Here is a 72,089-nt window from a genome sequence, read left to right on the forward strand (position 1 = left end):
TATGGTGACTCTGCCATGTCATCATCCTTGTTCATTGCAATTTGTTCTAAATTTTGAAAATATTCTTATTCTGCATCCCAATTATCACAAATTTTGCAACTCTGTCCTTAGTATAACTAATTTATAGTTGTTCAAATGTAAAAATCTGAAAATCATCCGGAGGTCTCCTTTAAGATACTCACTGTAGAGTATCTAGTTGGTTACACGGAAGATAGCTATTGACCACATTTTTTACCACTGGGAGTAGTGATTTTTAAAAAAAAAATTACAGTATCACATTTGATGTATCATTATGCAATAGTTTAGTTGTGTACCACAAAACATCCTACCATATAAAGATTTACAATAAAGCCTATGAAAGAGATAAGGAGATGTCACTATTTTTCTCAATAAACCATAATGGTAGACGGTTTATTCTAGAAAAAAAAAAACTATTGTTCCTATCTTGTATTCAACAATACTCAACACTAATTATACTGATCAATATTTTTACATTTTTTGTCTCTATATAACCCTAACTCACATTTTAGCACTACAATTTGTATTCTGAAACACTAAAGCTGCTTTTTGTAACCTGCAAACAGTTAAAGGCATAATTTACCATTTGTAGATGAAGCAAAAAAAAAATGTGAGTTAGGGATAGAAACAACCAATGCAAAAATGTGAATCAGTATAATCGATGTTAAGTATTGTTAAATATACAAAATGTGAACAATAGTTATAATAAACATGTTTTCAGACTAAACCGTCTACAGTTATGGTTTATTGAGAAAAATAGTGATATTTCCTTATATTTTAGGCTTTATTGATTGATTAATTGATTGATTGATTAAAAGGTCTTTATTCACATAAAATCTGAGTCGGCGACTAAAAGTCGAATTACACAGATATACAGAGATTATACAGCAAAACAGATGAAATAATAACATAATCATAATACATAAAAAATTACATTACATTCAAACATTCTGTATACACAACTAATACAGTTTTAAGGCTACAGATTGTCATAAATACAAGAAAAAAAATGAATGCACATTTTATAAACAGTAACGGTACACTCCTAATTTTTTTTTTTGCAGAATTTTATATAGCAGGATGTTTTGTGATATAACTGATCTACACATATATATGCATCAACTGTGATATCTTGAACATTTTTGAAACCACTGTTCCGAAAGGTAACCTTTAATAGTGGCTTGAAAATGAGTGACGTCCAATGAACCCGAGAGTGATGAACATCTTGCAACCTCGGGTTTTCAAAACGGCCAGAGTGATCACAAATACAGACCTGCTATTATCAGATGAAATGATGGTGTCGCTTTATAACTTTACGTCTGGTTTGGATTTGTACAAAAATATTGCTCAGAAGTCATGGGCACATAATATCAACATACTGAACGTTTTACTACATACCACCCGATATAAACCCATCATTAAACCCTTTAAAATCCACATAAGTTTACAATATTCTAAGGTAACAAAACGGCTGCTGTAAAGGCAAAAGTAAACAAAAGAATGAAAGAAAAAACATCAGATTCGGGGGGGGGGGGACAATGCTATTTCGATACCTGTATCTTTTGTCTCCTCATTCACACACACAATACATGTATATATTATACACAAACACTTAGAGTTTACTGGTTAGTACATGTATGTAGCACAATCGTATGTACTTCAAGTGCAAGTACATTATTATATGGGATGCAAACATAAACGTGCTCTCCCTCTCTCACACGTATTGTAAGCACACACACACACAAATCTACACACACTTAACCATGAGACTACTTTGCCATTGTACAACTATATTGTACTGCTGAATACATTTTATTCAAATACAAAGCAAGAGCTGTAATACAGTTGCCTCTGAATTATATTTCATAGAAAAATACAGCCGACACTTCATATATTTCACTTTAATAGAAACACTTACAATCTGTTTCGGAATGCTTACGGTAGCCTGAATACAGTAGTCACTTCTGAGTACAAATTAAACCAGATTACAGAAAGTAAGAACCATACTATTGTATACTGACACAATTTTTCAGAGGCTAAAAAGTTGCAACAGATTGGCAAATCTGATAAATAACGGGCAGCAAAAATGATGTCTGATAAAGACCAGTCGTTACTATCATGTAGGCAGATAACAGGCCTGGAGTGTTTTGCATACCAGTAGAAGGTCTACATTGGTTGTTAGTGCTTTAGCCTTTAGGAAATGTCCACTGGCATGTGTTGTTTGTTTGGTGTTTTTTGTTTTTTAATATTCAAACAACATTTTGAATGGGCAAAGATGCGATGGAACAAGATCTGACCACAAGGTGACAGAATGATGAGATATAGAAGCACAATTCAACACTCTAAAACATCCGGGTCAGTCTGACACGGAAAAGGGTCTGTTGGGGCCACACTCCGTTACGGGTCAAAAATGACAAGAAATGGGGTCAGATATGGTCCCATTCAGAGTCATGAATTGGGTCAGGGTTTGAATTTTGAATGGACAAAGATGTGATGGAACAAGATCTGACAACATAAGGTGAAAGAATGATGAGAAGCTCAATTCAACACTCTAAAAACATCCGGGTCAGTCTGACCCGGAAAAGGGTCTGTTGGGGCCACACTCGATCCGCTACGGGTCAGAAATGACAAGAAATGGGGTCAGATATGACCCAATACATAGTCATGAATTGGGTCAGGGTAACCCCATTCCCGGTCTTCATGACCAAATTCCAAGTCATTTTTGACCTGGAACGGAGTGTGACCCCAACGGACCCTTTTCCGGGTCAGTTCTTTTAATACCCGGATGTTTTTAGAGTACACGAGGCGTAGCCGAGATGAGTAGACCTCATATCACTGTCTGAGGAATCTTTGTTCCACTATTATACACGAATGAAGACGATTTCGTTTCTATACTATACACCACACTTCGGACGTCAAGACTGATCCCAGCCAAGGTCTGAATCATTATAACAACCAGCTTAATATATCTGGCAAAGGGAATTGGGAAATAGTTCCTAGGCCATGGCATAATGATGATGACATGACGTCATAGTTCTCTATGTCATGTGATCAGCCTTTCGACTAATGAGACAGCAAAGTCTTTTAAGTTATGTCATTAATGACATTAATTTATGACAATAAGCTTTATATTAATAATAAAGAATTGAAATAAACTAAAGGAAAAAATGCAGGATTACATCTGAATTATGTTTGCTTGCATGCCAGTGTTGGTCTGAGTAAAAACGAGGTACAGGTGTAAAAATCACCGTTTACAACATTGTAAATCTTCCGAGTAAACAGTGTGAAACTCTTGAGTAAACTTCAGTGTTTACCAGTGTTTGCCTGAAGTGCAGAAGTTGTGCTTTGGTTTTACGAAAAGAAAACAACAACAACAACAACAACAATAGCAACAAATAAAACAAACAAACAAACTAGTAAACAACTCTCCTCCACACTTTGAGTCTAATCTGGATTATTTTCCAAAGTCATGTTTGTTTTTTACAATTACGACGTAGATGAAAAAAAAATCACTTTCAATGACATAGATATATACATGACACTTGATCAGAAAGGTGACAGCGAACTCTTCACCTCACACCTTTCCCTTTGGTCTGTATGTTTATGAAATCATTACATCACATTCTATGCACAGAGGTAAAAATGATATTATGATATTAACAAAGAGTCGTAAATCATAATCATAAGTCGTAAATTTAGGATACATTAATGCAAGGGTCCAAATTCTTTGATAATGGATTGATTTGCTTGGCAGACCATTCAATAAAGCTGAGTTATATAATATGCCAAATTAGGTTTCATCGTGTGCTGGAAGACAGATTGTGTTCAACAAAACTATGCATTTATTCAATCACGTTTTACAAAAGAAAACGCCATCGTTTCCAATCTTGCTCTTTCCTATTGACACGTTTTCGACGAGAGAAATACTCAGTAAAGAGAGATTGATGAAAAACAAAAAATCAGTTTCCTGGTGGTGTAAAGAGAGAAAGAGACGAGCCAGAGCATAGGGTAAGATGTCCTGAGTTTAGGATTTGCTCATCTTCCTTGGCATCAACGCGTTCTTGTCTTTAAAGATCCGTTTTAACTGCAAAGACAAGAAGTGACATCAGTCTTGAGGAACGGACACCTAAAATCATAAGTATTCCCAGAATTTTGCTTATTTTCATGATTATAGAATATGATTTGAATTCGATGTTTAAGACGATAAAGAAAGTAAATTATCATCGCACATACAATTCATAATGCAAAATGAGTATGGTATGAAAAAGCGCGTACTCTTAATCCTCCTGTGTTAGTTGAGTAAATCATTTTACGCATATTAAACCGGAGGTTAAAAAAAATGGAAAATGAACATATTCCATCTATGACAGTTTATAAAGTCGAGAGTAAGTTAATATAAATTATCATACATATAACATGAAGCCAAAGAGTATTATGAGCTCCTACAAACACACACGCTTTTTAAAAGGGGATGGCTAGTAACTGATCAGTGGGAATGCTGGAGGATGATTGTTCCAATCCTTGTGGGATTCATTTAAGAGTACGTTATATATCTATTGTGTTAAACTTATTTGCTTCAGAATGGTCTCATATTCAAGTATAATGTGCAGTTTAATGCCCCGTCACTGTACAGGCATGCTAGCCTGGAACCATTAAACTGCACATTACTTGAATATGAGACCATTCTGAAGCAAATAATTTTCACACAACAATAGATATATAATGTACTCTTATAAATCCCACAAGAATTGGAACAATCATCCTCCCAGCATTCCCACTGATTCCCACTGATCAGTTACTAGCCATCCCCTTTGAATTTTTTATTCAATTTCATATCACAAAATTCACTTTCACGGAAACAAAAACAAAACATCATGCAAAGACAAAGTGCATTATACACAGCATTGTACACACACACACACACACACACACACACGCACACACACACATACACACACACACGCACATCACACACACACACACACACACACACACACACACAAACATACAGACAAAAACAGAAAGTCGATAGTTTACTTACGGGCACAACGAATTCTCGGTTTCCAGGATCCGTCATTACAGAACGCTCTGGGACCACCGAGTCTGACCATCCCTGGAGTTGGGTCGCACTGGAAGGTGTGTGCCTCGCCGTGGTGAAAGAGCTCTCCCGCAACATCTGAATTGACTGGTCCGGTGCAGTTAGCTACATATGATTGTATGGCAAACAAAATATGCTAAGAGTTGTATAATTCTGATCGTGGATATGATAATGCAAGTACTACATACAGCTGGTGGATCAGAATAGAGTCACGAAGGAAGTGATTGGACCTGTCAGTTTCTTTGCATATAACTTTTTTTAACTCATTTCTTCCCTGGCAGCATAATTTAATTGGCACTCTGGCCTGCAATACAGTGGACTCCCACTAAAACGAAGTCCTCGGGACCGGCAGTTTTCTTCCGGTATGTCGAATTTTTCGTTATAACCGAACAAAATGATAAAAACTATAGAGCGGATAATATTAATGTATCGACCATAATATTTACTTCGGGATATCCTGTTCGTTATAGCAGGAGTGCACTGTAATTATTATAATAAATGAACACTTGTTCTGATCATGGCCCAGAGAAGGACAGATAGAAAGAAAAATATGTAAAGAAATGGAAAATGGATGAAGGAGATAATTTTACACAGAAATGCTTGTCTAAATCAACATTTTGAGTGAGAGCTTTGGTTGCAAAGAGAGGACCGATTACGAAACGACTGTCTTGTAGGTGTCTATTGTATTGGAATTCCATCGGTCATCCCTCACTCCTAATTTACAGACCCTAATGCTCGTTTCATGTGTTATGTAAGCATATTCTTCAATCGAGTGGGGGAAAGCATTGATCTACAATTGTTTTAACTTAACGAATGGAAAATGGAGTTGTGTGCCTTGGAAAACATTTTCTACCTATACAACTAATCGAAGTCTCTTTCATGACTTCTCATTTCATTTGAATACAATGTTAAGAATGTGCATGTGCGCTGACTTATTAAAAGTACATGTACTCATACATTTCCCATAACATACAGTATACGCTCAACCCACACACGCACATCAATTTACACTATTTTTTATATGTAGGTCCTAAATATTTTATGACATTATAGGCCTACTATTCTTTTTGTGTGAATAAACAGTTCATGTGTTTTGAGTGTGCATGACGTACAAAGTCCATGAGGAAGTGAAAATAATGCATGAATAACATTCAAAATGGCGCCTAGATAGAAACCTCTGCAGACGGGAAGGTCACCACCAATGGCGCCACTCCACGTTCCATCGTTGCAGACGGTCCGCCACGGTCCGTCCACAAACAGCCCGCCCTCGCACGAGAAGAAGATGGTGTCAGTGTGGTCGTAGTCCGCTTCCCCAGCCACGCCTGTAAGTTTGGAGGTATGGATCACGCGTGTGTCGTTGAAAACTCGGGTCTGGCATTTGTCTGGAGGTTTACGGGAAAAAAAGGAGAATGTCAAGACAACACGCCAAACTACATTATCTTGATTCTACCACCCCCTGGTTGTGGTTGTACAGAGTAATCTATACTGCCTTCTGGAGAGATAAACCTTCATATTTTTTTTTGAACCAGATAGCCCGATAGCTGATGTTAAGAAGGGTTACGAATTTTTCAAGAGATTCAAAATGATATCGCGTTTTTAGAACAGCAATGTTCATTTACGGTGAATCTTGTGTATGACGCTAAATTAGAAAAAGAATATGCAGTGCGGGTACACTAAAAAAAAAAAAACATCAACAATGAGGGTGAACATGGACTGTGAACTTTAGAAATAGCTAACTAGTGTTTGTTAATCTTATAGAGAGTTTACGTTAACGAGCAAGAGGTAAGAGCATAAAATATATATTCCACACATTAGAATGCGTAAGAAGGTATCTCTGTATTTCCATTCGGTAGCTGTCGCCTTCTTATCGTACAAAAACTGACAAACAACGCGATGAAACTTTAAGAATGGGCATCATCTGAAGTTTTGATTATGGTTATGATAGATCGTATAAATACCCAGTTGCATATTATTTTTCTGTTTTCATTTCTCAAAAGGTTCATCCAAACAAGAAAAAGAAAAAAATAGGAGAGCTTAAAAAAACCATTGTCTTGCAGTTGCCAATTCCCATGTAATAGAAAACTCTGTACCTCCCTCTCGTAGTTCAGCTTTTATATAAAGCAGAAATGTCGCACATCTTCAAATTGAATGAAAGCAAATTATGAACTTTACTAAGAGTTCATAGGGCTGCCATTTTGGTGGGATTTTATCGGTAGGGGAGAGAGAGAGAGAGCGAGAGAGAGAGAGAGAGAACGATAATGCACAAGATCTAGATTACAGGACATTCAAGAAACAAATCCTACAATTTGTTTGCTCTCATTCTTTAGTTTGAAGTCTTGGATTATCTCACCTGGTCATTGAGGAAGCAGTATAATGTAAAACCATTATTCTCGGCATGAAATGTCTTTGCGATTTGCCACACATGGCATTCAATTCATAATTGGAATTCGAAAAAAAAAAGATAATGCAAGCGGAAATTTCTGGTTTAATGGTTACCAAACGGGAGCAATTGCAGAGGGCCATAAATAGAACGACATGTATATCAACAGAAGTGTGTTTTGTTGTCGGTCACCTCCGAGGGCCCAGGCATATCCAGTCACTTAAAAGATGATTTTCGTTTATCACATTTTGTCGTTTATGACGTAATCGTTCATTTTACCACAAGGGAAAATCATGATGGGAAAAAAAGATGATATTTAATCGGTATTAGTAAACTTGAAACTATTTCAAGGGAACTGAAAACAAATCATACTATCATCCACATAGCGATACCATTCCATTCTTGGCGTACAGATTCAACTGGATATGAAAATATCATTGTCTTGTGTATCTCTTGCACTATAATCATGATAATATCTTATAGTAAGTAGCGCGTAACAGTATCCGAACGACGCTGTTCAGCCCTGTATTATCATCAGAACTTGTACTTTACTGAATGATCTTTAAGGTGCGCGCGCGCACGCACACACACACACAAGCAAGCGAACGTATTCGCTAGACATGTGAACTTTAAACTCTGTAACTTAATTCGAAGGACGACATTACTTTGTTCGTTTTGATTTCGTGGCAAAATGGGGAACACAAAATATAATGTATTTTTGTTATTGTATTTGCAAGTGATTGGGATACTTTTACTGGTCATCAACCACTCACTCCAGTAGGGCCTATGGTTGCTACTATTGCTTTTTTTCAACAAAAGATACCTTTATCATTCTCTTTGTTTGATTTACACAAAAACAACAACAACGTGGCAATGAAATGCACTTAAACGATGGAAGTCCTCATGGCATGTGTGTACGTGTGTATGTAAGTATGAAAACATGCGTGTGTGTGTGAACATTATATATAGGCTACTCCTAAAAGCGTTACAAACAAATTTGTGGTCATGTTCACGCACACACTAATTGTTTGCGTTTATTGAGTTGTTACCATGGCAACTGAGAAGCATCGGATCCGGGTCCCATTGGTTAGTAGAATTGCAGTAGGAGAACTCTGGGCCAATGGGAGTCTTGTCATCATCACATACTAGGTCAACTTTTTGGTTATGATCGAAGTATTCACCCGTGAGTGGAGTTCCGACGTAATTTACACCCTCTGGAACTTCAGGTTCCGGGCAGCCTAGCGAAGTGAAATAGAAGACGTGTAATCATAGTCGATCGGATAAGCGTGTTTTTAAATTGAGGTATAAACCTCCTAGACCTAATGATACATTTTGTGGTGAAAGCAGTGTAGGGTAAATCAAGGCCGTGTTTCTACCTCCCTGGTCAGTGTGTAGTGTGCATAAGGATGGAAAATGGTCATGCTTTTTTTTTTTGAGGGGGGGGGGGGAATAGAGCCCCCCATTAGGGGGTTTATACCCTCATATGCCTCATACTCGTAAACTATTTCTCTAATTTGGCAACTGAATAATTGGATTTGAATTGAATATATAGGTCTCAATTACGAAATTCATGACAAACGTAAACGATTGTGGAAACCCATTCAAAATAGGCTAATTGTACAGGTTATTGATGGAAAAAGAACGAAAAAGTAGCTTACAAAGCATTATTTATAAAAGGCAATGATAGAATATTTATATTGATAATCATCTATACCTATCTATCATTTTTAGTGCCGGTTTTTAAAATATTTGACGATTAGACCTACCCGTTATCATTAATCGTGTGTTTCCTAATAAAAGCGGAAAGAAAAGTAACGTCTTTCTTTTCACGACATTCAAGAAAATCAGGGTCTTTTGTGTTTCTTTACTGTTTTTTTTTTATTCTTGGATTCACCCCGTGCTAGCTCTATTTCTATACTCCATAAAATATCTAAGCATAAAATAATATGCATTTATATATCACGTGTAGGCCGAGCGGACCTGTGAAGGATGAAGGTAAATTTTTTATTCAGAATACTTCTGCCCCAAAAGGCCTTTGTCTACTCACCAGCGGAGACACAAACGACCCCAGGATTCCATTCGCCGTCTTCACAACTCGTTGTGACAGTGTCACCCGAGCCTTGTAGGGTGTAACCGGGCAGGCACTTGAATACGAGATCTTTACCAGAACCGTACGTTCCCGTCCCGTTCGTGTTATCTGGAGCTGCACAACCCGCTATCAAAATAATCGGAAAGACTTTCACCCAATAACTTTATGGACTAAGAAAACAAACGATTTTGATCTTGCGGTCGTCAAGTGTCGATCACCTATAATATTTCTCATGACAGCACATACGTTAGGGGATGGGGTAACTATAAATGTGTCACGTTCTGAGTGGTTCTTTCATGACTTAAAGATAGCATTTGCAATGCCAAATCAGATGTTGTTTTTTTGTCCAGTGGACTAAAGAGTTTTTTTATGTCTTTTTGTTTTTTAGTGGACTAAAGAGGTTTTTTTAACCTCCTCGAAATAACATATTAATAGGTTGAAAATAAACTCTACACTCTAAATGTCCAACATTCTGAAGGTATTGTGCTTGTAATTTTTTTGGTTTCTTTTTAACTGAAAGTCGGAGGTGCAAATAAAATGTTACACATTAAATATACACCTACTCACGTGTAGACCTACAGAGTTAAAATCTCTCTCTCTCTCTCTCTCTTTAATATTTTCGAATTATTTTATCAATGTTTGAAGACATCTTGCTTTCGTTCATTAATTTGTTTATTTGAATTGTTTGACTACTTTTCTTAATGGTTGCATAATCAAATATCTGAATTAACACTTATTCTATATTGCAGTTACATAAAATCATGCGTTAAATTTCAGTATCTTTCAGGTCGTATAAATCTTCTCACTGGCCTCTTGCGTGAGGCGTGGTGATACAGCATTAACTTTGGCAAGGCTGTTTTCTCTGTCCTATCTGTGGGCACTGCTTCTTACGTGGACATAATGGTAGGTTCTCGCCATGGTCCCAGGTACCATTAGTGCAGGTGGCAGAATTTTCCCCCGTAAGACTTCCTAGAGGGCAGGAGAACTGAACCGTTTTCCCAGAATCGTACGACGTTTCATCTGGTGTGGTGATTACACCACCACTACCTACAGCAGGTGGGTCGCATGGGACTGGAATGAGACAAGATGCACGTAAACGTTATATATATTAATAATGATAACAATGATGCAAGGAATGGTAATAATAACCGTGCTTATTACCATCATTATATTTTGCACATGCTGTAAGCCTAATTATCTTTCTATAGTTGTGTTATGTACTTCTATTTTCATGTGATTACCATGTGCAGTTTCTCTTGCACCGCACATTTTCATGTATAGGAACTAATCAAAGCAAATGAAAACCACAATCTTACCATTTTATGGTATCATACTGATGATGACAATGAAGATGATGGCAATAAGGACAATAAAGATTGAATAATGATAATGTTGGTAATCATAATAATTCAAGCCACTATAAACACACGACACAGGTCCCACTGGTCCACTGAATTCATCGTTCTCATATTTTCATATTTTATGAAGGCTTGGACTTAAACGAAGGTTGCGGTACTCTTCATGAAAATTTAATGTAGACGTTTACTGTACTTAATGAAATCCTGCAGCGTTTACCATTATCGTCACAGAGATTTGCAAAGCATACTACTACAGCTCCTGTGATAACTTGAAGCAAAAATAAAAAAATATAAAGTTGGCAGGTTTGGCCATTTCATTACATATAATTTTTTTTTTCCGTTACAAATTTGACCTACCTTAACTATCAATGCACTTCACTCTCCTCTCTCCCTCCCTCTCTCTCATCCAACCTTCCCCCCCCCCCCCATCTTTTTCTCGTGATATTCTTGGTGGGGATCGAGAAGCGCAGGACTACTGAAATAGCAAATTACTGTATATCAACTATAGACCTTTAAAGCCCGTAAGCTGTAATGGAAAAGGTTATCATAGATACAATGAACTTAGTGCCTTGAGCAATGTAGCTTTGACGTAAATGGTGAGCTGCTTATCTGGACATATGTTAAAGTTGTGATAACTGGATCCCCAGCACAGTATATAGCCATACGATGGCATCATTACACTGGTATTTGGGTTCGGATCCTACCCTTATATGTAGGTCTACTGATTACTAAAAGCTTTGTTAATAACATTTTAATCTTCCAGGGTATCGAATATTATATAGGCCCGGCTATTGTAATTATTTCACATTGCCAGATATCAATTTTATGCACCCTTGTGAAGAGAAACAGACCGGGTAGAACAGCTTGTGCAGTGACGTAAACATACAGGGTGAGATTCGAACTCAAAATTTTCTGCTGTAAAACCCTTCATCTATTAGAACCTTATCCAGCACCACTGTGTGCTTCCGCCACATCAGGAACACTTACCTCACGTAAGCGATTACGTGAGCGATTACCACGGATCCCATGGACTCTTCAGACGGTATTACGGTAGAAGTATTGTGATGGCAGAAAACTTGCCAGCGTGTGACTTCATTGTCACAACAAGAGATTTAGAAAGGATAGCATTGCATATCTCGAGTGATAACTTCGTGAACAAAAATGCGTTGCTGGCAGGCATTTGCCATCTCATTACAACAGGAACAATTTGTTAATTAAAAAATAAATGTCCTTCCGTTATATCACATCGCTTCATCTATCCGATCTCCCCCCCCCCCGTCTCTCTCTCTCTTCTTCTTCTTCTTTTCTCTCTCTCTCTCTCTCTCTCTCTCTCAGTTTTTCTTTCTTAAGATTGTGCGGAAAACAATATGAATATTATTGTAATGGCAAATCAATATAATAGTTATAACCAACATAAGTCTGTCGTTAAAATGAGCTGTGTATAACGTATATGGTGGGTTGTTTACCTGGACATGCTGAACTAGTGATATCTGGTTGCCAAAGACCAGTATTATAGCAGTAGCTGAAATCTGGGCCCGAAATGGTACTCCCACTGGAACATGACAAACTCACATGCGTCCAAGCTGGGTAGCTTGACTGGTCAGGTTCAATCTTTACGTTGGGATCGAGACTTGGTCTCGCACATGTTTCTGTATACGGTGACGACATGGAAAAATGTGTCGTGAGACGACAGACAGTCGATAAATTGTGTTTACCAGAGTCACTTTCCCTTGACAACACAAACACACTATCATTAACACATACATGATTAAAAAAATTACTTTCATGAAACTCGTATCATGTCGATTAAAGATTTTTTTTCCTCATACAGAGGTGCTTTATTAAATGATATTTCATTTTATGCCACGAACTATATGATTCGATTCAAACGTTTCATCTTTTTCCTAGTATCTGTCAGAATGTTACACCATTTCTTTATTAAAGTCAAATGAAACGAGAGAGTTGTGAAATAAAACGAGTGTCAAATTACAACAGGAACCAAATACAGGCGGTGAAGGTATTAAGTTTATGAATACTTTAAAAAAATCTCCTGGAAAGCTTGAGAGCAAGTAGGTCTTATGAGAAAAAAGAAACAAATAAAATATTGAAAGACCACGAAAGGTGTCAAACAAAGATCCATTACATTCACACAGACATAAATACTCGAAACCAAACCCATGTACTATAATATACACGCACATAATATATCCGGAAAAAAACACATAATACAATGTGTACATATAAATGCGTATGTGTACATGTATGTATTAAGACTTTTAACTTATAGATATTTCTTACGTGAACTGATGGGGTGAAGTGCTGATAATAATATCGCAACCAAAAGGTTCAGTGCACAATGTCTCCAATCCATGGTTATCAAAAATCCGTCGATTTCACAACAAAGAATATGAAAAATCTTGCAAGACGCAGAAATGTGTGCAGCGAGAGTATTGAAGATCTAACAGGTTCACATGAGCTTCTGATATAACAAACACTCTTGACTCATTCTTCTGTACTTTGACCGTATATACCAGCCATGATCATTTATGATTTATGGCAAGATTTATAATTCATTTATAGCTATTTACGCAAACAAAGCAAAGTTTCGTTTTAAAGGCACAATTTTGTGATGGTTAGACGAGGGACGAGAGAAGGGGGTTGCGAAGGGGATTCTCCTTTCTTTGCTGTATCATTGTTCATACAAATTGAAAGAAAGATGATTGAATGCCGAGGGGAGATGTTCTTTTTTTCTGAATATATGAAACGAGATGAAAATAAACGTTTAATGATGATGATGATGATGATGATGATGACAGTAAAATAATGTTTTGACTATAAATCCAGAAAACTTCAAGGCTTATTGCTTAAGGCTTTCATTTTATCGTCTCTTTAGAATGGCGAGTAACAAATTTACTTTGTACAAAGTTTACAATAATGCTTAGTTGTGGTATAGTACTATACAAAACAGTTCCAAACACATAAACAGAGTATACATAAGGTAATGTAATGACTCACTGTACATCATTTTGAATAAAATGTGTTGATAAATTAACAGCTTCATTATCATACTACAGCGTAAGAGGAACACATGATGGTGTAGCCAGGTTCCTCCTACAGAGTACAAAGTTCCAAATAAAAATCGATGTTGATATCAAGAGGTTAGTAACCACTTTTCGATAGAACATAATTGTTCGTGTTTATCGTGGCAAACGTCGGCCCCAACGATACGGCAAAGTGCCTCTGACGGTAGCGAATCTGTCTATATGTATAGAATGGTCCGGGTCTGGAAGCGGGTACGACTCCAAGTGAATCTCACTGGGCAATGCTTTATGTGTCATTATGTCTTACGTGATTTCATTTCGTTTGGATTTTTCGAATTCGTTGTTTTGTAATCTTCCAAAGAATGATGTCACAAAACTTCAACATTTGTAAATTCCTGTCGCCCGATTGTTAACTTTCATTTTAAAAAAAAGGTTTGATTCCATATTACCAATTCTCCGTTCTTTACATTGGCTGCCAGTTGGAAAAGAAGACTTATTTTCAAGGTTCTGTTATTAGTACATTATTCAGTTCACTCTCTTTCCCCCGCATACCTGCCTAACTCTATTCCAAAACACAACCCGACAAGAAGTCTACGTTCGTCATCAGATGCATTGTTATTTCAAACACCCACAATAAAGCATGGATGGGGGATCGTGCTCTCCCCATTATGAGATAAAAACTGTGGACTCAATAACCTATTCAGTTACCCCAATTTCATCTACAGAAACACTCGAATCCAAACTGGCCCTCTCACATAGTGGGTTACATAACTGCAATCCACATCAGTTCAGAAAAATTGTGTTCCTTATTTTACATGTGTTTGCTTGACGTTTGTTATTTTCTTCCCTGTGTTCATATTTATGCGTGTACATATTATCTCTCTCTTTCTATATATTTATATGTAATATATATATATATATATATATATATATATATATATATATATCCGTCTTCTTTATTCAAAGCGCCATGAGCACAGCAAAGTGGACTAGTGCGCTATACAAAATTAGCACACTATTATCATCTTTTATCATTATCATTATGTCGTCCCTTCTGTACAGACAAACACCCTGTCCCTAGCTGATAGGACATAAAATGGGGGATGCATGAGGATGCACGAAAAAGAGCTCGCTTCATCTATTCATTGCAAAGAGCAGGGTGTTTAACCCGGTGAAGTGATGTACAGTAGTCGCAAAACCCAATGGAAGACCGGTTAATGCAGCTAAATATGCGCTATCCAGCCATCTTCTCAGATAAGAAGTAAATAATAAAATCAATGTTGTTTTATTTACTCTCCTCTTCGTAAGGCTCATAAAGGTTCTAGATTACATCGAGTCATTTTGGAGTAACTGTTTAAAATCAAAGGAATTACTGAAACCCCCCTTTTCTCCCAGCATTAAGATTTCAGTGACACTAAAACGTTATTAGTATATTTGAAAATAGAAAATTTTCAGTGACTGAACTCATGTAAGAGATATTTCATGTCATTAAGACTGAAATATATTTCTATCTTTGTTACGGCAAAGATCACCATTGATCACAGTTTATGGAAATCGAAAGAAACAAAAACAAAAAGTCGTAAAACTTTCCAAAGGTGGTGTATCGAGTAAAAAAAAAAATACAGTGCACAACACAAACACAGTTGAGAGAGAACACCTAGGGTATAACAGCAACTTCATTTCAGTTTATTACACGTTTCACAAAAACCATTGCATTTGTGTCAAAGACAATCCTGGAAGGCAGCATATATGATGAATCAGTACTTGACAAACAAGCTGGCATGTACACACACACACACACACACACACACACACCATACACACCTGAACACATATTAATTTTATTTCATTTAAAGGGGATGGGGAAAATGCTGTCTTAGTGAGATGGGAAAAACACTTGCTTCTGTGCACAAGAGGCTCTTCCACTAAATAGCATTATACAAAATATTGTTTATGACATATCAAACATATCACTTAGTTGGATTAAAGATAAAAGGAAGTACTGCTATACGAGAAAATTATTAATAGTGCGCTTTACATTTACCCTTTGAATGCAAAACATTGCTTTCATAATTAGCATTGTTTCTAAAAGAGATAATCTCGGTTTGTCATCTAATAAAAACATAATCATGGAAAACGAAATTGTGTATAAATAAACTTGAATTGAAGAGTATCGTCGCAAAACGAGCTAAATCCATTCTCGTTAATGTGAGGTATATTTGTGATCAAAGCTGCTAAAAACAAAAGAAATAATAAGAATATTACAGGATATTTTAAATCATAAATGCTATAGAATATTCCTTGTTATGTTACAAGTGAGAAAACTGGAAAGAATTAATTTTGCTCTATCTGGTGATGGACTTACATTGGAATGTTCATAAATGACACTAAGCTCATTATGCAGTAGAACTCTTAAACTGTAATTTCTACTTATACACCGATGGGAAATTAAATATATATATATATATATATATATATATATATATATATATGTACGGTGAAACGTGTGAAACGTAATCAATGACATAGAATAAAAAAATGAATAAATAAGCAAATAAATGAACAAACAAATTAATAATTTGACAATTTTATGAATTGTTAACCACTTACGGAATCTTAACCAGAAGATATGAAAGAATAATTATTCTGATTTAAAAAAAAATCTCCGATGAAGGTATAGAACTTAGCAGAGATGTAGACGTGTACTTCGAGCTTGTTCAGTTATTAGTAATGTTATGGGCATGCGTAAGATATAAGTAAAATATGACAATTACAGTTTAGTATAAAGACTTTAATAAAATACATGACACAAGATCAACTGAAATCAATCTCAAGTAAGTTACATTCATAATGGATGAATCAAATTGTGTGCGGTGGTAACCTACATAGTGTTCTGCAGTCATGCCGAATAATCTATATGAATATTAGTTATTTCAAATCATCTGCGATATCATATTAATTCATATTGTCATGAACATGCATTTGTGCAAAGTGAGTGTGGCCTGTTATGTACACGTTAGAAAAAAGGGATCGAGACTGGGACAATGTCGCTTGAGGCCAGGGAAGAATAAAGTTTTCTTGTTACTTTAAGTTTGATATCACAGTGGTGTTGATTTGTTTTGTTGTCAGAATGTGTGATGTGTTGTCGTGCCACCAAAATTTTCCTCCCTTCCATGATAATGTTATCACCAGAATATTGCAAAAGAAGTTTTTTTTTTCTTAAGCTTACGTTTGAATGAATAACATCCGGGTGTTCGTTTTGTTTCATATCTAGAGAATTCCAAAATTTGGGGCCATTATAAATAAAAGTATATTTGCAATATTCGCAATCTAGTTTTCAGACTAAATGGTACATATCACTCTGTCGTGCTGGATATCAATGTACTTCTTTATTTTTCCTAAATAAAAGCCCCCAAAACTTCAGGCAAAACACAAATATTCAAATTATACATCAAACTCCTAGATTCAACAATATCCACTGAAGCTGTGGCGCCGGCCTTTCTTCTAGGTTCGCGATTGGTTAAATGTAATTAATAGGTTAAATGTAATTAAAGTATGGGAATGCTTTAGATGTCTTTGTATGATCAATTTATGTGTACGTGTATGTGTATGAGTGTGTGTATTGGTGTGTGTGCTTATGTACATGAGCTCGATTTTACAGCTTCACCGACATGAATTTAGGCGATCACATTAATTGCAGCGCCGACTGCAGCAGGCTGAAACGGTCATCATCAATACTAAGTATTTGATTGTAAACCACTAATGAAATATTATTTGTGTCAGTAATAAGCCTATACTGTTTTCTGAGTGATTTCTATCTCTGAAAACACAACACACAGAACTGATCCTCCGTATGAATGATGCGTACGTCGCATGGGCGTAAATCCCAGGGGGGGGGGGGATGGGGGGATATATTCCCCCCCCCCCCCCTGAAATGGAGGAGGGGGTATGGCCTGTACAATCATCCCCCCCCCCCCCTGAATTTTGAGGGAAAAAATGGAGGATGCAGAAATGTGATTGTATCAATTTTGGTATATTGCATGACGTTTGTACGCCGGCCTTCAGACAGGTAACAGAGCTGAACAGTATTCTATCTTGTAGGAAAATGTATACATAATTTTCTCAAGCGCTCGCTCGCTTCGCTCGCTCGCGAAGAACATAACATCGACATACACTGTAAGGTATGGCTCAGACGTTGACAACGTCAAGTGGTATAGGCCTACATGTAAACATGCTATGACGCAAGTAACTGGGGACCATCTGCAAAATATGTACGAAAACAAACAAACAAACAAACAATAACAAAAACTATATCGCCATAATTGAACCCCCTCCATTTCCTGAATCATTCCTGAGAAACGACAGCTAGTGACTGGTGACTCAGTCAGGATACATCTATGGGCATACCCAGGGAAGATCTGGGGCGTCGAATCTATTGGGGGGGGGGGGGGCAAAGGGGCATTTGCCCCGCCCCTACGGAAGTGTTTAGGCAGACAAATCATTTATCCCCCAAGCAATTCCGGAGATGAGGACAAATCTCGAACTTTCCTAATCAACTAATGGAAAATTGTCCAAATATCGCCAGAATTATGCACCATATCGTTGTATTGCAATCATAAACATGCAAAAGCTCCGCTATACAGGATCCCTTTCGATAAACTTTGTACACTTTTGACATTGACGTATATTTCCCTAATTTATCAAAGAGTGTGCAGCAGATCTTTCACTTAACAATAGCACCCTCATATGCAAAGGCGTCGATGGGGGAGGGGGGGGTGGTTCCCCCATAAAAGTAGGACAAACAAAAGCGAAACATATAGCTACAAACGGCAGTTTTTAGACTGTAAAATGTCAAAATTTTAAAGATCGCTTGCTCCGCTCGCTCGCATTTAAGCGCTATGCCATTCTCCTTATGTTGCTGCCAGTGATTGACAGCAGTTGCGCCCGGTGCGCCCCCCTTAATTTCCAAAGCGAAAAATATAGCTACAAACGGCAGTTTTTGGACTGTAAAATGTCAAAATTTTGAAGCTCGCTCACTTCGCTCGCTCGCATTTAAAGGGGAAGGCTAGTAACTGATCAGTGGGAATCAGTGGAAATGCTGGGAGATGATTGTTCCAATCCTTATGGGATTCATTCAAGAGTTCATTGTGTATCTATTATTGTGTGAAAATGATTTGCTTCAGAACGGTCTCATATTCAAGTAATGTGCAGATTAATGCTCCGTCACTGACCAGGGACGCTAACCTGGAAGCATTAAACTGCACATTACTTGAATATGAGACCATTCTGAAGCAAATCATTTTCACACAACAATAGATATACAATGAACTCTTGAATGAATCCCATAAGGATTGGAACAATCATCTCCCAGCATTTCCACTGATTCCCACTGATCAGTTACTGGCCTTCCCCTTTAAACATTATTCCATTCTCCTGATGTAACGTGTTGCTGCCGGTAATTGCCAGCAGTTTTCGCCCGGTGCGCCCCCTTAATTTCCAAAGCGAAAAAATACAGCCACGAAGGACAGTTATTGGGACTGTAAAATGTCAACATTTTCAAGCTCACTCGCTTCGCTCGCTCGCATTTCATCGTTATGCCCTTCTCCTGATGTTGCTGCCAGTACTTGCCGGCAGTTGCGCCCGGTGTGCCCCCCTCAATTTCCCAAGCGAAAAAAAATACAGCCACGAACGGCAGTCTTTGGACTGTAAAATGTCAAAATTTTAAGCTCGCTCGCTCTGCTCGCTCGCATTTCATCGCTATGCCATTCTCCTGATGTTGCTGCCAGTCAGATTGACAGCAGTTGCGCCCGGTGCGGCCCCCGTAATTTCCAAAGCGAAGAAGTATAGCTACAAACGGCAGTTTTTAGACTGTAAAATGTCAAAATTTTCAAGCTCGCTCGCATTTAATCGCTATGCCATTCTCCTGATGTTGCTGCCAGTGATTGACAGCATGCAGTTGCGCCCGGTGTGCCCCCCTTAATTTCCAAAGCGAAGACTATAGCTACAAACGGCAGTTTGGGGACTGTAAAATGTCAAGGGCGGAGCAAGAGCTGAAATACCACTATTTAGTCATTCAATAATATATTGTGAATATTTCATTTTCTTATTGTTTTTTTTTAAAGAAATGAACACAAAATTTTCACCAAAAGTGTGCACCAGATCGCTGAATTTCAGGTCTGAAAATGCAAAATCTTCCTCGTGTGGGAGAGGGATACCCCCCCACCCCCCATACACTAACACACCCTCCCCCCCGTTCGGTCGTTCCGCTCCCTCTCACAGATATTTCATCCAAAAAAAAAAAATGTTTTCATACTTTTAAGGTCTGATTTTCCCCCGATAGCCATCTGACAAGCAAAAAAAAAAAGCAACAAGAACAAAAAGTCTTCATATTTTTGCTGCCACTTTCCTCCCACTTTATATTTATATATGTTGATTCTGTGTCATCTGTGTTCATGTTCGTTTCCTTGTTTTGTCTGTGTTTCATGTTTCTCTGTACGCATTTCGGTTTCCTTTCTTCTTTTAGGTCTGCATACCCCCACGTAGCTGCTGAGTTAGGACCAGGCGGGATGCCAGTTATTAATTCCCGAATGTTTTATATTCTAACCCATGGCTGACACAATAAATTTTGCTTTTAATTCCTTGAATAATGATGAATTTTATAACACAGTAAGGCACTCTGAATCTGATCATGCAAATATGATCTCCAGTTTATATGAAGATTACATATCCGATAAATACAATACCTCAGCACAAGAATTTGAATATAACTTTGACTCAAATGATCCAGTCCAGAGTCCATCGTGTGTTTATTTGACCGAAAATCAGTATAAAAATCGGATCACGAATACAGTTGATGAAACATTTTTGTTAGCTCACTTTAACATACGCAGTATCAATAAAAATTTTGATAAGTTGCGCTTACTCTTAGAAAACCCAGATCATAAATCTTGCTCCATCATAGGGCTAACAGAAACATGGTTGAACTCTAATATCAGTCATTTATTTTCTTTACCCGGATTCGAATTTGTATTTAGAAATAGAAATGAGAGAGTTGGTGGAGGAGTTGGTTTGTACATCTCGAAAAAATTTAAATATATTATACATGAGGAGATTAGTGTTATGAGCGATGTACTCGAATCCCTTTTTATTGAATTGATAAATCCACATGGAAAAAACATTATGATTGGTGTAATTTACAGGCCCCCTCGGTCGAATTTGAATGATTTTTTGACAGTTTTGCAGGATTAAGTACAAAATCCCATGATATCTATTAAAGATACATTTCTGATGGGCGATTTTAATATCGATCTCATGAAATGTAACTCCCAAAACAGTTCAAAAGAATTTATAGAAACATTAATGTCTGCTTCGCTTTTACCATTAATTTCCAAGCCTACCCGTGTCACCAGCCAATCGGCTACCCTCATAGACAACATTTTTTGTAATGTTCTTCCACTTCCTGAGTCTGGTATCGTCCTCTCAGACATCACTGACCATTTTCCTATATTTGCTCAGGTTCCAATTAAACTGAATAAACAAAATAATTATTATAAGCGTCGTAAGATTACTGTAGATAATCTTACAAGTCTCCAAAACAGTTTAAAAGAACTCGATTGGTCTTCTGTATACAACACTACCGATGTCAATTTGTCTTATGATTATTTCATATCTACTCTTACCTCCGAAATCGATAACCATATTCCCCTGCGTAACATAAAAAATAGATATAAGCAAATTCCAAGACTCCCGTGGATAACCCAGTCTATATTACGATCTATAAATAGGAAAAATAATTTGTTTTATAAATATAGATGTAATCCCACTGAAAAAAATAAGAAAAAATATGTTTCATACAAAAACACACTCACCAAATTATTGCGTACGCAGAAGAAATTTTTTATGTTAATCAGATAAGCAAATATAAAAATGACATTAAAAACACATGGAAAACATTAAAGAATGCTATGAATACACCTAACAATTCATGTAATATTTCTGAAGTTCGGTGGGGCAATGCCTCCAGCAACACTCCCGCTGGCATGGCTGAAATTTTTAATGATTTCTTTTCTTCAATTGGAAAAAATCTTTCTCAAAATATTCCTCTTTCTAGTAAATCTTTTAGTGATTTTTTAGATACACCTAACTCTAAAACTATATTTTTTTGACCCAACATATAAAGAAGAAATAATAAAGATTGTTGCCAATTTGAAAGAAGGTAAAAGTCCTGGCCACGACGGAATTGACAACTATTTGATAAAAAACATAATTCCTCAAATAGTGGATCCCTTAGTACATATTATCAACTCATCGCTTGCAACTGGCCATGTGCCAAATAGCATGAAAATTGCGAAAGTAATTCCTATTTATAAGAAAGGGGAGAAGGATGATGTCAATAACTATAGACCCATATCTTTATTATCTTCTATTTCTAAGATTCTTGAAAGAATAGTCTACATCAGGACAGTACGTTTTCTTAAAACCTGCGACATATTTTCAAACTTTCAATTTGGATTCAGGGAAAATCACAGCACAACACACGCACTACTTGCCCTCATCGACAAAGTCACACACGCACTCGACACACTTTCACAGTCACACAATAGGTATCTTCTTGGACTTCTCCAAGGCCTTTGACACGATTAACCACGGAATACTTCTCGCCAAACTGTCTCATTATGGAATACGTGGAAAGGCCTTGGAGTGGTTCACGAGTTACCTATCAGAAAGATCCCAATTTGTACATGTCAACGGCTTTGACTCTCAAAGTAAAACAATTGCATGTGGTGTTCCACAAGGGAGTTTATTAGGCCCATTGTTATTCATTATTTATATTAATGATTTTCATAGATCGTCGGAGAAACTATCATTCATATTATTCGCGGATGACTCTAATCTTTTTTTTTCCCACCCTGACCCAAATATCTTAATAAGAACAGTTAATGAAGAATTGATAAAGGTCATACAATGGATATACGCAAACAAATTGTCATTAAATATTCAAAAAACAAAAGTTATGCTCTTTAGTAATTCTTTAGATAGCCTCCCAGGCAATATAACATTTGATACTACTCCCTTAGAAGAAGTTTCTTCTTTTAAATTTCTTGGTGTTTGCGTTGATAACAAGCTTTCATGGAGGAATCATATTGATAACATATGTAAAATTATTTCACGTAACATTGGCGTAGTGAAAAGATTAAAATATTATCTTCCTTCATCTGCATTATTAACTCTTTATTCTAGTTTGATACTCCCTTATTTAAACTACGGGATTCTTGCTTGGGGTAATACATATCAGATGTTACTTGATAAACTTCTTTTATTGCAAAAGAAAGCGCTTAGAATTGTTTTTAATTTACATACCCGAGAACATACAGATGCTTTGTTTTCTGACCATAAAATATTAAAAGTAAATGATTTGTATGTGTTTCAACTTGGTCAGTTTATGTTTAATTACAACAGTACCTTTTTACCTAAAATATTCCACGATATATTTCATCGAAACAGTCATGTTCATAACTATCCCACGCGACGATCCGACGAATTCCATCTTCCGTTAATGAGAACCGCACATGCCCAAAATACATTTCTTTATACCGGACCCAGACTTTGGAATAAATTAGATAATAGTTTAAAAGATTCCCCCAAATTTGTCACATTTAAATATAAACTCAGAAAACATTTACTTTCTACTTATAATCTTAGATAATCTAAATTGTTATAATTTATGCTTGAGCTTTCATCTGTCCTGATGTCGCAGCACTTGGCGTGTTCTGTGTGCAGACCTCTCTTCTTTCTTCTCTCCTTTTCCTTTCCTGTCTATTGTTCTTCGTAGACTTGTATTGTTACCGTCTTCTCTCCTCTCGGTACTGTCTCGCGTCCAACAGTGTATATGCGTGTGGGTAATTGAATGTGTGTACGAATGTATTGTCCTTGTCATATTTTCCCGGTACACGTGGTTCAATGAACAGTGTCCGGGCACTATAGCATTGGTATTCTATATTTTTTTCCCGACCTGTGTATCTCAAAATAACTACATGTATATTGTTATAGAATAGTATATCATTCACTCATTATTTATCTAGCGATCCACGCCCGACAAGCTTTGCTTTTTAGTGGATCACTATTTTCCATGATCGAATTTATTTTCCGCTCGCCCACGTAGTATTTGTACAGTTTTCCTCTTTATTATTGTACATATATGCTGTTCTATAATTTGTCTCGTATATTACATGAATCTTTTGCAAGCGTTTGAACAATATCATTTAATGACATGTATACATTGTACTATGTTTTTGATTTTCGTTGCGATTGGAAATAAACTATGATTGAATTGAATTGATTGAATTGAATATTTCATGCAAAAGAGTGTGACATCCGATCCCTGTAAAGTGTGTATGTGTGTGTGTGTGTGTGTGTGTGGGGGGGGGGGGTACCAAGCTTCTCCCCCCCCCCCCCTCCCCAAGGCTGCGCCGGTCCGGTTATGGGCTTGTAATCGTGGTGATGGTGACCATCCCCCCCCCCCCCCCCCCCCACTCCTCAGTACGGATTTACGCCGTTGGTACATCGCTGTCCGTTTTCTGCTCGCGGTGTGTCAGGTATACTGTACTTCACAGTTCGGTATTCACTGCGGGTTATAAAAAGAAAACACAAATGAAGTCAACAATGGGCAGAGCGAAATACGCCTATCTGCCTGTAATCAGGTGGCACTGGATGGCATGAAGTCGTGTTCATTCAAGGTTGAAACAGAAATGCAGATTACAGTTTTATAGCAGTGACGAACACTAACTTCTAAAAAGAAATTGTGATTTGTCGAGACAAACCTTATGGATATATTTTCCTTTTTATGTAACTTCTTACCTTTGTTAGGATAAGTGTGTTTAAGGAAATCATCAGCTGATTGTAAACTGTTTATAGTTTTTCTTTGTCTACTTCGCTTGTTCATCTACTACCTCTACTTCAATCACTATCATTAATATTTCTCGTATCCTGCTGAAAAGAACACAATGTCCCATAGCGTGAAACGCAATGGAGAAACAATTCTTCTTCTAACATTGGGAGCACAGTGTGAATCATCAGTTCGTAGTGTCAAACAGAACGTCATAATGTGAACACTCTGTGTAAAACCACATACGGTGTGATATCAACAGTGTGAAATCATCTCCATACTGTTTAGTTCGAGGGTTTTCACATAGCTGACTATGTGAACACATTGTCAACACACTGTCATGACTGTGGAACTTTGCGGGACACTGTGTTTGTTCCAGCAGAGGAAACAGACAGAAATATGCATCACAATAGTGCATGTTCGCAATAGGGGAGAATCAAGGGAAGATGCGGAGGGAGTGTTCGAAGAATGCGTTTCTTAATCGCTCACGATGCCGGTCTCTTGCATTCAGTTATCTCTGTTATTGACTAAAAAGACTGTATTCTATATTTCTGTATATTATGTATTCTGCTCACTGCAATTGCTTTTGTGTATCTACTTGTGTAATGTTATATCATCGTTTTGAATCACTGCACTTGTTTTCTTTTCTCTTTATGCTTTGGAAATTTGTATTCAATTCGCATTTGATTGAATGCCTAAATAATTCAAATCAAATCAAAATCAAAAGAATGCGTTTCTTACAAGCACAACGAACGTTGGGTTTCCATGCTCCATCATCGCAGAACGCCCTGGGACCACCGAGTCTGACCATCCCTGGAGTTTGGGCGCACTGGAAGATGTGTACCTGGCCGTGGCGAAACAATTCGTCCGCCACGTCCGTGTTCACTGGTCCAGTGCAGTTGTCTGTAAGGGTATACATACTGAATTATTATGATCGAACTTATGTCTAGTTGTGTGAACAACATTCAACAAGAAAGTTGAAAACCGTCCATCCCTTCTAAACAAACATTTAATAAGTTAATGACTTAAACATGTCAAATACTAATGCGTATCGGGAGCCGGCATATACATTTAGATACAGGAGATGTAAGGTAGTATTCATGATGACCTATATAGTTTGTTGCATGCCATATTGGATTCATAGATTTGTAGGAGAGAAGAGTTTTAGAGATTGTCACAGCTACTGAGGGATGTTTTAAACAAAAAAAAGTAAAAAAAAACATAAAGGAAGGCGAAAACTTGAGGGTGCTGAAAATGTTGTCATCGTGCCTGGGCCCACACATAAATGAAAGTTCTGATATTGGCATTTTGTCAACGTCAACTTTGCCTATATTTAAGAAGGGGTGCGTTTGGAGAGTGTCGCACAATAAAAAGCGTATACCTAACATTGACGCTGCCTGACCATTTCACTCTATCATAATTATCTAAGACTCTACTGGAAAATTCTGGTTTAACGTACGTTGCTCTAAGAAGATTGTTGCAATGCGTACTGGGTAAAAAGGAGACTGTTCTACAAAAACACCAGACATAATTAAGGCGGGAGTTTATTCGAAATTTAGACATTACTAACCCTTGCATTCTCTGTGTCTGTTCTTTTGTTTTATGTTGTTTTGGGGGTCAGCTTGGTTTGTTGACTTTGTTGTTATTCCTTCCTTTCATTGGCTTTGGAAATTCAATAATCGGCAACTTCTTAAAGGGGCATTCCAGACGATTTTCATGATTTCACATCATGTATGTTCGGAAAATCAACAGCTCCATGTATCTATAGACTTGTGAAATTTATTGTGGTCCTTGAGCAGAAAAAGCAATAACCTGAAAATCTTAAGCAAATTACACTGAACAGTATTGATGACACGGGAGCCTCACATATCTCAGAAATGAAGCAGTGTGATTTCATTACAATACCAATTGCTTAACAAGTTCGCCTGTGAAGAATCTGTGCATGCTTTCTTTTGCTCTGCTTACTTGAGCAAATGAGCCCCAACCTAGGTGCATTCTTAAGGTGAGGCTGCCGTGCCATCATCCTCGTTTATCGCAATTAGCTATAAGTTTTGAAAACATTATTATTCCTCATCCCAATCACTATAAATTCTGAAACGCTGTACTCAGTATAACTTATCTATAGTTGTTAAAAATCAATATAAAAGTCTGAAAGTCGTCCGGAGGTCCCCTTTAATGGACGCCCTCCCCCATGCCCCCACGCAACCTCCTCCCCCCCCCCAACACTCCTTCCAAGCTCAGTCTCTCGATCCTGACAGGAAAAAAAAAATGTTCTTTGAAACCACAAGTGAATTAGCTTATAAAAGGTGATATCGTTCTACATTAATGTATCACTTTAATCATGATGACGTGCCTTGTCCTCAATGCAGGTCCCAAATTAGGAAAAAAGCTGTCAGATGTGAGACCTATACCTCTGCAGGTAGGCCGAGGTCCACCGATGTTGAAGGACCAGGTCCCTGATGAGCAGGTTGCACTCTTTGGACCGTGCAGGTATAGATCCTGTTCGCACAGGAATTCGACCGTGTCACGGTGGTTGTAAAATGAGCTCATGGACTCGCCGGTAGTAGTTGATGTGTGAACCAGACGAGCGTCATCAAAGGATGGAATTTGGCACTTGTCTGATGGTGAATAGGATTAGATTAGACAGAACCTGGTTATGATACACCTAGATGCATCAATTTTTATACATGTACCGGTTAATTGTTAAACGGAGGACATGAGACTAAAGAAAGATACTTATATTTTTTTGGTATAATCTACTGTATAATTTCACATCTGATGTTTTGATTATGACACACAACACACGTCTCTTGGGGAGATTCGGCTGTAAAATTGATATTACCAACGAACTCTTTCTGTAAGAGCCTCATAAATTCCCTTTTATAATCTAGTTTTGCGTATCATTACGCCAACATGATTTATAATATCATGTAAATGTATATTCAAACACTATATTTGTTGCATGACTTTGAAATCATGTATATCGCGGAAACCCATGCGAAACATTATCAAACACCACACCGGTAATTATACGCACCATAGCATTGTAGCAGCATTGGATCCGGGTCCCATTGGTTGGTCGAATTGCAATAGGAGAACTCTGGACCAATGGGAGTCTTGTCATCATTACATACCAGGTCAACTTTTTCGTCATGATCGAGGTAACCATCCCTTGGACACCCGTCGTAACTAACTCCCTGCGGGGTTTCTGGTTCTGTGCATCCTGCAGTTTAAAACAGAAGATCGAACAAGGCTCGTAATCATATCAACTCCTGAGCATGTAGAGCTAGCTCCATAGCGTGTTTTCGTCCTGAACTTTTGTTGACATACCTAAATAAGATGCTTGGGGCTCATTTACAAGATCTGATGACTATGTTGCTGGAACTTCCTCTTCACATAAATGATTAAAATGTCCCTTCAAACATTCGTCAACTGCGAGAAAGAATTAAGACCTACTCTTTTCATCCAAAGTAACCAAATTGGTATATTCGTATGTATAACAAGGCAAGTGCCAAAATGTGTCTCGCCCATTCGCGTAGAAGAAATTAATGTTTTTCTAACTCCCGGAAATTCATTGACCTGCCTATATGACCTCTGACTTTGTGGTGACCTTCAACTCTCCAAGGGACATTTACCAGCCGAGTTTGGTCACAAACGGACATATGGATCAAAAGTTATGAGCCATAATAGAAACGCACCGTAAAAACTTAACATTGGGCCCTATAAGTTTGTTGACCCCTGTCTGTGACCTTTGACCTTATGGTGACCTTAAACTCCCCAAGGGACATCTACCATCCAAGTTTAGTCACAAACGGACCTATGGATCAAAAGTTATGACCCATAATAGAAACGCGCCATAAAATCTTAACATTGGGCTCTAAAAGTTCGCTGACCCCTGCTTGTGACCACTGACCTTGTGGTGACCATCCACTCCCCAAGGGATATCTACCATCCAAGTTTAGTCACAAACGGACCAATGGATCAAAAGTTATGACCCATAATAGAAATGCGCCATAAAAACTTAACATTGGGCTCTAAAAGTTCGTTGACCTCTGCTTGTGACCTTTGACCTCGTGGTGATCATCCACTCCCCAAGGGACATCTATCATCCAAGTCTAGTCATAAACGGACCTATGGATCAAAAGTTATGACCGGTAATAGAAACAGGCCATAAAGTTCATTGACCCCTGCCTGTGAGCTTTGACCTTGAGGTGACCTTCATGTATAGTAAAATGTGAAGCTTTGTATGACCCTTCTTCCCTCGAAGTTTGATTGCAATTGAAGCCCAGAGTAAAGAGTTATTGAAGTTTTTGTAGCGTTACGGACAGACGATGGACGGACGGACGCCGCAGGCGATCCCTAGTCTCCCCTCACCTCTGGTGGGCTCGACAAAAACCCGAGTGCTACAACGTATACTTTAAGCTCTTGTTCGGCCGGTCCCTCTTTCCAACCGTCAACGACTCTTCACATCATCACTTCAGCCCTGATTGGGAGCACAATGGGGAGTGTCAAGTTTGTTTGTTTGTTTGTTTTTCACATTCCCTGCTTTCGATTGTGACTCAGTCCGGACAATAATTTAAAAAAAAAATGAAATTGACTCAACTTGGGTTGATTTCGCTCCATTCTGTGCACTGTAACTTTAGAGTATATTCATCCTTCTCTAACCCTCTAACTATCACGGCTGTTATAAACCAGCATTCATAATTACCTTATCACAACTGAGAGAAAAAGTTATGTATATGCCCTATATGAAAAATAGAAAAGACACGGATTGTTACAATAGCTCGCAGTACGCTCTAATAAATACTGTTAAAATGTATTGTTGTTTTAGTTGTTTTTGTTGTTGTTTATGTTGTTGTTTTATAATAACAGCTTATAACGCTCACCCGCGGAGACACAATCGACCGGAGGAGACCACGTTCCGTCATCACACGTTGTAGTGACAGTGTCACCCGAGCCTTGTAGGCGGTAACCGGGCAGACACTGGAACAACAGAGTTTCCCTGGTACCGTACGTTCCCGTCCCGTTCGTATTATCTGGAGCTGCACAAGCCACTGTAAGACAATCACAGCATCTGAAGTTTTTTCTGTCTTTTTGCATTTATTTCACTCTTACTTCAGATTCATTTCATACTTTACATACTTAATGTGTGATACTATCAGACACAAATGTATGTCATTTTCTTGGTCATCATTAATTTGACGATCAACCCTAGCAGTGTCGTACCAGGTTATTTTTGAAGTGAAAATTCGCAACGAAATATTAAACTTAACAATCCTTAATAGACTTTCATCTCATCAACATAAAGGACTTTAAACACAAAAGCTATGAAATTTTAACCTTTCAGGGTCATAACATGAGAGTGAGATTCAACCTCGCCTAAGTAGATTCCTTGGAGCTCGCAGACGTCGATTTATATGAATTTTGATTAACCTTTTGATTGTTATTGAATCATGATTTAAAGAAGAATTCCACTCCAGAATCTTATCAATTTCATAAGAAAGAGAAAGAGAGAGAAAAAAAAACTGCAGTGCAGTGCAAAAATGATAAAATCGGATAAGAAATAAGGATGTGGTGACATTCTGAAGTTCCGAATTTCCGAATTTCATATATAACATAATATTATATGAAAAATTGTGAGGGCATGATCTACATCATCATCTCCCTCACTAGACTATTCATAAGGACTGGTCAAGAAATATTTTCCGAAAAATGTGAAATTTTAAGATATCATACATCTTCCTTATTTCTTATCCGATTTTTGTCATTTTTGGAACATTCTGTAGTTTTTTTTTTCTGTTAAAGTTCATCTGTTTATCTATCTATTCACTTTTTTGGTGTGTGTGTGTGTGGGGGGGGGGGGGGGGGATGTATTTCCTCTTTAATCCACCCGGGGCAGAATTTCTCCTCTACTCGGCCAATCTTTCGCTTATGCGACGTCGACTTACGCAAGGGTGATTGTACTTGCGAATTATCTAGAGGTTATGATTTCATCGCCGCATTATTTTCCTACTGATCCGTCACAGTTTTAACCGAAATTCTTATTTCTAGGGGGAAAAAACGAAGAAATATGTCACTGAATTTCACATCAAATGGTTCTGGACACTCAGCACTGCTCATTTAATGAGGAATTCAGTTCAGTTGCTAACTCATTGTCCAATGACAAGATTTTCCATATTTCTATGTGAAATGGTTTGAAAAATGCAAAATCTTCCTCGTGTGGATGGGAGTATCCTCGGGGTATCCACCTTCCAACACTCTCCCTCGCGCACTTCCCTGAATTTAGTTCACTGATCACAAAAATCGAACATTGCACCAAAGTGGTGTACCAGACATCTGGATTTCAAGTCTGAAAATGCAAAATGTCAGTTGTGTTTAAGGGGGCTATCCCGCTTCCAACACTCTCCCTCGCACACTACTCTAAATATATTCATTTCTTTACTGATGGAAACGAAAATCGAATATTTTACCACAGCTGAGCACCAGGGCCCCATTTCATAAAAAAAGTTGATATGATAGCAACTCTTGGTGGAATGACAATTGTCATGGTAACAACAAGAATCCAGCTTCCTGATTGGCTGTTGCTATTGGAAGTTGTCATTCCAGCATGAGTTGCCATGCTAACATCTTTTATGAAATGGGGCCCTGATCTCTTAATTTCAGGTCTCAAAGTGCAAAATCTCCCTCGTGTGGGACGGATTATAACCCCACATCCTCCCCCTCATTTCCCTTAACACTAGTGTTTATTTTTCTGAATCTTTTGATAGAAACAAAATTCAAATATTTCACCGCAAGTGTGCATAAGGTCTGAAATGCAAAATCCTCCACCCTCCCCCCCCCCCCCCCCTTGGTTTCGCTCCCTCATGAAAAGAGGTCGAAGCCCCTGGGGATGATGGTTTTATTTCATTTAATTTAACTTTGTACGTACACATCTCGCGTGCGTACGTATTGTGGGTTTCTACTCGTGCTATGCATCATAGTTTATGATGATTAATGCCAATCACCCACCCCCCCCCCCCCCCCCCAGGTACGGATTTACGCCCGTGACACCTACCCACGTGTAGATCTATGTACATAGTAAAAATAGAAATACGCGTAATATTATACAGACTCTACAAAGTATAACAATTTGAACGTCAGGGGGCAAAATGCTCTTCACATGTTTCCTTTTCTCCACAAGTCACTTAATGGTGCCCCGAAGAAAACATTTGAAGATGCAAAATTGAGGCTAATATTGTTGTTCTCTCTTTCTCTGTCTTTAATATTTGCGAATTATCTTAACAATGTTTGAAGACATCCTGCATTGGTCTGTTAGTTGATTTGTTCACTCTTTTACTAGATTTATTTTTTGCATATATAGCTAAAATTAAACATGCGTTAAATTTCAGAATCTTTTTAGTCGCACAATCCTCTGACTGCCCGCTTGCATGAGGCGCGGTGTTTTGTCTGTCCCATGATGTGGGTACTGCTTCTTACCTGGACATGATGGTAGGACCTCGCCATGGGTCCAAGTACCACCAGTAGGCCCACATGTGGCAGAAGAAGGCCCTGTAACTCTTCCTTGAGGGCAGGAGAACTGAACCGTGTCCCCGATATCATACGACGTTTTATCGGGAGTGGTGATTACACCACCGCTACCTATACAGCAGGTGGCCCACATGGGACTGGAACGAGACAAGATGCGCATAAAAGTTATAGATATTAATAATGATAACGATGATGTAAGGAATGGTTATAATAACTGTGCTTATTACCATCATCATCATATTTTGCGAATACTGAAGACACAATTATCTTTCTATTGCTATACTTCTATTTTCAAGTGATTGCCAGTTTTTCTTGCCCCGCGCATTTTCATGTAGGAACTAATCAAACAAATGACAACTACCAACGGATCATTTTACGATAACATACCAATGATTACGATGAAGATGATGGCAATAAGGACAATAATGATTAATGATGATATTGTTGATAATCATGATAATTCAAGCCACTAAACACACGACATGGATCCCATTGGTTCACTGAATTCACCGCTCTATTATTATGTGAGGGCTTGGACTAAAACGAAAGTTGCAGTGTTCTGCATGAAATGTACACTGTAAAAAATTTACTGTAGTTTTTACAGTAAATTGCTGGCAACTCTGCTGCACAGTAATTTACTGTAATTTTCATCTTACAGTTAGCTGCTGTAACTTTGTCCTACGGTAAATTACTGTAAATTTCTAATATCTACAGGGAGATACTGTACAATTTACTGTATCTTGCTGTAAAATTTAAAACTTTTGTAATGGTAGCTACTGTAAATTTTGGTTAAATTACAGTAATGTATTGTAATTTTTTGGTTACATTACAGTGATACTGTACACTTCCTACAGTAGATTGCTGTAAACCTGCCCAATTTACCCCATATACTGTACACTTTCCACAGTAAATTACGGTAAATCTACCCAATTTACAGTGAAATACCATTTAAATCAAAGTATTGTTTTACAGTAATTGACACAAAAATACACTGAAGTACAACATTTGCATGAAACTTTGGAAAGTCTTTATTGCATAAACACACAACACAACAATATCCTATTTCCAAACAAAAACAAAATCCAGATAAATAATGCCTCCGGCCACTTCGTTGGCGGAGGCATAAAAATAGCATTTTTGAGCTTTATGTAGTGATTCAGAGCAAAAACTCTGATTTCATGTATAAATTAGCATAATCAAAACAATAAAATCATTGAAGGAAATTAAATATACGATTTTGTAGATTATGACGCAGGCAACATGCATGCTGATTTGTGATCGTGCAATCCACGGCTAAGTTTGTAGGGGGGCCATAATGCCCCCCCCCCCCCCCGACACACACACAAGACTACAAATAGCCTGGCATTTTTAGGTTTAAATTGCTCCATTTAATGCAATCGTCACACCAAAAAGATTTGAGCTCAATCAGACTTCAGCAAATGTTGCCAACAAAAGGCTTAAATTAAGACTAGTGTTCAAAAGTTATTCCAATGACTAATTTTAGAGATTTGAAAATTAATCTGGGTTTCATTTTCTTTACCCACACTTTGTAATATACCGGTACCTACTAAATTTTGGTCAAAGTATTTTACTTTTTTTTTTGACAGCATAATGGACAGATATCACAATGATTCCTTAATCTTAATACCTTAACCTTGGTGGGCTTGACAAGTTAGTCCTATAAACTGAATGTTTACAATGTTCCCAGTAAACAGCTTATCACAGTATTTGTCAATATCTTCATGAGCAAAGGCATACTATGCAGTGCAGTATACAACTCAGTTTTGAAATTCTTTACAATTGATTAACCAAAACAAGATGAATGCGACTGCATCTCCTATATGCCTCCTCTGAATAGATGGCTCAAATTGTACTTTGATTATTGTGATAACCAGAACAAAAACATACATATTAGTTGACCTCTTTGACAATGGACCTCACACCTTATAACCCCAAAGTCTGATCACTTTACATCCTCCTAGTCATGAGTACAAAATAGTTGAGGTATATGAATGTATGATAACAAAGCTAAAACAACCCAACAACTTCATATGTATAATGACATCAATGATCTCTTGACTTTGACCTCAGTGAACAAACATCTAATCAGTTTGTCTCACTATGGTGATGAATACTACATCTTGTTCCACGTTTTAACTTCATGGCTCAAATTGTTCAAGAGTGTTGTTAACAATGCAAAAACCTGAATTTTCATGGTAAGTGACCTTTGGCCTACATTTGTCACAATCTAATCTGATTGTCTTCCTATGGTGATACATACATGTACTAGTACCAAATACAAGTTTGAAGTTAATGGAACAAGTGGTTCTTGAGATATATGGGGTGTTGCAAGAAAGTTGCAATCAATTGCAAATAATTGCTAATTTTGAAACAACCATTCTGATTGGCTCAGGGTCTGCCCTATTAAGAAGACATGCATGCAACAATGATTTTGATTGGCCAGTGACAATCAGTTGCAATTAATTGCAACTTTCTTGCAACACTCCAATAGTGTAAACAAGGCAAAAAATCCTTCAATTTCAGAATTTACCTCTCTAACCTTTGACCTTTGACCTACATACCCAAGATCATCTACCTATGGTGATACATACTTACACAAAGTTTGAAGTTCATGCCTCAAATCGGTCTGGAGATATCGCATTAACAAGGCTAACGTCTACCAGCACAGCAACTGATGTCTGTGACCTTGACCTTCGACCTACATATCCCAAAATCTAATCATATCGTCTTCATATGGTGATACATACCAGCATCATGTTTGAAATGGATTTTGAGTTATTGCAAGAACGAGGAAGCAGTGAAAGGTGAAAACTTTTTGCCACGACGACTTTACGTGACTTTTTTTCCACGCCACAATGTGATCACCCCCCCCCCCCCCCCCCCCAAAGGATCTAACAAGACTAAAAATTAACCCAGCTCTTTCAGGGTTAGCCTGTGCCTTTAAATTACCAATTACACATTAAATTGCCAAATAGACGAAATTGCATTCAGTAAAATCTTCCTAATACATGTACTGCAATACTAACCAGTGGGGCTGGCCGCCACAAGCTCTAGATTGCCAAAAAATCTTTGGACAAACGAGCTGTTATTTCAGAACTATATCCACAATGTACATCACCGATATTATACATTACACAAAATGCTCCAAGTAAACAGCTTTACACTAGTGGTCTAATATCATACATGTATAAAACTTGATTGCAAAGAACTTCAAAATTTGTTTTCTCAGATGTTCATTCATGCATCAGATTTTGAACATGAATATATAACTCAAAGAATGAGGTATTATATGGCCAGTCACGGCCATTGTTGTTTTTATAATGGCAGGACGGACAGACAACCAGAAAACATAATGCCTCTGGCACCAGCTTTGGTAGGCGGAGGCATAAATATGTAGGGGGAGGGGGCTCTAGCTCGCCCCGGCGACTACCCCCGAGACTACTACCCCTCAAACAACTACCCTACCCCAGGGTACCTGTCCAAGGGATAGTTGTTTGGTGGTTAGTTGTCCTGGGGACAGTTGTCCTTGGGATAGTTGTCAGGGGCTGACTTTCCGGGGAGGGGGGGTTAGTTGTCTAGGGGGTAGTCGTCAGTTTCGGGGGGGGGGGGGGGGGGGGGGGGGGGGGTTGTGTGTGGTTTCCTGGAGGGTAGTTCACCGGGGCATACTTGTCTATTAGGTAGTTGTCCTAGAATCCCCTTTAAAGGGGGTACCCAATGCTGAAACAATCTTAGTTCATTTAAAAGATCATGATTTTATTAGCAGAATATCACCTGCCTTAAGTTTTTTTTTTTTTTTAAAATCATGTTGCCAGAAAATCCCCAAAATATGGTAAGATTTCAGAATATTTTGGCCCCTCAGTTGTGTCCCAATTTCAGCTAGGTAACCACAATGACATCAAAGAGGTTACCAAGGTTCGCGTATTGCAGATGTGTCGCGCCCTAGACTGTAAAAAATGCTTTATACCTTGCGCACATTTCGCTAGAATTGGGCGACAACGTAACCACTTTGACGTCATTGTGGTTAACTAGCTGAAATTGGGACATAGCTGAGGGGCCAAACTATCCTGAAATCTTACCATAATTCAGGATTTTTCTGGCAACACGAATTTTTAAAAAACTTTAGGCAGATGATTTTCTGCTAATAAAAACATGTTTTTTAAAATGAACTAACATTGTTTCAGCATTCGGTACCCCCTTTAATGAATGTGTGATGTATACAAAAGTATGAAGCAACAAGTCAACATGAATTTCTATAATTATAGGTCCTTTACAATGTGTATATTTCTACACATTCAAATTGAAAAAAGAAAAGGTCTAAAATTTGGACTTTGGAAGTAAAAAAAAAATACTCAGAATCAGATTGTAATCTACACTTCTATGACAACACACAGGCATGTGTGTGATTGTTCATACAGGCATTTGAAATTCAAGATGACCTAACAACTGGCAAAATCCACATAAAATATACAGGTTTAAGCATTAAGCCCAGTGAAAATCAGCATATCGGCGTATGAACGACACTTATTTTGGGGTTGTACTGCTGCCTCTTAGATCCTCTGCACTTGGACCCATCAGGACTGATTCCAATTAAGTGTGCCAGCATTCATGCAGGCACTTGGTGGTAACGACACCCTAGGACTGGCTACATGCAGTAATAGGTGAAGCATAAAAGCACTGGAAGTCAGCAAATTGGCGTACGAATGACACTATTTTGGGTTGCAGTGCTGCCTCTGGCTACAGGAGTGTAGATTTCAATCTCTAGAGGTGAAGATTAAAGCCACTGGAAGTCAGCGAAGCGGCATACAAATGCCACTACTTTGGGGTTGCACTGTCTCTTACATCCGCCGCACTTGGATCCGTCCAGACTTATTCCAAGGAGATATCCGACAGAGAGAAAGAAAAAAAGATGGTAAGATATTACAAAAATAGATTAATTTCACAATTGAAATGATTTTTTAATTTTTTGTTTGGCTTTATATAAATAATGGACTCATGATTAGCAAGCCTATACTGAAATTTATTAAACATTAATAATAGATTATACATTTTATTTTTTTTGGCTAGTAAAGAGACAAGCTCTTCCCTAAAACAAAGGAGCCAAAAAACAAACAAACAAACTATCAAAAAAAAATTATAAACAAACGCAAACACAAACACAAACTAAAAGAAAACACCTTAGTATGCCTGATGTTTGTCGGCTAGTAGTTCATAGTTCTTGACATTCTGGAGTTTCACACAGCATTGCCCGAAGGTATGTTTACCTTCAAAATGTGACAGTTGTGAAGAAAATCTTATTTGCCTTACCAAAAACTTATGCTTATGCTTTTGTTTTCTAGGGCAAGTCCACAAGTGCATGTTGCTTACTCCACCAAGCATGATTTGGGTAGCAAAGTACATGAAACATATTTTGGAATTGTCTATTTTCTCAAGAAAAAATGCTCTAGAATCAAAATGCCTTAAGTTCTGATAATTAATGATGTGGATGTCATATAAAACGGGAAGTGCTGATCTATCAAATACCTCAAAAAATTCCAGATCACAATCAAAAGATCTAGAATGTTGCATTTTCTTAAAGCCATCCTGAATAAATCCCTTTCAATGAAAACAATATAATAACCAGATGGATTCTTGAATGGCAGTCAAAATTGATGCCTCCAACATTGCCATATCTGAATACACTGAGCTTTTAATATTTTCAAAAACTTTGATAATCTAATCAGATTATCATTGCCATATGCATACATGAGTAAAGTTTTTAATTGTTCTGTCAGTTGCTTCCTAAGTTATCACAAGAATGATGGTATTTTTTATGTATACAATAACCTCTATGACTTTTGACCCCAAATGAGCCAAGTTTGAAGGGGAGCCACCAAAATGGTCTTCAGCTATCGAGAGAATGAAAACAGGACAGATGAACGGACAACAACAACAACAACAAAATTACTCCCTCCGGCCCCCACCTCCAGCAGGCTGCAGCATATTGACACATGATAAAGTACATTCAAAATAAAAAAGAGCTCAGATATTCTATGCTTCTGATATTTTGCATGCCATTAGCAGAGACTCCAACTCTCCCGTTTTCGACGGGAGATCTCCCGCCGAAAGCCCATTTTTGCAAAATCTCCCGTTCTCCCGTTTGAGATTTGATTTCTCCCGCCCTGGCTCTGTGTCTCCCGGTGGAAGGGATTTCTTAATTATTGCTATCGTATGTTGAAAAAATAAGCCTTAGATAGCGCCAGAGAACATCTAGAACCCTAGGAATTTCGCGCCTCGCACACATCAACTTGGAGTCTCCCGTTTGCTAGGGGTTTCGGGCGGGAGAATCTCCAGATCAGAAGGTGCTTAGGGTTGGAGTCTCTGCATTAGTACCTCTGAATGAATTCGAGTGTTGTGGATGCGGTGCTCTGATACTGCAAGTTCAGATTGTAGTATGAGGCAAACAGGAAGGATAACCCACAAATGAAGCCTGCTTCAGCTGGTGTAGATTGACCAATAACACCATTTTCCACAAGAACCGTCCATCTGGATGTTGCTGAGGCAATGGGATTCCCTATCAAACAAAAATAAAGTTACAATTTAATCATTATGACCTTCATTTGGCTTAACTGATTTATGGTTTTGCTTCTGCTACACTGGCTGATGAGAACATCTCTGACACCTTTCACTAAAGAGTAAAATATATTGTATGAAACAATTACGGTTTCTGATTGGTCAGATTCGCGTGTCTTGCCATTGCATAATTCATTATATGCCATTTTTTACACAAACTGCCATACACAACGCTCGATACCGATAAAAATTAATCAATAATACAGAGTTCATTGCACTTTATCAATGAATGTTGCAATGTAGAGTTTGTGAGTTCCGATCCCAAAAGCAGTTTCCCATCTTACATGTATATAATGCATAGTACATGCTCATTTTCGTCAAATATACCGTATATAGATGCACATATTATGGTACATATTCAACTCAAGAGCATGCACTATATGTATAATATTTTCTTCTCATTTTTGATAGACCAGATATGTTTTTTCCTTCCCCCCCCCCCTCCAATCCAATACACATTGTTGAAATATCACAAGACAAGAGCACAGAGTGAAAAGTATAGATTGTGTTTTGCTCTTTTCTTCCTCTCTTGTTTTTACCATTTGGTTAGGATCATACAGTATTCACATGTCTCCTTGGTAAGTGATTGCATTGTACATTCAAATGATGTTACAGTTTGAAATGAATTAAAAACTGTAAAAGGCTGAAAGTACGATAACTACAAGTCTGGTTAAGAAGATGGACACATAATCTATACAGACATTAATCTACACCCAAAAGCGAAAATGTTTTTAATGTCCAATTATATCATTCTACAACGATTTTCAATCAAAATCTTTGGAAGTCTTAAATGATAACGCACCTTGGATGACAAGCTTCGGTGCTTCACATTCAGTTGCCTCGCTTGCTCTTTCGAATTCCTCAGCAGTAGCAGTTACCTGAAGATTAAGGGTGCATAAAGGAAAAGAATCATATGAAAATCAAGTGTTTATGGGCAAGTCCAAGATAACGCGCACGTTACGTATGGGACATTCAGAGACTTTTGTGACCTGAAAAATAATGTTAATGGCCTTTGATCATATTGAACTTCATCATGGTGATTGATATCTAGAAGAAGTATAATCATGTAAAGAATTGAGAAAAATGACCTTGACAATTATATTCTAGAAGAGAAAATATGTGCTGTTACGTATGGGACCAGAAAAATTTTGTTTTTTTGAACATTTTTTTCAACCTCAAAACTCTCTGAAAGTATATCATTCTACAACTTGTAACTCACTGTGATGAAAGTCACAACACTCAAGATTATCACAGGTAAGTTTCATGTCATTAGGCAAAAAGCTCTAATTACAGGTTCTAATTAAAGACAGACATGACGTGTTACGTATGGGACAGTTACATGTGTACGTATGGGACAATTTGTCCCCCATTCATTTAGTGTGTGAAGAACCATGTTTATGGGTATTTTGCATAATTATTGAAGTAAAATCAGTTGAAACTACTCAAATACTGATCCAGATTGTCAAGGAAACAATATTTCCCAAATATTCACCATCATAATCATATTCAATCATATTTTTATATTTTTATGACCAACCTGGGTATGCATGCCCTTAGTCCCCCATTCGTTTAGTGTGTGGAGAACCATGTTTATGGGAATTTTCAAAATAATTTTGCAAAATACCCATTTAAGCAAATTTTTGCATAATTATTGAGGTGGAATCAGTTGAAATTAATTACTCAAATACTGATCCAGATTGACAAGGGAACGATATTCCCCAGATATTTACCATCATAATCACATTCAATCATATTCTATATTTTTTATGACCAACCTGAGTATGTATGCCCTATTTTTATCAGGATAGTTACTACTGAAAAATTGAATAGTTTAAAGTGTTTACTTGCATTGATGAAGGGCAGTTTGCCATTTAGTTTCAATTAAAAAACAACTTGACACAATAAATATTAAGTTTAATAAATAAGCAATACCTGCTGCGTGGAACCCCAGTGATCGAGTAGATATATGATGTCTGTCTAGCAGTCAGGTCATTGATTCGAGTCACAACTCAGTATGTATACCCATGAATTTTGTTGTGGCTACTACTGAAAACTGAATAAGGACAATTTGTGTATCACTTGCAATAAAAAAATCATTTTACTTTTTTTTTCTTCTATATATATCACAACAATTTCAAATTGGATCTCCATCACATAAACTTTGAATTCCTCTAGTCTTAGGATTTTATGCTCTTAAGTAATTCATATAATTGGTTTCCAATCATCTCTTTAAATGTTGAAAACTGAATCCCCATTTCTACAAAAAACTATACCATCCCTTTAATGCTGATTTTTCATTGTGTATTTTGCCATTTTCCCCTCCCCCTTTCTGAAAATTGTTCAGTCAAGTTCATGTATTGTTTCAAGTGTCTATAACTCAAAAAGTAGCTACAATGCTGGGATGCTTTCTTCAGGATGACTGACCATTTGTGTACTGAGAGACCTTCCCAGCTAGCTACATGCATTCACATGCAATATGTATGAGGATGTCCCATACATAACGCATTTGTCCCATACGTAACATTATTTCAATGCCTAATAAAAAATATTTCTTTTACTTTTTTTTCTTTTTTCTCTGGTATTTATTTTCTCTAAACAATAAATTAGAACTTTCCAAAAGGGCATTAAAATAACCTTAGCAATTTCAGAAAAAAACCTAAAAAAATGACCTCATTTTGTTACGTATGGGACATCTCATGATAGGACACGAGCTAATTTGCATAATCATTTGCATAATCCCTAAATTTTCATACCAAGTTAAACTATGTGATGAAGTTCTTATGTCCACATATTAATCAAATATTATTTGCTTTCCTTTGAATTAATATGAATTTTTATAAATGTCCCATACGTAACGCTGTGTTTCACATTTATGCAAATGAAGCCCTTGAAATTTGCATAAATTCACATAATATCATTTTTTCCTTCATGGAAATCAAAACTTCAACTCATAAGCTTCAAAATGATACCAAACATGTCAATATTGAGCGAAGATGAAATTTTGCCTTCTGAGGGGACCTTATCTTGGACTTGCCCTTATACCACAATTACACATTCGATTCAACTCTACACTATAGTGTCATTTAATTGATTTTGATTTAAATATAGCAGTCCCCAAATTTGAAGCTCCAATCCAATCTCAAATCAATTTTCAGTTGTTCATCAATGAACTTGCATAATACTTGCAGGGGGGGGGGAGATTTTTTTTTAGATGGGGTGTGCCAATGGCTCACTCAACCCCCCACCAAAAAAAAAAAAAAAAAGTCTAAGGAACAGTTCCACAGAGAAAAGAATTTAAGGTTCTTGAGAACTAGTAGCTTAAACACATTTAACTGGTTCAATCCTTCAATCCAATGCACTAGCTGGCAAGATGAATTTTATGAAGAAAACATATTCACAAAGCGTAGAGTGATTGGCATGAAAGCAATAACCAAATGCTTGATTTTTGCACTCCAGACTAATATTGCAAAATATTTTTTGGGTATAGATAAGAATAAAATGTAATCATTAATTCTTACATCCCAGAGTAGGAAGAGTGCATCATCCTTCACTTTGAAGAAGCTCTGGAGACCTGTCAAGATGGCCCATGCGACCTGGTGCAAGTTGGGATCCCCTTCGCCATATACCGCTTCCACAATTTGGCGGGCATCGTTCTTATCGTCCCATTTCTCCTTCACTAGGAATTGAAGGATGGCTTGTCCTTTCTCTCTAAATGCGGTCAGAAGGGTGGAGGTAATATTGACACCAGTAAGGGTTGCAAAATGCTTATACTGAACATGGTAGGAAGGAAGAAATATGGCCACTGGTCCTTGATTTGGTGTACCATCTGTGGTGGTGGCCCATTGAACCTTTCTTTGTAGATAATATGTAATGGTCATTAAAGTCACCAACATGTATTGCATCTTTCACCTCAATTTGAATCACATTGGACAGAGGGAAGCCTCCATTACGGCTCTGATGTTGGTGTCGTCGCTTTGTCGCTCAGCACGGTCTCTCCGCTGTGTTAGTGTGTACTTTGTGTGCGATGTTTAAACTGACGCTGGCATTTAGCAATCAAAATTTAGGCGAATGTGTATCCAACATGCACGAAACACTGAGATTTGATACTAACTTCAGCATACAGCAGAGAGATCGTGTTGAGCGATGACACTGACAGAGAGTTCCCTCGGCCTCTGTCTCACTTGATTCAAATTGAGGTGAAAGATGCGATACATGTTGGTGATTACTCTCTGAAATTTTGAAGAAAATTCTTTCACGGATGCGGGCAGGATATGAAAGTGCATTAGCACCTTCTATCTCTTCTGACAACTGTAACAGTGAATACTTGACCCAGTCCCACTCAGGCATGCATAGTCAGGAGTGACCAATTTCAGCGGTTATCTTAGAAGTTATCAGAACATACATAAAAATGTACATATGGGACTAGATTCTAAATGTAAACAAGCAATGAATGCACCTCTAACTGTTAGTACTGCCGCTGTTTATTTTGACACCTCGGAAGGCATTGATATTAAATATGCTGTTAATCTTCGATCTGATTTAGCTGATAAAATATAGAATCATGTCATAGATAAAGAGTTATTTTATTAAATGATCTTTTACCGTGGGCGAGGGGTCCATTCAGTCACGTCGGATTTGTCCGCACATACACATGCCCAGTACAGTGCATATATCATGGTAGGAAAAAAGAAAAAGAAAAAGAAAAAGGTTGCGTTGTCTGTCGGGCTACCTGCGTTGCTGCGCCATACAAATAAAAACAGTCACTCCCTGCACTGACGCGACTGTGGACCCCTCTCCCTCGGTAAAAGATCAAATAAAATAACTCTTTATCTATGTGATTTTATATTTTATCAGCTAAATCAGATCGAAGATTAACAATATATATTTAATATCACCAATGCCTTCCGAGGTGTCAAAATAAGCAGCAGCAGTACTAACAGTTAGAGGTGCATTCATTACTTGTTTACATTTAGAATCTAGTCCCATATGTGCATTTTTATGTATGTTCTGATAACTTCTAAGATAACCGCTGAAATCGTTGCTCCTGACTATGCATGCCTGATTGGGACTGCATGGGTCAAGTATTCAGTGTTACAACTTACAGTTGTCAGAAGAGACAGAAGGTGCTAATCAATGCAAATGAAGATAGATTCTAGATCTCAGCTCACACAGGCAGGCTGTACGCTAGCGTAGCGCGCTGTGAACAAAGGACGCCTAGAATAGCCAATCATTGTCATTGTCATTGTCATTGTCAGCCGGCGGCCAGCTAGGATAGCATGCAGTAAACTATAGACCATACACGTACAGTATGTAGGCCCTAGTGCACAGTACTTGTACATGATACGCATTAGGATTTCTCTTCTTCTGATTAAGTCTGCCTCCTTCAATTGACTGTGGATTCTTGCAAACTACAAATGTAACTGTAGTGTTAGACCCTATGCATTTTAGTCTACTGCGAATGAAAAACCACACCCTGCGACGTGATACCAATAAAATGTTAAGAAGCACTAATAAGATAATTTCAACTTGTTCTAACATTCTACAGATAGATCTTGTGTTGAAATATTTGAGCATTCAAAACTAAGTTATTAAAGTCGTTCAGTCCAGTCCAGTCCAGTCGTCTCGTTCGAATCTGCATGGCATAGGCATAGTAATAGCCACACACATAAAACACCCCGCACACGTACACATCTTAGGTAGACAACACAACATACACATTAACACACACATCTTGCGTAGACAACACAGAAAGCGCGAAAAGTGAGTACGATGAATTGAATGTCAAATTTCCATGAAATATTACATAATATTGGAAAAATATAGACACAAAATTTCCAGATCTAAAAGATCCTTAGAAAAAACATCATCACCACTTACCAGGGAAATTTACACTTGCACTTGATTCTCGATGATTTCCACAGATAACTGGCAACTTATGTTCTCCTTCAGACACCCAACGTTTGCAGAGATTTATGTTCTGCGCTCGCGCATGGTGCGCATGCGCGTGTGACGTTGTGTATCCCAGAATGCACTTCGGGCGCTCTGTTACAGTAAATTACCGTAACATTTGTCTGCGAAAAGAACAGCACTAATGCTTCCAGGAAATTACCGTGAACCGCCTAAGAATACGGCAAATTGCTGTAAAATCGCTCCTACAGCATTTTACCGTTAAAAATTACTGTAATTTTTACAGCAATTTTTTACAGTGTAGATGTTTCCTGTACTTAATGAAATCCTGCAGCGTTTACCATCCTTATCAAAGAGACTTGCAAAGCGTACCACAGTGACTTCATATCCTGTGATAACTTGACGCAAAAAAAAAAGAAAGAAAACGTAGTCGGCAGGTTGGCCATTTCATTACACATAAACAATTTTCCGTTACAAATTTGATCTACTGTCAACGCTATTTTTTTTTCTCTCTCTCTCCTCTCTTTCTCTTTCTCTCTTTCTTTCGTGATCTTCTTGATGTATAGGATTGCAGGCCTATACTGAAATAGCAATTTACTAACTAGAATTCACGAAAGCCTATTAGCTATAGTGGAAAACGAAATCATAGATACAATCAACTTAGCGTCTTGAACAATGGGGATCTGACCTAGTAGGCCTATACGGTGAGTTGCTTTACCTGCATGGACATGTTGAAATTGTGATATCTGATTCCAAGAATCACTACCAAGACAGTATAGCCATGTATTTGGGTCCGATATAGCACTCCCACTGGAACATGGCATTTCATACCCTATTCATAACTGCAAACATTATTATTATCATTATTGTTATTATTATTATTATTATTATTATTATTATTATTATTATCATCATCATCATCATCATTATTATCATTATTGCATCTTAATCTCCCAGGTGTCCCGTTGTCATTATCCCGCGTTGCCAGATATCAATTATTTAAAACACCCTTGTGAAGAGAAACAGACCTGGTAGAACAGATTGTTCACTGACGTAAACATAGGGTAGGATTCGAACTCAAAACTCTCTGCTATGATACCCTTCACCTAGAGCCTTATCCAGCACCACTTTGTTCTTCCACCACATAATGCACACTTATCAAAGGTCGTGTATCTCACTCAGTGTGAACAGGCCACTAATCCCAGCTAGTACACTCAATATAACGGACATTTCTCATAAAAGTGTGAAGCCTAGGATTTCAACAGGTCTAAAGCTGGTCGGCATTAATGTAGATGTATAATGTAATGGCGGAAAACCTGCCAGAGTGTGGCTTTATCATCACAAGAGATTTGGAGAGAATCACATTTTATCTCGTGTGATAACTTTTTTCCCAAACTTTTAAGCCCTCCATGGACTATTTTGTTATCTCCACGTCAACATAATTCAAACTCTAAACAATCAACCATAATCTCCTTTTTTTTTTCTTAACATTTCTCTCATAAACATTTACATTGCACCAAACAAATATTGGACTGACAGCCACCTTAAACTGAACTTGATGAGAGTACCCGATACAGAATTGATATATCTTTCACCTGCACAATATTCATTTTTTTTTCTTCATAGAGTTAAACCTAGGGACTTTGTTTTTTAACTTTTGTGCAAACAGTTGATGCTTAATCAAAATCACAACACAAATTAGAGCATTGTTTCTCTTTTCTTGAAAACCAAAATTTTTTCTGTGCTCCGTGTGTGATGTGTAATAACTTGTGATGTGTGATGTGTTATGTGTGATAACTTGACGAATTAGAATGTGTAGCTCGCAGGCATTTGCCATCTCATTACAACACAATTGTCTATTAAAGATTAATTGCCCTTCCGTAATTGCACATCGCTCCATTTATCCGATCTCTCCCCCTTCATCTCTAGTATATCGCTTCCTCTCTCCCTCCCTCCCCCTCTCTTTCTCTCTCTCTCTCGGTTTTGATCTTGTTTGATAAAAGAGTATTGAAATAGCAAATTTGTTTAAAAGTAGTCTTCACTAACATGACAAAACCTTAAAAGCTGAAAATGGTATTATTGTCATCAACAACGTAAGACTGTAAAGCAATGGAACTCTGACTTCTATGGGTATTGCTTACCCAAACATATGATATCTGTGAAAGCTGGACTCCAAGCACCAGTATCAGTGCAGTAGCTATCAATGGCTATATTCTGTTGTAGCACTCCCAATGGTACAGGACACATCCACACGAGTCCATGGTGTATAGCTTGACAGGTCGGAAGAAATCACTACGTTGGGATTGAGACTTGGCCTCCCGCATGTCTCTGTATACAGTAACAACATCAAAAAAAAAAAAATCGTGTCGTGAGAGAACAGACAGCAGATAAAAATGGATCCCTTGACAACACATATACACTGTCACATCCACATACATATAAAAAAAAATGATTTACCTTTTGAAAGCAAGAGAATATCAAGCAAAGAGGTGAAGGCTGAGGTGTGAATTCTCTTCAATTTGTCTCCCCGTACAAATGACAGTTTTACAGGGAGACAGTTTACTTTCCCCCTTTTATTCAGACACGCATCAGAATTCTTGGCTTAGAGGTTAATTTTTAAATGTCGCCTAAAAAGATTTTGCTCTTACAGAGGTACTTTATTCAATGATATTTCATATGCTATGAACTGATTCGATTCACATGTTTTATCTTTTTCCTAATATCTGTCAGAATGCTACACCATTTCTTTATCAAAGTCAAATGAAACGAGAGAGTTGTGAAATAAAACGAGTATCAAATTACAACAGGAACCAAATACAGGCGGTGAAGGTATCAAGTTTATGAATACTTTCAAATAAAAAACTGCAAGAAGGTCTAATGAGAAAAAAAGGAAACAGATAAAATGAAGAGTTTGTTTGCAAAAACCGATAAGTCCATATTTGTCAAATGGAGATATTTGCGATTAAAGGTCAAGAAAAATACAGAAAATAATAAGAAAAATTTTGCTTCTTTTGATCATAAGTTCAAAAATATACCTTTATATGTAGTGACCAATATATCATTTAAAAGGTATTATTTTGTACTTTATGACAGAGGCCGTACTTCAAAATCTTCAAAAATGGACTTATAGGTTTTTGCAAACAAACTCTTCAAATATTGAAAGACCACAAAAAGTGTCAAACAAAGATCGTGCAACCATAGTCTTACATTCACACAGACTTACATGCTCAAACCAAAAACATGCAAACACGCATAATATTATATTATGTTGATCCGAAAAAATAAATAAATGTATAACTATACCATGTATACATATACATATTATAAAGGCGTATGTGTCGGCCCATACATGTACACGTATGCATACGCATTAAAACTTATATAAAGAAATCAAACATTTCTTACGTGAACTGGGATGAATTGCTGACAAAAATATCGCAGTCAAAAGGTTCAGTGCACAATGTCTCCAATTCATGGTTAAATCCTCCGATTTTCGAAACAAAGAAATATGAAAAATCATGCAAGACGCAGAACCGTGTGCAGCGAGAATAATTTAATTGAAGATTTAACAGGTTCACATTCATGAGCTTCCAATATCACAGGCATTCATAACACATTCTTCTGTACTTTGACCATCTACCAGCTATGATCATTTATAATGATTTATGACAAGGTTTACAATGCATTTATGGCTATTTACGCAAACAAAGCAAAGTTTCGTTATAAAGACAATTTTTTGATGGTTAGACGGGGGATTAGAGAACCTCGGCCGTAAACGGTGCGGCAAAGTGGCTCTCTCGGTATAGCGAATCTATCTTTGAATCGAATGGTTTGGGTTTCGAAGCAGGTTATGAAGCACGAATTCAAACGAAATCTCACTGTTGTATGGGCAATGCTATACTGTTGTATGTGTTATCATGTCTTTCATTACTTTCTTTCGCTTGGATTTTCGAATTCGCGTGTTTGTGCTCTTCCAAAGAATGATTTCGCAAAACTTCAACGGTTTCTTTGTTATTATTTTTTAAATGATAATTAGATTCAAGATTCAAATTCATTTTTAATGTCAATCAACTAAACAGAGATGTAACGGCTGCAAAATTCTGCCCCAGGATGTTAACTTGCACTAAAAAAGTTTGATTCTATATCACAAATTCTCCGTTCTTTTCACTGGATGCCAGTTTTGGGAAAATATATAATATTTTCAAGATTCTGTTATTGGTACATCATTCAGTCTGCTCTCTTTCCCCCGCACACCTACGTGACTCTATTTCCAAATACAACCCGACACAAAGTTTACGTTCATCATCAGATGAACTGTTACTTCAAACACCCAGAATAAAACATGGATGGGGGATCGTGCTTTCTCCGTTATGGGATAAAAACTATGAAATCAATTACCTGTTCAGTTAGGCTAGTTTTCATCCACAGAAACATTGAAATCCAAACCTAAAACGCATTTGTTCACTGCAAAAAGTCTGGTGTTAAATAGTGAACACCGAGCTGGTGTTAAATTTTCGGTGCTCATTTATGGTGTTAAATTAACACCTCCGGGTGTCATTTCCAAATATAAAACTGTTTTTTGAAAAGTTTCTTAGTAACTGCACTTCTTGTTGATTTTTAATTTAAACAAGACGATCAAGAATTTTACATTGAAATACTAGATTTTTGAAAAAATGTGAAAATAGATTTACACCACAGTAACACCAGCTGGTGTGGTCTCTTATTGAAGCTGGACGGGTGTTAAACCATTGATATTAACACCAACAAATATCAAATCAACACCATGTGGTGTCATTTTTGAATTAACACCAGTACAGTGTCAAAATAACACCAGGTACAGTGTCAAAATAACACCAGGTACAGTGTCAAATTAACACCACGAAGTGTCAGGTGAACACTTTTCAACACCATCACAGTGCATTTTCTACACCTGTGGGTGTGGTCCTCTATTGAAGTTTGATCGGTGTTAGATTTGACACCCATGGTGTTAAATCTAACACCGATGTTTTTTACAGTGTTCCTTTTACCTAGATGATTACAGAACTGCAATCCATAATATTCAGAAAATTGTGTTCCTTATCTGGTATGTCTTTGCTTGTTGTTTGTTATTTTCTTCCCTGTTGTCATGTTTTTACATCCACACACACACACACACACACACACACACACACACACACACACACACATATATATATATATATATAAATATATATATATTATCATATATATATATATTTCTTTTCTTTGTTTGAAACGCCATGAGAGCAGAAATGGGGACTTGCGCATTATACAAATAGTCACTATTATTGTTATTTATCACTATATTATCATTATGTCGTCCCGGTGAAGTGGTCTACCCCACGTACTCACAAAATTCAACGGAAGACCAGAAGGTGCAGCTAAACAACGGCTATCCAGCCATCTTCTCATATAAATATTTAAGCAAGTAATTTCATCTTGTTTACTTTCCTCTTTGTATGTTTCATGAAGATTCTAGAATACATCGAGTCATTTTAGATTAACTACTAAAAATCAAAGTAAGTCATTGGAATCCCTTTTCACCTTCCATCAATCTTTCAATGACACTAAAACGTACTTATGTAGATTAGAAGTTTTACAGTGACTGCACTCATATAACAGATCTATCATATCATATACACTGAAATCTATCTTTATTATATCATGCTGCACTAAAGATCACAATGGATCACAGTTTGCAGGATCGAAAGGGGGGAAAAGTCGTAAATCATTCCAAAGGTTGTTTATCGAGAAAAAAAAAAATAAACTGCACAACACAAACACAGTAGAGAGAGAACACTTAGGTATCAGCAACTTTGTTTCAGTTTGTAACACGTGTCAAAAAACAACAACTTGCATTCGTGTCAAAAGACAATCCTGGAAAGCAGTATACAATGTATATGACTATTCACTATTTGCGAACAAGAAGGCACGCTTGTACACACACACACACACACACACACACACGCACAAACACACACACACACACAAACACACACACACACACAAACACACACACACACAAACACCATACACACACACACACACACGCACGCGCACACATTAATATTTTATTTCATTTAAAGGGGCTGGGAAATATGCTGTCTTTAATAGCGAGATGGGAAAAAACAAACCACTTGCTTCTGTGCACATGAGGGTATTCCACTATAAATTTCATTGCGTTGAGTGAGTGCTAAATACAAATCATTGTATATGACATATTGCTTACATATCACTTAATTGGATTAAAGATAAGAATGTGTAACTGCTTTACGAGAAAATTTCAGTGCACTTCACATTTACCTTTTAAATGCAAATATTGGTTCGTTATTATCATTGTTTCTAAAATTATTACTTTAGTGGATACACACTTCCAAGTGTTAAGCAACTTTTTTTTATCCTCCCAGTCCTTTGTCCTTGTCCGCAGCACCAAGTTATTAAAGTTGTTTAATGGTACTGATGCATCTTTTAATACATAGCATTCTTTTTCAAACACCGCGAGATCCGTATACAGTCTGGTTTGTGCTATATTGGTGGTTCATTACTTTATTCTTTATCGATTTTTGTACTGATATAATTTTAGTTGGTCAAGACAAACATATCCGTTCTCCGTATAATTATATGCCTATGAATTTGGGAACCTACAGTTTTACAAGCGTTAAAGCTCTTTATGTGGGCCCCATCATATTTCTGATACTTATTCGTGACATCTTCATATGATATGACCATGTATATTTATGTCAAGAATGTTTTTTTTTTCTTCTTCTTCAATCAAAAGACATGATTGTATATGGGTGAGAATTTTGAACGATGTACAATTGCCAATTTTCGTACCTTATGACATTCTTTTCCTTAGAACACGCCAGGATGATCTAAGAGACCAGATTTTTTCATGTCATCTCAAAGATTGGTAAATTTCCTTTCAGGAAATATATGGTTTGGTTGACTTTTGCCTGATATTTTTCATTTCACAAGGACTTAAAGCGTAAAAATACGGTAAAAACGTTATTTTCATACTAATTTTTGTTTTTCAAACTAATGATGTGCATTTTCAATGGTACGTGGCATCTAATATCTGACCATGTTCTGGAACTGACATATCATGGGTATGTATCACAAAATTATAAGAACTTTATGAGCACGTATAAAATTACAGAGAACAATTGAAATATCAAAGTCCTAAACAGACGAACGTCCGTTGTGCTTTTATTTCTATCGCTGCTGCAAATTCTACTTTGTTGTCCCAACTGTAATGTATACAAAAATTTGGTGTTCCACCTAATGAACATATCCTGCAAAAATTGTACGTCTGCTGGCTGTACATGCGACGTAATATTCTTTTATGCAAAATTATACTCAGTTTTCGTCACGGACGTGCTTCCGCTATTTTCAAATAAAGATCGTAGCCCATGAAACGTTATTGGCGATATTGTTCTGAGTCGTAATCAACTAAGATCTAGCAACACGATAATATGTTTGTTTTGAGTTTCTGTCCATCCTTTGTCAAATAGGAACCGAAATTATATTTTTAGACGAACCTCCAAGAAAAAAAGAACGTCCGTGATGATTAAAATGTTTTCGAGTGGGACACCATCTTGCTTCAATGGCGAAGGTGCATTTTACCTTTGGCTCTCTAGCCGAGGAGCTGCATGCCATTTTTGGAGCAGACTGAGGTTCGTCCGCAGTTTTTGGACCATGCAATTCACCAAAAACGAAGCATATAATTAATATTTTCTCTGAAAATTCACCTCCTGAACCCCCTCTGAGCAATACATATGTTGTAAGGATGTCAAATTTCTTATAATTTGCATTGACAATACCTTTTCAAATTTTTGAAAGAGTTAGGAAGGCTAGGTACTCTCTGCCGATTAGTTATCCGTCCTGGAACATGACCCTAGTAGTAGAACGAACGTCCGTGATAATTCCAGAGAACGTCCGTGACGTATGCAATCCCTCCGATAGCGATAACTTGTCCCGAAAGTGTCCTGTATTCTTTAAAACTTTTGGCTCGAATAGCGACAAATAAAGTTTTACAAAGTAGAAAATGAGTTTAGAGCAGTAGTTTCAGAATTTTTAAGGCGTTATGTGATCATGATGAACAAACAATTGAAAATTTACTCACAATTTTACGCTTGTTTTCCCTCTTATTATACAAAAAACAGCTAAACACTTAAAACAAAGTGATAGGAAGATGGAATTTTGCGTAATCTATAATTTCTGTGCGTTTAAATTTCTTTCTAATGAGGTTCTGGCGACAATTTGTACTGTTACAGGTTCTGAAAGTTTCGCTCACGGACGTTCTGTCCGAGAAAGGAAATTTCTGACAATTACAAATATATCACTGCACATAAGATTAATGTTAGTTGAAAATATTACCAAATCACCGAGCCGCTCATACCCGAAAGTGAATAGCGTTCAGCACTCAATTTACCTGTAATAACAAACGGAAAACGTTGTTTTCACGGATGTTCGTTGGTTGAATAAGTCAGTGGATTACATAGTAGGAGAAAGAGGATCAGTGCCAGGTGCTCTAAGTGTTTATCTTTTGAGTATGGTAGCTGCCGTCTCAAACAGAACACATGCAATATTGGTCTCCATAACGGACGTTCGCTGTAATTGTCATGATATTAAATGCCTTAATTCATTCTTATTTTTCTCTTCATGACGGCTTTTCTCTCATTCCCTCAATAGCCTGAACATGCTGCGACCAAATAGAAAACAAAAAAACAAAACAAAACAAACCAAAACAAATCCGAAAAGTGCTACGCAGTCACATTCAGGATAATGACGGAAGAAGTCTGTAATGAGCATGTGTTGAATAGGAAACGGAAAAGTTTCAAAAGGACGTGGAAGCAGTTGAATGAAAATGACTGAGAAACAGAGAAGGGAATCGAGCTCCAACACACAGAGAAAAGAATTGCCAGTGCACTCCCGTTATACCAAATTCTTCTGGAGAAGTTTTTGTTTGTTTGTTTATGTTTTTTATTCATCGAAATGCCGTCACAAGCGAACAAAAATCATGCAGTATACAATTATTGATTGATGAAAACACACAAATCTTCCGCTTATCATCACATGATGTTGTTTTATACTCATCGATGAAAAGCAATATTCATTTGTAATTTTTTCCAAGATTTTTTTTTTTCATTTTACATTTAAGAGACAGAGAGATCGTCAATTTGTTTGTGCATTTGTGCTTACTTTAAAAACACATGTTAAAAAAAGTAATGATTAAGAATAGGTTTAAGGTTGCACTTTGATACTTTCGCTCTTCCAAAGATTCGTTACTCCGATGTCCAAAGGTTTGTTATTCCAAAATGAAAAACAAAAATTGTAGTTAATTCAGGAGGTTTGTCATTAGAAATGTTTTGTATTGACAAACTGAATGAATAACGAGCCTCCGAAATGACGCGCTAGAAAAGGTTTGTTATAACAAACCATATTGTATAATATCGAAGTCACAAACATCCATCCAAGTTATATGGACTTATTATGGACTTGTTATGACGAAACTTCGCAGTATCGAACCAGTTATCACTTCTGACTAATATAATAACACAAATTCTCCTCGATAACAGTGTGTAACACAAGGAGCAAACACAGAGGGATTTCTTCCTAACGTATTCGTTTGCCCTCCCCAGCTAAACTTCGTATTTCTATAACGGAGCACATTTCTGTTGTTTTTCTATATTAATTCTTTGTCATAATTTTAGCTGTGACCATGTTCGTTATATAAAAAGCAAATTTTGCATTGTAGACTTTTTAATTATAACAACTTTAGGACCTGAATATTTACTTCATGAAAACGAAATTTTGATGAATATATTCGTTCTCAAGGATGGACTACGTTCATTTACGAGAGATGGAAAAATTGTTTTCTTTGATTCCCCAGTATGAGAAGATAAACAAGCTTATATAATTGAGAATTGGTAATATCTATTCAGGATTTTGCAGAGGAGTTTGTTCTCGAAATGAAACTGCTGTTTGTTGAGAGTAGAATGCGTTTCCAACTCAAGAGAGCTGCATTGTTCAATATCTTGTTTGTTCCGAACGTCCGTGAGCTACATGCGAACCTCCGTGATGAAAACTATGCTATGTTTGTTGGGTTATAGAGACTGCCCAGATGAGATACATCTTCAAAAGGTATATTATTATTTGGGAGTGAGGATTAAAGTATGGGATAGTGAAATAAGAGGTGAAAATATTGAGTTTCTGTAAAATGCGCGCAAAGTTAAGAAAGTGTTTAGCGGAAGAGCAATATTTCCACAGCAATGACGAATTTAGTTAAATCATCAGTTGTCTACCATTACGAACAGGTTAAGAGTACAAGCTTAATATTCTGCAATCACGTACACATGTCCCTTAAGATATTTCGTTAGGATTTTGAACTGAATCAGATCTTTGAAACTATGTTAAATGGTATTCAAATGTATGTGCAGTACTATTCCTCATGGACGTTCGCTGCTCTAGACATGGTAAACTTCAGCGATGAATAAAAACTTGTTCCTCTGGGAAAATCCTAGTATAATTGGGTTCATATTAAAGCTTGCGTTATGCTCTTTCAGGTAAGATGAATGATTTGGAGAATTTCCTACTTTTTAAATTTTGCCTTGTTTTGGCTCAATTGTACGTCGTTCAAAATTCTGACCCATATATTTTGTATTCTTGTTTTATTGTCACTGAACTGAAGCGTTTGAACTGAAGCGTTTTAATCATAAGCTATATAAAATATTCCTTGTTATGTTACAGGGGTGGCACAACTGGAAATGTTTAATTTTGCTCTATCAACTGATGACGGACTTAAATTCTAAAAAATGGCAATAAGCTCATTTTACAAAAAAAAAAAAAAACTTTTCAGTTTTACACCGATGGGATATAAAAAAAGGAATATGTATGGTGAAACATGTGAAATGTAATCAGTGACATAGAATACATGAATAAATAAGCGATTAAATAAATAAACAAACAAATAAATGATCTGATAAATCAATTAATGAACCCGTAAATAACCCATCTTAACCACTCATAGAATCTAACCAGTATGAAAGAATATTCTGATTAAAAACAAAAACACTTTTCTCCAATGAAGCCACAGAACTTAGAACAGATGCGTAAGATATAGGTAAAATATGAATTATAAGTGAAGCATATAATAGACTATAATAACATTTACATGACACAAATCAATTAGAATCAATCTCAAGAAAGTTACATTCATGATGGATTGATCAAATTGTGTGTTGTGGGAACCTACAGTCCTGCCGTCATGTCGAAGAATCTATACACAATTCATCAATGCTAGTTCTTTCAAATCATCCGCGAAATCATATTAATTCAGCATGTTGTCATGAATATGCATTTGTACAAAGTGAGTGTGGCCTGTGAGGCACACGTTAGAAAAAGGGATCGAGACTGGGACAATGGCGCTTGAGGCCAGGGAAAAATAAAGTTTTCTTGTTACTTTAAGTTTGATATCATAGTGGTGGTAATTTGTTTTGCTGTCAGAATGTGTGATATGTTGTTGTGCCACTAAATTTTCCCTAATGTTATCACCAGAATATTGCCAAAGAAGTTTTTTTTTTCTTTAGCTTACATTTGAATGAATAACATCCGGGTGCTTCGTTATGTTTCACTATCTAGAGAAATCCGAAATTTGGGGTCATTATGAATAAAATTATCTTGCAGTATTCGTAATCTAGTTTTCGGTATAAATGGTGTATATGACTCTGTCGTGTTGGACATTTATGTATTTCTTTTTTTTCCTACATAAAAAAACCCCAAAACTTCAGGCAAAACACCTAAACTAAACCTAAACATCAAAACTCCTAGAGTCATTAAATACAAATCCTGGGAGGCTGTGGCGCCTGCCTTTCTTCTAGCTTCGCGATTGGTTGAATATAATTAAGGGACCATAAACGTATGAGAATGCTTTAGATGTCTTTGTGTGATCAATTTATGTGTACGTATATGTGTATGAGTGTTTGTGTGTTGGCGTGTGTACTTGCGCTCGATTTTCACCGACATGACTTTAGCTGATCACATTGCATGTTAATTGCAGTGCCGACTGCAGCAGGCTGAAACGGTCATCAGCAATACTAAGTATTTGAGTGTAAACCACTAATGAAATATCAGTTGTGTGGGTTAAAGGGGCCTAATGTTTTCTGAGTGATTTCTAACTCTGAAAACACAACATACAAAACTGATGCTTTGTATAAACGATGGGTACGTCACTGTCCGTTCTCTGCTCCCAATGTGTAAGGTTTAGGGTTCTTCACAGTTCTGTGTTCACTGCGTGAGACAAAGAGAAATTGCAAATTAAATTATTTATGGGTGTTACATTTGTCGGGAGTAGGTCCTATCATTAACCAGAGCGGAATACACTGGTCTGACAGTCATCAAGTTGTGCTTGATGGTATGATCTCATATTCATACTTTGAATGCTTTCATACTTTGTGTAGCTACTTGAGTAATGTTCTATTATCGTTTTGAATCACTGCACTTGTTATCTTTTGTCTTTATGCTTTTGAAATTTGTATTCAATTTGCATTTGATTGAATGAGGAAATAATTCAAATCAAATCAAAATCAAAAGAATGCGTTTCTTACAAGCACATCGAACGTTGGGTTTCCACGCTCCATCATCGCAGAACGCTCTGGGACCCCCTAGTCTGACCATCCCGGGAGTTTGGGCGCAATGGAAGGTGTGCACCTCGCCGTGGCGAAACAATTCGTCTGCCACGTCCGTGTTCACTGGTCCGGTACAGTTGTCTTTAGAGGTATACATACAGAATTATGAATGAACTTATGTCTAGCTGTGTGAACAACATTAAACGAGAAAGTTGAAACAGTCCATCCCTTCTAAGCAATTCAACATTAATGACTTAAACATGTCAAATACTAATGCGTATCGGGAGCTGGCATAAAGATACAGGAGATGTAAGGTTTAGTTTTCATGATGACCTACTGTTTATTGCATGCCATATTGCATTCATAGATTTGTAGGAGAAAAGAGTTTTAGAGATTGTCACTGCTACTGAGTGATGTTTTAAACGAAGAAAAAAAAGTTTTAAAAAACCCATAAAGGATGTCGAAAACTTGAGGGTGCTGAAAATGCTGTCATCGTGGCTAGGCCCATACACATAAATGAAAGTTCTGATACTGGCATTTTGTCAACGTCAACTTTGCCTATATTTAAGAAGGGGTGCATTTGGAGAGTGTCGCACAATAAAAGCGTATGCTTAACATTGACGCTGTCTGAACATTTCACTCTATCATGATTATCCATTAAAGACTCTACTGGAAAATTCTGGTTTATAGTAAGTTGCTCTAAAACGATTGGTGCAAAGCGTACTGGGTAAAAAGGAGAATGTTCTACAAAAACACCAAACATAATTAAGACGGGAGTTTATTCAAAATTTAGAAATTCTTGACCCTTGCATTGTGTGTGTCTGTTCTTTTGTTTTATCTTGTTAGGGGGTCCATTTAGTTTTGTTGACTTTGTTGTTATTCCTTCCTTTGGCTTTGGAAAATCAATAATCGGCAACTTCTTAAAGGGGCATTCCAGACGATTTTCATAATTTCACATCGTGTACGTACATAAAATCAACAGCTCCATGTATCTATAGACTTGTGGAATTTATTGTGGTTCTTGAGCAGAAAAAGCAATAACCTGAAAATCTTAAGCAAATTACACTGACCAGTATTGATGACATATAGGAGCCTCACATATCTCAGAAATGTAGCAGTGTGATTTCATTACAATACCGATTGCTTCACAAGTTCACCTGTGAAGAATCTTTGCATGTCTTCTTTTGTTCTGCTTACTTGTGCATTCTTAAGGTGAGGCTGCCGTGTCATCATCCTCGTTCATCGCAATTTGCTATGAATTTTGAAAACATTGTTATTCCTCATCCCAATCACTAATTCTGAAACTTTATACTCAGTATGACTTATCTATAGTTGTTCAAAATCAATATAAAAGTCGGAAAGTCTTCCGGAGGTCCAATTTAAGGGATACCCCCATGCCCCCCATGCACCCCCCCCCCCCCCCCACAACACTCCTTCCAAGCCCAGTCTCTCGATCCGGACAAGAAAAAAAAAATATGTCGTTTGTTGCGACACGGATTGTCGCCCCTACACGGATTGTCGCCTCCTGCTCGGGGCGACAATCCGTGATGGGCGTTGGCGGCACGGATTGTCGCCCCCTACACGGATTGTCGCCCGCCCTCGAAGCACATTTTGCTGGGTAATATCGTTCTGGACATAATCATTGAAATACTAACACATAACTTACATGGCTACATCCATGCAAACATGCCATGTAAAAACTCATGGTGAGGTTTCAAGGAAGTGTGTATGTGCGCGTGCACATGATAATTTAGTGTCCGTTTGTGCGTGTGCGTGTGTGTGTGTGTGTGTGTGTGTGATGGAAGAATGTGTTTATTATGTCAGTTTTTTGCGTATGTGTTTTTTAGCTGCGCGTGGGGAGGGATACCTAGTAAGCTGTTGCTGGCATAAACATTGATATTGATTTTATCAGCAGCTTTGAATTTGATGAGTTTGTTTGGCAGATTTGTATATGAATTCGGAGTGGAGCTTGCGTGCGGGCGGGTGCTGCTTTTCTGCATACATCCATTATGTCTTATTTATCAACATTGGGAAATCGTTTCATCAGGAAGGATGTGGTATCGGTTCGGGTGTGCGTCGGTATGTGGGAAGGGGGTTACATTTCGTTATTGCAAAAGTTTGTTATTCTGAAGGCTCATTCGTCCGAAGGCTCATTCGTCCGAAGGGTCATTATTATGAAGGTTCGTTATTCCGAATTTCATTTTTGGATCAACGAACCACTAGTTATAGGGAATTGTGTGTTTCGGATAAATGAAGCCTCGGAAAAAACGAAACTTCGGAATAACGAACCTTCGTGTGTGTGTGTGTGTGTGTGTGTGTGTGTGTGTGTATGTATGTATTTGGGTCGGTGAATGTGGGTGTGAGATGATTTAGGTTTTGTTTAATCAGGGGTTGGTGGGTTGGGGATTGGATTTGAAGAAGGATAGTTATAAATGGTATGACGGATGTTGGTAGGATTTAATATTTAGGATAGATGTAGGCCCTAGATTTGTTTCGGTTTGGGAGGGGAGGGGGTGGTGGGGTTTTTTTATGACTGATTTCATTCTAGATTTGTGTAATATATTTGTGTGTTTTTTTAATGTATATGCCCTTTTAAGTAAGAAGGTGTTACATGATCCAAACCAATATATTCAAGGAATATAGGTTTGGTAGGGCCCTATACATGTCAAAACTTTCTCGTGAAGAAATTATTAGTAGGGTTGGTCTATAATCGAGTTATCTATGTTGAAGTGAGATTGTTTGTGGTATAAATTGACACATGGATTTGCTTTTGTTTCGAATTGCCATTTGTAACTTTTTTTTTTGTTCATGTTGCACCCAGAATGGGTGGATTTATGAATGATTTGAATGAAATCAATAAATATCAAGGAAAAAAGTGTTGAGTTGGTTTGTTTGCATTATGAGGTTTGTTTGAGTGTTTGTTGGTGTTTGTTTGTATTACGTATGTATTAGCGGTGCGCAATGGCAGTTCGTTTGTGCTAATTAATCAAGTAACGATTGACAAATTTTTTACGGCGTGTGGAAATTATTCGCTCATGCATAAAGCATGCCAAACCTATTCTGGGACAAAGAATAGTGGTATGGACGTTCTAGTTTATAAGACTGATGGAAGAAAATGACTGCAGGGAAAAATGAACAAAGACAAATAACATTTGGGGAGGGTACCTCCCTCGTATGTATTTTCTCTCGGTCTCTCTCTCGCCTAGCCCGCCTCACCGCTGATATTTGGTTGACACACCCATACTATTTTTAGATCAACGCTGGTGTGAATTCTTTAAACACGTGCTCATACACTCTGAAGGCGTTTGTATTGCCACAGTAGCGCCACTATATTCCACATACACACGTAAACATACACTGTAAAAACATCGGTGTTAGATTTAACACCACGGGTGTTAAATCTAACACCGATCAAACTTCAATAAAGGACCACACCCACAGGTGTTAAAAATGCACTGTGATGGTGTTGAAAAGTGTTCACCTGACACTTCGTGGTGTTAATTTGACACTGTACCTGGTGTTATTTTGACACTGTACTGGTGTTAATTCAAAAATGACACCACATGGTGTTGATTTGATATTTGCTGGTGTTAATATCAATGGTTTAACACCCGTCCAGCTTCAATAAGGGACCACACCAGCTGGTGTTACTTTGGTGTAAATTTATTTTCACATTTTTTCAAAAATCTAGTATTTTAATGTAAAATTCTTGATCGTCTTGTTTAAATTAAAAATCAACAAGAAGTGCAGTTTACTAAGAAACTCTTCAAAAAACAGTTTAAAATTTGGAAATGACACCCGTAGGTGTTAATTTAACACCATAAATGAGCACCGAAAATTTAACACCAGCTCGGTGTTCACTATTTAACACCGGACTTTTTGCAGTGTACAGGCACACGTATACGCACAGACAAACAAACCACTACCGCTATGTAACCACCACACATGCACAGTTTCTACATATTGTATTATTATACTCCAAACACACACAAAACACACACACACACACACACAACAAATCATACACATCACATATCATGCAGCTCACAATACACACACACACACACACACACACACACGCATAACTTACCTGTCATACCCATCCCACCAAAGCTTAACACCGGAGGAACCACCCCGAGCCCGGGGCGACAATCCGTGTCGCAACAAATTTTTTGCCAACACGGATTGTCGCCTTCGAGGTCAAAAACTGGGAACTGCACAAGCGTCACGGATTGTCGCCAGGCGACAATCCGTGTAGGGGGCGACAATCCGTACCGCCAGCGCCCGTCACGGATTGTCGCCCCGAGCAGGAGGCGACAATCCGTGTAGGGGCGACAATCCGTGTCGCAACAGTCGTTCTTTGAAACCACACACACTAAGAAATCAGGGTTCAAAATTGAACCTCTAGGCGTGATGCAATAGCAGCACCCCTTTTCCCTCAAAATTTGAACCCCTGTCTAGGGTTCAATTTTGAACCCCATAAAAATGAACCCTCTGAATTCAAAACTGAACCTCAAGGTTTATTTTTTATGGGGTTCAAAATTGAAAAATTGAAAATTGAAAATTGAAAATCACAAAAATTAACCCTCTTGAGTTCAAAACTGAACCTCAAGGTTTATTTTTTGCACCCAGGCAGGTTAAAAATTGAACCTCTGAAGGATACATTGTTCAACCTCAAGGTTGTAAAAAGGTTCATTCTTCCACCCAAAAGGGTTAATTCTTGAACTTTTCAGATATCAAAATTGAACCCTTTGCGGTGCATCTACGCTCCCTGGTTTTTATTTTTCCTCCTTAATGGGTTACATATATACTTTATGGGTTACATATATACTTTATATATATATATATATATATATATATATACATATATATATATATATATATATATATATATAAAGTATATATGTAACCCATTAAGGAGGAAAAATAAAGACCAGGGAGCGTAGATGCACCACAAAGGGTTCAATTTTGAATACATGCATGTATTAAATAGACATATATATATATATATATATATATATACATTATATACAATATTACATACAATATGTATATATATTATATATATTATATATCCTGCTGAAATAATGGAGATGTTCAAGCTTAAAGTACAGCACAGTGTTCAGAGTTGTTCAATCAAACACATACTCCTTAGCAATGCCAACAAATACTCCTTAACAATGCCACCACCAATTCATTGTACATGCTGCTCATACTTCATGTTTGGCACACACTTTGCACAGAGAAATTAAAACATATCTGCATCACAGATGATTACATTTCATGTTTGTTTAATAAAGTCTTGGGATGATAAAAAACGAGGAAAATTAAATAAAGAGAAATTCCCCATTTTTGTACATTATCTAAGTACAGTTCATCATTTGGTACATACAAACTTGTCACTTTCATTTGTCAAGATGGATGCATTTCTGCATTCACACAAAAATGCACATGTATTAATTTCATAGGCTAGGTTTTCATCATTCAAAACAAAGAATTAAGTCAAATCAAGTTTTTGCATTATAATGTAATACATGTACAATTAAGAAAGTTATATACAATACATGTACATAACATATACTCATATAGTAATGGAATACAATGTATATTTAAATTTTGTAAATAAGGGAAAACAATATTCCCTGATGAAAAAAAAAATGTATCAAAGATCTGTCATTATATTATCATTACATCATTTCAATTCCCTATAAGAATTTCTTTATGACAAAAAATAAACATAAAAATCTCTCCCAGCAGAAAAAAATGAAACATTTGCAATCCATGTGCGTTGTGCAAAAAGTACACTTTTATCATCTAAAGAAAGCAGAGCTGTTAATTCCAGATGTTGCATTTGCAAGCAGTTACAACACAGTGAATTCAGGTAAAAAAATAAAACAGTTGAATAAAAGGTATACATGTACATTACAAAACCTTCATGGTTAGTTTCCACATGCATAGAAGGAAACAAAATGGCCACAATACTTTCCAGCTACATGTATATGCAAATGAATGAAAATACTTCATAAATTAAAGATTAATATCTAGAGACCTTCAAAAAAGAAGGATCATTAACAAGTAATCAAAGCACAGTACACAAATATTGGTAGGATTTCCGTGAACACATCTTTACATGGCTAATGTTTACATACTATAATTGTAAAGGTTATTATCCTCACCTGTTAAATAACAGAAGGAAAAGAAGGATACCAAGTTTGCTGAAACTGCAATAAAATAAATAATCAACACCACTAATACACACACACATGCAAATTGTGACAAGCAAAAAAGGAAAAAGGACCCCCCCCCTTCCTCTAACAGCATCCAATTAACCCAAAGTATGGGGATATGTCTATTCCATCGATATAGGGATGGCATTTGTAACTAGAATCACATTGTACGAGATATGATAGAAGAGAGAGGAACACTCAGAGATAATAGTTGGATAGCATAGGCAGGATAGGAGAGGCATAAAACAGGAAGGTACAGGAATTGTCCAGCTTTATACAGAAAGCTTGAATGATACCAATGTACTACAGTGTAATTCTCAGTGCTGGCCCAAGGCTAAAATTCATCTTCCACCCAAAACATCAAAATGCAGCTTATATTCATAAGCAAGAATGACAAGAAAACCAAACTACTCTACCTGCAAGAATTTCTATAACAACCTCGAGGATGATAGTACTGTACAAAGTGTCAGCATACAAAACAATACATTTTTTTAGTGTTTTAGTCATTTAGGCAGAGGATGATACACAATGCAAAGCAGATACAAGTATTAACTCATCACGATACAAGTAGCCACAGGGTTGTAACTCTACAGTGATTTCTTTAAAATCATTCGATGAAGTGTTCCTCACAATACAATATTACCTGCCAGTATACTACACTGATTTTATGAAGACTGTTTCAGACTGTAGTTGATTGCCCTGGACAAAGGTTTCATCATGGATGCATCTGTAGAACTGAGTGAAGTTGTAGCGATTCATTCCACGAAGACAGCTGAAGAAGGTGCCTCAGTCATGTAGAATACCTGGGGGAAAACAACAACAACAACAAAAGTGTTACACTCTCCTCTGTATAGTGATGCAAAAATGTACAATATATCATACATTTATTGAGAAGATTAATTTCTGGGAGGAAGGAAAACACCAAATTGAACATTTCTATGGGTTGCACTTTCCTGACAAATCACAAGTACAACACACTCTACACACCCTCTTAAAGGACAAGTTCACCTTCATAAACATAAGGATTGAGAAAATGCAACAATATTAGTAGAACACATCAGTGAAAGTTTGAGGAAAATTGGACAATCGATGCAAAAGTTATGAATTTTTTTAATTTTTGTGTTGGAACCGCTGGATGAGGAGACTACTACAGCTTGTGAGTCATATGCGTACAACAGTATAAAGAAAATATAAAAGAAAATTCAACATATTTTCACTTTTTTCACATAATAAAAGAGCAATTGACTTGCCTCTTTCTAAAGGCAGGGGGAATAATATTACCCATAACATTTATCGGTAACGAGTCAGGGGAATGTGTACTTTTTTCAAAAGATGGAATTTTGTGAAATTCTCTTTATATTTTCCTTATATTGTTGTACGCATGTGACATCTAAGTTATTCATACACTGCAGTAGTCTTCTCATCCAGCGGGTACTGCAAAAAAACTTCAAAAATTCATAACTTTTGAACGGATTGTCTGATTTTCCTCGAACTTTCAATGATGTGTTCTACTAATATTGCTACATTCTCTCAATCCTTATGTTTATGAAGGTGAACTTGTCCTTTAAGCTCAAAATTTGATTGTAGGGTAACAATCTCAAAACAATGCTATACTACATGTACAATGTAATTCTAGAACTTTAATAGACCATACACTCTACACTGAAAATTTGAAAATGCTCTGCCATCTGGATGAAATATATGCCAATGAAGAACAGGTGAAGTCAAAATTACTTGTGAGGGCCATCAACCCTCTCCATGAAAAAGGTCATACTGATCATGTACCGAGTTTTCACATTCAATGCAAAAATGCAGATTAACCTTGAACTGGGAACAACTGTTGATTGAGAGAAGAGAGATGACCAGTCCAGTCGTATACTAGTACTGGGACAAACGTCTTGTCCAGGATCATCCTCCTTTTATGTTGATGCAGTGACTGCATCAGCAATTCAGTACAGCGTATTTGGCCCAGTATACACTGGACTCCTGTTATAATGAGGTCCTCAGGGCCTACAGTTTTCTTTCGTTTTATCAAAGTTTTGTTGCAACCAAACAAGTAAACAATAAAGCAACAAATGTAGAGCCAATAACATTATGGCCTCAATTTCAATTTTGTTGTAACGTTATTTATCAGAACAGGAGTGCACTGTGTGTATGTATAAAGACTGATGCAATAAAGAGTTCCATAAATAATACATCTGAACATACAATGCAAAAAAAAAAAAAAATGAGACACAGCAGTCTCGTGATCAACTCACAGTATTGTTCTTTGGCAGATCCAGTACAGGTCAGTTGCAGGTTAGGTGGCAGCGACATATGGCAGCAGACTTTTCCGGACTTTGCGAAATGTTGGCAAGGTTTCTTTCTTCCTTGGCGTTGTAGTGTTGCGATTCCTGCGTTAAATCTATTAAGCACATGTACAAAAGTAAACCGAATACATGGTATGTCATCTTTGATAATCCAACTAAAAAACAACAGTAATGTAGAGCTGTGCAAGAAAGAATTGGATGCTATATACATGGCCACAGGAACCAGGGGGACTCGGGCCCCTAATTTTTTGGCACAATACAAAGGAAAACATTATAATTGTCCCCACTTCGGGTCCCCATCCCCCCCCCCCAACTTTCTTTACCCGAAAGTGTGTAAGTGGCACTAGAAAGAAATACATGTAGATAAAAACCTGGATGTGTGAGCACCATAAGGATCTGTTTTTGCGCTGAATACTTTTTTGTTTTGTTTTGTTTTTGTTTTTTGCTTGTAAGCTGAAACCTGGAAGTGTCACCAGAAGTTGCATTCAAGGCCCTTTTTTTTTGCTTGTTAGCTCATGAAACTAGGAAGTGCCCCCCCCCCCCCCCCACTTTTGAAAACCTTCCGCCAACAGTGATACAAAGACTCTGCATGGCATACTGCAATTAATCTTACAAGATTAACCATTCGATCTTTGCAACTCTTACAGATAATTAATGCTGCATTTGCAACATTCATAAGAAAACAGTTTTTATATCAAAGGGAGCAAAAGTGCATTTTCCTGGCCTGCATAGAAAACTCACCTTTGCCTTGGTGTCACAAGTAGAGAAGAAGCTTTGACATCAGGTTTCATACCGAGAATACTCCCAGGGAGTAGGGTGCAGTTCAGCGCAGCATAGTCCATAATGAAACAAACAACATCCTTCATTTGCTGTAAGGACAAGGATGCTTCAAACACCTTTGACCTGAAGAAAGAAAGAAAGAAAGGGGAAAAAGAAAGAAACTTGCAATGGTAACACAGAAATTTGAATTTATATTGAACTGTTCATGTGCAGTAGGCCCTATAACAAATCTGCAGGTAACAGTGCCGTCAATGCGATACAAAGCATAAGGGTCTGAGTAACGTACATTTGTTGTACCGGTACGGGTACCAATTGTAACCTCAAATTTACCACCACCCACCAGTTTAATATGTAGATGAATGATGTCTGCACAGCGCATGGTGATGTCAATAGGCTATTATATAGATTGCTCACACTTAATACAATGTACTATAGTCTGCTACATGACGTACAACGCTGCTGGCAACTTGTATTTTCACTTCGAAATCAGTATAATTATGATCGACTGTTGTTCACCATGTCCATCTATAGATATAAAGTTTGGGCCATAAAGTTTATACATGTACTGTAGATCTGCTTGAAATATCTCTTTTTTTTTTCTTCTTTTTTTTTTTTTTTTTGATAATCAGTACCGGTATCATCAGCTTCACACCCTTGCCACACTGACACAGCTAAACCTTTTAGTCTAGCTAGTCGGCCACTATATACCGTACAAGAAACTTTATTATACCAGTATAGGATTTTACTGTACTCAGTCTGCACTACTGTGGTACTTGGTACTGACTGCGGCACTGTGCAACCAAACCCAAGTAAGAAGAAATTTCTTTCACACTGATGATTACTAGCTGTACCTCCTCTGCCTTAGTACAGTTTGATGCACATTCTCTCATTCAGTGTTTCAATCACCGGTATCCGTATCATGTGTGTCAACGCCGACCGCGACTCTCACACAGCTTATCATGCAGACTGTATCAGGGGCATGCAGATATGACTAGTGACAGTGCGCGATCGAGTCTTAGTCCCATACACAGTTGTACACTGTGGGAGCCCGAACGCCTCGAGTTCGGGCAGGTCGCAGCAGTTAATAGCCTACTGACTCTGTAGACTGTCTCATATAAGCACATGCAATAGAAGACGAAACAGTATCACAAATCACTATACATTAAACTACCATTAAATTAAACAATGCAAACTGTTTTGCCTTATTTCTTGTCGATAGTCTCACTCAGAATGCGTGAGACTTGGTAACTCTGCTAAATGGCAGTAGCAAGCAGTAGTAACCGTAAAGAGGCCCGTATTACTTCCCATTTATAGGTCATATGATTTTGCATGTACAGTCAGTGTATTAATACACGCGTGAACGTGGTAACAAAGAACGGCACGACAAACGATTGAAATTAGGCCTATTACCGAAGAATTTAAGGATCTAGCCGTACAGAAGCAACCCAAATATGTCATGATTTACAAAGTGATCATTTACTCACCTTAGTCTTGTATAAATCAGCAAGTCTTGCAACGAAAAAGCCCCGCTTCCATGCAATTGCACGGGAGTTCTAGAACGAAATGGAAGTGAACTGTCGCGACGCTTTGCTTTGTGACACGTATACACATACTGTACCGGTACCCGGGTATAGCTAGCTCGCTGTATGCCTCGATCGCCTTCTCTGATGTGAGTGATTGGTTAATTTCCGGGATTGGCGTGTTAGTCTTTTCTCACGTACTGTTTATGAAACTGGCACGAACAAAAAATGCTATTTCATTTTATCAAACATCAACAAACATCTTTATATTGATTGATTTGCAATCTTAAAGATGAACATCATCCACAATTCAAATCACTACTGATACTGCATTACAAATCATAACATGTTTGAACGCAACACTATGATCTAGGTTTTTGTAGCAGACTAACTCTTCTATTTGGAGACGTTCAAAAATTAAACTTTCTCAAAGGTGAACCCCATTCGGAGTAAATAGCACCCATAGAAGTTAAATATTCAACCCTAGTCCACGCAAGGGTGCATTGGGTCAAATTCAACCCCAAATTGAACCCTGATTTCTTAGTGTGCACGTGAATTAGCTTATAAAAGGTGATATTGTTCTACATTAATGTATCGCTTTAATCATGATGGCGTGCTTTGTCCTCGGTGCAGGTCCCAAATTAGGAAATAAGCTGTCAGATGTGAGACGTATACCTCTGCAGGCAGGCCGAGGTCCACCGATGTTGAAGGACCAGGTCCCTGATGAGCAGGTGGCGCTCTCGGGGCCGTGCAGGTATAGATCCGCTTCGCACAGGAATTCTACCGTGTCACGGTGGTTGTAGAATGAGCTCATGCACTCGCCGGTAGTAGTTGTGTGAACCAGACGAGCGTCATCAAAGGATGGAATTTGGCACTTGTCTGATGATGAATAGCATTAGCTTAGACATAATCTGGTTATGATACACCTTGATGCATCAATTTTGATACATGTACCCGATAAGTGTTAAACGGAGGACATGAGACTAAAAAAAAAAATCATTCCCACATTCTTTTTTTACTGCTTGATTTCACATGATGTTTCACATGACATGATGTTTTGATTGTGACACACAACACACGTCTCTTTGGGAGATGTGGTTGTAAGATTAATGTTACCAACCAACTCTTTCTGTAAGAGCCTCATAAGTTCCCTTTTAAAATCTAGTTTTGCGTATCATTTAATTATACGCCAACATGATTTATAATACAGTGCACTCCCGTTACAACGAAATGCTCGGAACCGGCAGTTTTCTTTCGTTATAACGAAATTTCGTTATAACCGAACAAATACAATGTATAACGAAAACAAGGAAACCACGTATATATATCCTTATTCGTTTTGCTGAATACTCATCATACACTGGAAAGCTATGTGAAATGTGATAGCATAACAGTATTACAATAATAAATGCAAGTTCCCCCACAGAAACTGTGCGTGACACAAGGAGCGAACACACAGTGGTGTGAAGCGTTCACACATGCAGAGACGCTATAAATGCTTGTTCCGCTACGTATTTTCGAAAGCAATTCGCATTTCGTTATAAGGGAGCACATTTCTTTTGTTTTTCTTTGTCTGTGGCGCTCGGAAAAGACTTCGTTATAACGGAAATTTCGCTAAAACCGTGTTCGTTATAAGCGAATTTTGTACCATAGACTTTAATGGTGATAATTTTGGGACCACAAGATTTACTTCGTTATAACCGTGTTCGTTGTAACGGTAGTATCATGTAAATGTATTCAAACACTATTTGTTGCATGACTTTGAAATCATGTTTATCGCGGAAACCCGTGCGAAACATTATCAAACACCACACCGGTAATTATACGCACCATAGCATTGTAGGAGCATTGGATCCGGGTCCCACTGGTTGGTCGAATTACAGTAGGAGTACTGCGGACCAATGGGAGTCTTGTTATCATCACATTCTAGGTCGACTCTTTCGTCATGATCGAAGTACCCATTCCTTGGATACCCGTCGTAACTAACTCCCTGAGGGGTTTCTGGTTCTGTGCAGCCTGCAGTTTAAAACAGAAGATCGAACAAGGCTCGTAATCATATTCACTCCTGAGCCTGCAGAGCTCCATAAAACAGAAGATCGAACAAGGCTCGTAATCATATTCACTCCTGAGCCTGCAGAGCTCCATAATTTAGTATATCGTGTTATCGCCCTGAAATTTTGTTGACATACCTATTAAGATAAGATGTCTTGGGCTCATTCACAAGATCTGATTACCATGTTACTAGAACTTCCCCCTTTACTTATAATTAAAATGTCCCTTTATAACCATTCATCAAGTGCGAGAAAGAAAGAGGACCTACTCTTTTAATATCCAAAGTAACCAAATTGGTATTTTTATCATTCGCATGTATAAAAACTCGAGTGCTACAACGTTCGGCCGGTCCCTCTTTCCAACCGTCAGCGACTCTTCACATCATAACTTGAGCCCCAATTGGGAGCATAATGGCAAGTGTCAAGTTTGTTTGTTTTTTTCCTCACATTCACTGCTTTTGATTGTGACTCCTTCCTGACAATAATAGAAAAAAAAATGAAGTGGACTCAACCTGGATGGATTTCGCTCCATTTTGTGCACTCGATCTTTATAGTATATTCAACCTTCTCTTGTATAACACTTGCTGCCCACCCCCAATCGCGCTATCATGGCTATACCGGCGATCATGATTAGTTTTTCACAGCAGAGAAAGTCATGGGTCCTATATCAAAAATACGTTACAATAGGATGAAAATATGTTTGTTTGTTTGCTTGTTTGATTTATTTTTCTTCCAACACAATTTCATACATAAATCAAAATTATTTTCAGTAATATCACATGGAATATCAGTAAGCAGATTACAAGTACATGATTCAAAGAAGGAAAATCGATGTGTAAATTAATTTCATTAACAACTTATAAATCGTATTACCAATTTTCCAAATAATTATCTGAGAAATTATGCGGAAGAAGGACTGCAACTATAAGCAAAAGCTTGAGCACGTGGCAGCCCAGGGACCTATCTACATAATACACAAAAAATTATATTGTTTGCGGAATGGAGAAATACTACAAAATATAAAACACTGTAAATACATTATGTTTTTTATATATGTATAGTGCATAGGTACGAATAAGAGTAACGTGAAATATGATCATGATGATGGTGATGTATGATGATGTTGACAGGGTAATGATGAAGAAAAATGTGATAATGAAGATGAAAGCGATAGTGGTGATCCTGAAGATAATGGGAATAAAATGAAATGATAGACACAGAAACATTGCGTATATTTATTGTAGTTTTAAATCTAATTTACAGGAAAAGAAACGTGATCATACAAAAAAAAAATATATATTCAAATGCTATATTCATAGATTGTAATCTGACAGTAATGTAGTTTTCAATCTAGCCTTGAAAGAATATAAAGTTTTACACGATTTAACATAATCTGGGAGTGTATTCCAAAGATTTGGTCCATTGTTTCTTATAGATTTTTGTGCAATTAATAATCTGGGATTTACTAAATGAAAATTTTGCGAATTACGAGTGGGATATGAATGAACGGTATAATTCAGTTTAAAGAAATCGTGAAAAACGTTTGGAAGTAAGTTGTTCAAATACTTATACATAAAAAGCAAAGAATGTAATGTATTTATATCAAATATATTCAGTGTTTTTAA

At 37.3% G+C, this 72,089-nt stretch overlaps 1 protein-coding gene across 1 annotated transcript; it reads right to left on the reverse strand.

Annotated features, from left to right (window-relative positions):
* Positions 1-3,977: 3,977 nt before the first annotated feature.
* LOC139724390 (C4b-binding protein alpha chain-like) lies at positions 3,978-43,772 on the reverse strand. Its single transcript, XM_071635535.1, has 15 exons — positions 43,756-43,772; positions 42,545-42,734; positions 39,829-39,904; positions 38,787-38,967; positions 32,346-32,533; positions 29,756-29,923; positions 27,907-28,092; positions 27,281-27,487; positions 25,611-25,772; positions 10,477-10,632; positions 9,544-9,711; positions 8,546-8,734; positions 6,292-6,498; positions 5,060-5,221; positions 3,978-3,985 (listed from the first exon to the last, which is right to left on the reverse strand). Exons 1-15 carry the CDS (start codon positions 43,770-43,772, stop codon positions 3,978-3,980), a joined length of 2,265 nt encoding a protein of 754 aa, XP_071491636.1.
* Positions 43,773-72,089: the final 28,317 nt, after the last annotated feature.

This window comes from Diadema antillarum, unplaced genomic scaffold (genome assembly GCF_040938485.1).
Source record: "Diadema antillarum isolate AM-2024a unplaced genomic scaffold, OU_Dant_1.0 scf00000212, whole genome shotgun sequence".
NCBI classification, from domain to species: Eukaryota; Metazoa; Echinodermata; class Echinoidea; order Diadematoida; family Diadematidae; genus Diadema; species Diadema antillarum.

Coding starts and splice junctions, on each gene's coding strand:
- LOC139724390 (XM_071635535.1), bottom strand. Junction 32,534..38,786: donor ACACTCGAATTCATTCAGAG/GTACTAATGCAG, acceptor GTCTCGTTCCAG/TCCCATGTGGGCCACCTGCT. Junction 5,222..6,291: donor TGACCTTCCCGTCTGCAGAG/GTTTCTATCTAG, acceptor AATCATATGTAG/CTAACTGCACCGGACCAGTC.